The sequence below is a fragment of the Protopterus annectens genome, chromosome 1.part0 (assembly GCF_019279795.1).
Source record: "Protopterus annectens isolate FY-2018-M chromosome 1.part0, PAN1.0, whole genome shotgun sequence".
Lineage (NCBI taxonomy): Eukaryota > Metazoa > Chordata > Ceratodontiformes > Protopteridae > Protopterus > Protopterus annectens.
In genome coordinates, this window is record NC_056725.1 from 1,161,227,332 (window position 1) to 1,161,299,420 (window position 72,089).

Consider the following 72,089-nt stretch of genomic DNA (forward strand, 5'->3'; position numbering starts at 1 on the left):
TAGCATCCTTGTAAATAGCACAAGTAACAAAAAACTGAGGGTAATGCTACTCAATGCCAGAAGTCTAAACCTCAAAATGCATGCACTCGAGGCACTCCTCAGTATGGAGAAAATCGATATATGTGCAGTAACAGAAACCTGGTTTAAGGCTTCAGAGAGCACCCCAGCACTACCATGCTGCAACACATACCATACATTTCGGCCACAAAACCCGGACCGAAATACAAAAGGCGGGGGAGTATCCATATTCATCAAGGATACCTACACCTCCAGGTTAGTGGCACAGCATGATGCTTCAGAGATCATCCACGTGCAACTAGCAATGGGCAAAACTACTATTCAAATTATAGCTTGCTACAGATCACCCACCATGTCCCAGGACCCCCACTCCACATTCTTGGAAACACTGGGAAACTTAAAGGTCCTACCAAACACCCTGATATTGGGTGAATTCAATTACCCAAACATTAACTGGGAGAACTACTCAAGTACAAATTCCCTTGCCAAACATTTCATAGAATTTATAAACTCAAACACCCTGGATCAACTGGTCAACACCCCCACTAGAGATGACAACATATTGGACCTGGTCATCACCAACATGGGCGACTGATGTTCCACACAGGAGGTCAACCCCTTGCTGGTTAGACCTGACCATAAACTAATCACTCTGGATATCCACATTCCATCACCACCCTTGGTCAAAGAAACAACCGTGAAAAACATTTCAAAAGCAAACTTCACTTTACTTAAGACCGAGGTGGGAAGTTTCAAAGATCCCATGCTAAAGGACAACACTGTCCAAGCTGCAAAATCCTTTACTAATGCACTCTACGGGCACCTACAAGAATGCATGGATCGTGCTATCCCAAACAAAACCAAGACTCACTCCTCCAAGAAAAGGAAACCAGTCTGGTGGACCTTTGCCATAAACAAGCTATAGAACAGAAGGAGGAAACTAGTACAGAAAAGAGTAAAATCACAAGAAGGGAAGACATCCCTGATCAATATCAGCAAGAAACTACTTTCCCTCATAAAATCATCCAAGGCTAACTTCAAAAGAAAAACTGCCAAGGACTCCAAAGATAACCACAAGGCATTCTTTAGCTATGTCAAGAATCTAAGTGGCAATTCTCAGATCTGCTCGGAGTTGGTGCAGAATGGCACAAAATACACTGAACTGACCGATATAGCCAACATCCTTGCAGACAGGTTCAGTACAAACTTCACCCCCAAAAGGGCCTATAACTATACCAGAAGACTGTAGTGCCCCTGAAATCACAGACACTCAGGTTAAAACAGCCCTCTCCAAAGCCAAAAACACAACATCAATGGGACTGGACGGTGTCCCAGGCTGTGTCCTACACAAGCTCAAAAATGAACTAACCCCTCACCTAAACACACTCTTTAAACTCAGCCTCTCCACAGGCTACATGCCCACAGAGTGGTGCACAGCAACGGTTATTCCACTCCACAAAGGTGGAGCCACAACAGACCCCGGGTACTATCGCCCTATAAGCCTGACTAGCTTGGTCTGCAAAGCTATGGAGTGCATAATCATGGATCTTATTAACAGAGACATACCTCCAAACAATGGACCCTACCCAGTTCAGCTTTGTTAAGGGCAGATCATGCCTCCTAAACCTGGTGGACTTCTTTGAGACAATTACCAAGGCTATAGATGAGGGAAAGGTGGTTCACACAGCCTACCTAGACCTCACAAAGGCCTTCGACACCATTCCCCACTCAGGTATTATAGACAAGCTCACCAGCCTGAACATAAACCCCTACCTCACGAGACAGACAGAACCCACATGGTAAGAGTTGTGGGAGCTAGGTCTGATTCTAAACCGGTTACAAGTGGTGTTCCCCAGGGCTCAGTCCTAGGACCCCTCCTGTTCAGCATATATTTCTCAGAGGTACAGGCAAGCACAGGAGGACTATGGCTGACCAAGTTCACAGACGACTGCAAACTAGGGGGTATAATTGACTCTCTGGCTGACACAGACATCCTCCAAAAGAGTCTCAATGAGACAGATACCTGGTGTCAAAACCATGGCCTCAAGCTAAATGGTAAAAAGTGCATAGTCATCCCCTTTGGAAAAGAACAAAGTACCCACAAACTGCCACCTAGGTGGTAGCCCCCTAAATATGGAAGATGTAATAAGAGATCGGGGGTCCCAAGTAGATAGTAACCTCTCCTTTGGTAATCACATTGCCAAAGTTGTTAGAAAATCCTTCTATGTGGCCCACCTAATCACAAAAGGGTTTGCATCCAGATCAAAAGAGGTCATTGGGCCCCTCTGTGCATCACTCATCAGACTTATTATAGAGTACAATGCCCCATTTGGGATGTACCTTACAAGACACCCGCAACAACTGGAAAAACCACAGAAGTACCTCACCAAGAGGATCACTGGCCTCAAGCAGATGTCCTATGAAGCTCGACTGAAGAAACTCCAGCTGTACTCGGTTGCATACCGCCTACTCAGAGGTGAGCTCTGCCTGACATACAAGGCCATGTCCAACCCAGAATTGATGGACATGCTCCACCTAAAGAAAACCATATTCCCTCAAGCCACACGCTCCAGGGATCTAAACCTCACCATAACAATAAATAGGACATGCTGGAGGGATAGATTCCTGTCCCAGAGACTTCCCATGCTCTGGAACAAGATTCCAGTCCACATTAGGCAGAGCTCCTCGCTAACCCTCTTCAAGAGAAACCTTGACGAGTAGATGGGAAACAGAAACTTTACCTCGGGGATCACTTCAGTGGCTCTGCTGGATAGAGGCACAGGGAACTAATCTAAGGGGGTGGCAAAAGCCAACACATTCTGGCTAGGCTTATAAATGCCTTTGGGCAGATAGCCTAGTACCTACCTATGAACCTATGAACCTATTAGATTGGGAACACATTGGTTACAGGGTAGAAACTGCAGGATTAGAATAAGGAATATCCATTCAGAGGTGAATGTGTTGAATGTAGTGGATCCATAGGAGTCAGTCTTGGATCTGCTATTGTTTAATAGGCTTACAATCCATATGTTGAACATGCCTTGTGTGTAATTGATTTGTGTGGTAGTCAGAATGCAGAAAACCCTTTTGTAGACGATTGCAATGTCGACTCTGGAAGACCAAAGACAGGGATAGTGCAGATTTGGAGATATACCCTTTTCCACACTGTAGTGTGATCTCAGAGTTGGAATACTGGCAGGGGGTGTGGGGGCCACATGACTGTCAGCACTTTGTAGTACGGATCTGGTCTGTACGTACTGCTGCAAAGGGGACACTGGAGTGCAGAAGTCGAATTCGACTTCGACTGCATTAGTGTCTGATATTTCACCCTACTTTGTATTCTGAACATTAAATATGTAAACCACATTTTTGATAGGTTTACGTTCTGATGTTCGATGTTTTAATAGTAAACCGTTTAATATACTTATGTTTTAATAGTAAACTGTTTAATATTCTTATATTTAAGGTCCCAAAAGAGAAGAATATATAGGTGAAAGTTCACCAATGACAGTAAAGATATTGTCTCCTGTGACTAATATACGTGAACGATCTGCCTTGCAAAAGTATGTGGATATCATGCATAGCTAGTCTAAGACAAAAGATATTGTTTAATGCAAGGTATTGCTGTTTCTTTATAACACCCCTAGTAACCCATATGCTTTAACTAATTAATTGCCAATTATTAAAGGTCAGCAAGATCAGAGACCTGGAGACAGTTACTGACAATCAGCTGCAATATAATGAAAATCTAAATCTAATAAATAGGGGCTACTGTTTCTTGACGAAAGGTATTCTACTAAGTATATTGAGTAGGGATGAGAAGGTATTAATTATCACACATAAAAGTATAACCAGGTTATGCATAGAATATTTTGTTCAAGCCTGCATTTACAGTCTCACACAAACCAAGAAGTTAGAAAGACTACAAAAGGTGCTTATAAATTACATATTTAAAGTTAAGCATCTTAGCTGTGGAGAAAGGTTTATTCAGCTGTCCCTGTTTTCAACAAGTTAGAGGCTGGTTAGCAAAACTTTAATTCTAATTTAAGAAATGTTTTGCAAATGAAGTAATGTCATTACTGGCAGAGGTGGAATTCTTACAGCATTCCTTCTTCACTAAGAATAACTTCACCTTATTTGCCTTACCGACATGCAATAGAACTTAAAAAAAAATGTTTCATTATAGATCTGAGAGGTTATGGAATTCTTTACCATTAAATATTGGGCAGGCACAAAGTTTGGTTTGTTTCAAGAAGCTATTAAACTGCTGGTTTAGGAATATGGTGTTTACACCCAAGCTACCTGGCATCAAACTCTTAAATAACTTCTAGTAATGTCATGTGACTGATTCTTAACTACATTTAACATTGCCCTATTTTTGTCTACCTCTAGGTGACTTCTTAACATGTGAATTTAAGATAGCTTCATTACTAGTGCCCAATAAAGCATTGGCACAAGCAATTGAGTACCATTTTCTGTCCATCTTTACCTACTCTATATAACAGTTATTTTTTTTTTATCTTGAAATGGGGTAAGACATAAAGTAAGTGGCCTGTTTACTAGTTGGATTCTGTGTTGCTCTACTTAAAATGTCATCTTCCCATTGCGATTTTGTAAAGTTTATGTGCCTTACCTGTCAGTCCACTAGCACAGGATTACTTTATTTACTACCTTTTTCTATGCCTCCCCATACAAAGGGTAGTTCTAGCCAAACAATTTTTGGTACTTACGTATTATCGCAACCAGATTTTCGCGGTTGCAAAAATAGCATACTTCCAAGTCAAAGGAGGCCATGTAACACTGGACAGTGTTATTGAAAGTCCTTATTGCTCAGTAAAAAAGTGTGGATTACCTTTAGGAAGACCAGAAAATTAAAAAAATCCTCTTCCTGATCTGCGTGCATTATATATGCACGCTGTAATTGTCATGGCTCTTATCGTATGTGCATATTTTTGAAGGTTGTAAAAAGGGTGTAATAGCAAGTGTAAGAAAGTGTCCCTATATTGTGTGGGTCAAATTTAACAAGTGTGATTGGTTATTAAAGAAATGCAGAGCAGAAGGGATGAAGGACTTCAGGAAAGGTAAATATGCTGACTCATCAACGAGTGGTGCTGTCAGTAAATAATGGCATGCATTCCTTTTCAGACTTCATCTCCTTGATATACAGCACCCCAAGGAAAGTGTGTGTGGCTGTTACTTTGCCACAGCCTGCTTCCTTTCCTGTTCTCTATTAATGTTGGCATGTTGAGTTAGGTTTCTGCCATCTGACTTCTGGTTAGGCTTGCTTGAGGTACACAGTAAAGGTGAAAAGGAAAAAAATATTGGGAAGAATGCTGGCAGCTTTGAAAGTTGCTTGCAATGACAGGTAGTGACAGCAGTGCTACATCTCATATGATTACATTGTGTAACTACCGATAGAAACTCCCTATGTATGTGTACAGCTTAGTGTGCTCCTGATAGTTAAGCAATGTAATGCGACAGTAGAAAACACTTTGGTGATCATTTCTGAGTCTTAAATGCCCTTGTTTGACTTGTAGTATGCGAATTTCCTGACCATAAAAATCTGGTTGTAATAATAAGTAAGTAACATTCTGCTTTAATGTTTTCATTATATTAACAAACTTCAAGTGTGCTTCCTTTCTATTTACTTGTTGTTCCCTTTGGACAAAAGTTGGTTTAGGATATACATTTTTCTTACATGTCACTATTAGTATTTGCTACCATTTTTTTTTGCCCTGAGGCTCCTCACTTAATTGCCCTATTTTCCTCCTGTCATTTTCTTTTGTAACATTTTTTGTAAGTATCTGTGCAGAATTCTGTCTTGTACTAATTTATACTTCAGAGTTTTCTATCAGTTTGCATTCAGTTCTTGTACTGATATCCTAAAAATATTTTTTCTCTGCTGCTTAACATAATTTGCATCAGATGAATGACTGTGTACCTTCTGCACTCTGTAAAAAAATGTGATACATTTTGAAAGTGGAGCTGATAGCACTACAAAGCTGTGCAAACTAATAACCCTCAAATTAATTTTTATACCATGGTTCATAGTCTGTAGTGTGCAGTAAAAAATGAATAAATAAATACATTAACAAAGTGATTTGCAACAGAGCTTATTTCCATGTTATGCCTTGTGCCTGAATTTAAATGATATTAATTCCCCCTGAATTTAAATGAGATTAATTCCCCCTGAATTTAAATGAGATTAATTCCCTCCATAGAGTGGTTTGTGTCTGAGATTACAAACTCTGGGAACATCCTTCCCAATATTGTGAAATTATTGCTCAGAACTGGTCAAACTATTGCACTTTACAGAAAATATCCAAGCACACAAGCAAAGCAAGATGTTGGCGGTTTTTTGAGTAGCAGTTAAAATAAAGGGAATAAAAATACAGCTTGTTATTTATAGGCACCGTATGAGTTAAACGTATGAGTCAAAAAATTTATTTGTACACAAGGAGATAGTTTCACTTTAGTTATTTGCCACTGGCATTTTTAAACACCTAGGCACATATGCAATAATAGAAAAGAAAATAGACCATGGGATGCATTCATCTGTATTCAAGAACAGTCCTACTACATTTTTTGTACTGTCTATTCACTCATAAAGATTACACAGTGTAGACATAGTCTACATATTGTGGTAACCTTTATGAATCCTCCTAGATATTTATGGTTGCAAGAAAATCAGTATGAAAACTAAAATTTGGAGAAAGAAGGTAAGAGTTATGCTTGTGTTGTCTAGTCAATCAGGATGGTATGCACTTAGTGTAGGTGTTAATAAAGCCACCCTCATATTTTTTTTCATTTACATAGAATTTACATTACATATGTTTTCTTTCTTTATAACAAATGTCAATCCAACATTACAGAAATTATTCAAAATTGTTCAATCCACGCTTTCCATTAAACCTCACTCCTCATCCTGAACATTATTTTGCATGTATTTTTCACACAAATTCCATTTATTTCTCTTTAATCTGTTCCTTATTTTTTCTAAAGATCCAACTTTTGGTTCTTTTATATGTTTTACAATATTTAATACTTAAAATTTAGCTGGTTTATATTTTGATTTCTGTTTTCTGGAAGTTGCATTTTTGACAGACAATAGAGTTAAATGTAATAGGGCCTTACCATGTGTAGGCAATTCAGATCCTGTGTCCCAGCTCAAAAGAATCATTTCCTAAGTTATAGTCATCTGCCTCCAAATATTTCTGACAGAGTATTCTGTAGGGGGGTTTAGAAATCTTCCAGCTTGATACACTTTCAAGAAACATGTTCTCAGTTACCTCTTTCTTCCTCATCACACCTCCAACATTTGCTATCTACCTGAGTTAAAATAATTTTGAAATCTGGTTGGGGTATAAGAATATCTACGCAAACACTTCCAAGCAAAAATCCTAAACCTGCTGGATTTTGCTGCATATATCCTTCAATTGTTCCCTTGGAAATTGCTTTTCCAGTCTCTTTTCCCAATCTTTTCTAACCTTATTTATTCTTGTAGTTATCATGCAATAGTTTATATTCTCTACTAATTAGCCCTTTTTAACAGCAGCTTCTAGCTTAGATTTAACTAAACATTCTGCCAGAGCAGGGTTTTCCCTATCCCTTTCACTTTGTTTATACTGTGATATCAATCCCTGGTAGGCAATACAGTCGTGAACCTGCAGTTAAAACTTCTTTTTGGCCTCATCCCATTCTATTACCTTTCCTTCTCAACTTATTTGCACCCAACACTTTGGTTCCTTTGCCATTTTCTCCTGGAAATCTCCTGTAAATCCCAGCTCCCCCCCCCCCTTGCAGTCAACTCTATTTGTAAAATCCTTTTTCTCCATCCTTGTGTTGGCTTAGATCTTATAACACTTTATTCAGCTTTATGAATATAATATTCTGTATGGTTATTATTATTTTCCTAAAAGATCTGCATACAAAATATCATTTTCTCTTAATTTCTTGAACACCCCTACACTGTTTACTCAACATCCCTTTCCACTTTTAAGTATATCCTTCTGCTTGTATTATGCATGAGCATTAAGTGCATAGCTCTAAAATAGCCTTTTAAATCTCAGGTAATCCTAAATCACTATGTCCTATTGAGAGGATCGGCTTATCCAACTTATCTCTTGCCCTCTTCCCCTCCCATACAAATTCCTTGTCCACAACTCCTCCTTTGGTTGATAAAATATGCCTGGTCTGTAAGTGTCTAACTACAGCTTCACTGCATGCATCTTACAATCCATAGTCTCTTCCCATATATCGTTAACTGCCATAACAGAAGCCTTTTTAATCCATACTCCTAAATACTTCATCTTATTGTGTCAACATAAACATGGGTATTGCTGAACCAATTCATGTGTGAGTATATAACATTTGGCTATTGCCTTTGTTTTATCTTCATTAAAGTTATAGGTTCATAGATTAGTACTAGGCTAACTGCTCTTGCGAGCCATTTTAAGCCTAGCCAATTATTCCCTGTGAGATTCAAACCCTGTACCTTGTGTTTGTAAGGCAAACACCTTAACCATTAGGCCACCGTCCCAACCCCAGTAAAGACTTGAAACCGACTCAAAATGTTCCACAATACCAAAATGTCCTATTCTAAATTTGTCAAGGAAAAAATTCTATCATCTACAAATAAAGACAAGTTTTTTGATTACCATGCCAATTACATCCTTCAATTTCCAAGTCCCTATTTTCTTTGCCAATGTTTCTAAATGTAAAGCAAATAGAGGGGAAAGAGGACACCCCTGCCTGGTTCATTTGTTCAAGTACAACCTTATTTGAGAGAAACCCTCCCACTTTAATTCTTCCCTCTGATTCCTCATATATCCTCCTAATTAACCTTATTATTGTATCAGGAAAATGCAAATGCTTCCATTGCCTTATTCATAAAATCCCAGTTACTCTGGTGAATGATTTCTCTACATCAAGACCCATAAAAAGTTGTGACATTTTCTTACATTCTGCTCCCTTTTGGATCACCATTGTTCTATTAATGTTGTTAAATGCTTGAATCCCCTTCACAAAACCACATTGATCCATATCTATCACTTTTGGCAATACCTTTCTCATTTTTCTAACTAGTATAGCAAAACACTTTATAATCATGGTTTAAATTTTAAACGGGTCTATATGAACCTGGGTTTGATGGCTCTTTACTATCTTTAGGTACTACAGCCACTACAGCTTTCTTCCAAGATGCTGGTACTTCCCCTCCTTTTAAAATGCTATCAAACAAAATCTTCTTTTTCATTTTCTTCCCACCCGACTTTCAAGTTTCCACATGAATACAATGTGTTGCTGGAGACATCCCTGCCGATTGATTATATATCACTATATTTATTTCATCTCTTTCTATCTTAACTATTAGTTGTTGAGAATCATCTTTCTGTAACCTTGACATAATGAAGTCTTCCATAAATATTTTCATTTGTGCTCTTTCTTGGTTTCCACATTGCTCTGTTTGTGCACGTTTTTATATTTCTGAAATATCTCTAATACCGCTATAGGATCTTTGAAATTTGCATTTCACATACAATACACATTCAGCAGTTTATTTTTTTAACATTAGCTGTCTGAGCAGCATTTTAAACTTCTCCATATGTGAAGCATTTGCTTTATGGCTAACTTGAGTATTATTTGTTTCCAGCAACAGTCTGCAATGTGTCTGTTTCAGGGACTGGTACATGTGATGTGAATGCTTGCTGTTGTTTTGAACAGGGTTACATTCCTGCAAGTGCAACAAAGTTTGCACCTTTCTGAGGTCCCACTATTATCACAAAAAAATCGATTTTAAATAATAATAATAAATAAAATATATAATAATCATACTAATCCTGTAATAGAAAGATGCAAAAATAATTCATAGCTACTACAAGTGCTCACTTACTACTTGCTCACAGCACACTTGCTTTCTGCCAGTTGCTTGGAAAGGCAAGTGATTCAACTCTCATTATCTCAATCTCCCAGAACTACTTAGTTCTCCCAATGCCACATCCTATTAAATGATAAAGCCTTGCCAGAACCTAACTGTAACCCTAAAACTCCTGTCTCGCTCTCTAACCCTAAAATCTCTCCCGATCTCTAACCTGAAGACTCCTTTCTCACTCCCTGATCTCAAGACTTCCTACATATACCCACCCTAACTCTAAAACCCTTTCCTGCTCCTTAACCTAAAATCACCCTCTTACATCCTAACACTAGGATTCCTTTTTCATTCCATAACCCTAAGACTCCCTTTTTGCTTCCTAGCCCTGAATCTCTCTTCCAAGTTCCTAAACGTAAACCCCCCCCCCCCCATCTCCATAAACCTAAAACTGCTTTCGTAACTGGTGCCCTAGTCAACAGTCCCACCCTCTTCTACTCCTTCATCTCAGCTGCCACAGTTACCTCACTAAAACTTGAATACTGTTTTCTGGTAAGGTGGGGCAGCTGCTTGACTGAATTCCTATTGGATCTTGAGTTAGAGTGGCAGCCGAACCGCATGGAAGATGCTCATATCCCTGGCTTTGTGATAGTGGTCTTTGAATACTTGGGACTCAACCCTTGTAGTAGACCAGCATAATTTACTACATAGTCACATACACACCCCTTCTATAATATATTGTAATGATAAAGATGGAGAACATTTGATGTTCCAGGCACTTTATAATTAACTAAAAGTATTATTTCACTAATGTAGAATCTAATCACATTTCAGCCAAAAAAAAAGCCAGGGTAATATCACCAATGACAAGAAGAGCTTAGCAACATTATATGTTATTAAATAAAGACCAAGTTGGAAATAATGTATGGCATGACATCTTTTTAATTGGATAAAAGCACTTTGCACCAAAATGTGATGCACAAACATATGTTTAAACAATGCTACCAAGTCATCTGGATGAAGAGTAGGCCCAGGTACACTCCACCATTTTACTTTTCTGTGACACTCAGTATTAAATAAATGTAGTATTATATTTTGAAAATGAATGATAATAGCCCATTTTAATTAAACTCAGTAGAGAAATTCCTGCAAAATCTTTCTTGCCATATAAGGAACATAGTTGTGCATATAATTTCTTAATCAGAGTAATATATTTTAACTCATGATGTCACCTTAGGGTATATGGTAAAGCTAAAAAAGATATACTTGAAAAAATGAGAAAATCAATCACTATAACAGATATTCTGTGAGTAAATAATTGCCATTCATCTGAAAGATATTTAAAAACATAAAGAAAAAAAACGATCCTGATAATGTATACACAGATCATTAACTGCATGGAATCATTTGCAAATTTATAACAGATTGATTAACACATTTTTTTTTTTAAATTCAGGCATTTTCATTTCAAAATTTCATCTTGTTGTACTTACAATCATATCTTTTTCAATTCATCATTAAAAAATAGAAATAATTATTTGATACATTAAACAGATAATAGGAAAGAAAGGCACAATACCTGTTTTACTCCAGCAATAATATTCACATGGGAAGATAAATAATCATTAATATTTATTTGAGCACTGTTTTATTTGTAGATGTCTTGATTTATTGAAAGGGAAAACCATGATGTAGTAAAATCTATTAAGCTTCCTGCTTTCATGGTGTTACATTTTAGAAAGTTAGGTGCAGCTGAAGGTTGCTAGCATTTATTCTGTAATGGAAAAATAAATGCCCTGTAATATTTTCCGATTAGAATGAACACGGTACTACCTATTGTACAGAAGGTGATCTAAAGTAGTATCTAGTCTATTGTTATTAGAATTAGCTTACGCATGAAAATCAATGGCTAGTACAGGAACTGTCTCTAACTGTGAGAGCCCATATCCAGTTTTGCACTCTTCTGACATTATAATGATAGTGTCTTGATACATTGACTGTAGTAGCTCTCAAATAAGAACATATAAAACTGTAATATTAGCAAGAAACATGGAGTTAATTCATTAGCAAAAAAAAAGTAGAGAGAGAGAGACAGAGTGAGAAAGAGAGAGACAGAATCAGTTATATATTAATCAGGACCTATGAAAGTTTCTTTTTCAAGGGCAAAAAAGATTTAACATCCCCTCAAGTAAACCTGGGATCATTGTAAGCCAATTAGTCAGTAATAACACATCTTTTAGACAGCCCCTGTTACATAAACAATAAAAATAGCTACGAAAAAAAGTGTAATATTTTCTCATGTGTATAAATCGTTACTGGATTCTTCCAATTAGCGAGACAGCATTCCAAATTGTACTTTGTCAACACCAGTTATCAAATGACTTTCCCATTTTATTAAAAAGGAAGTAGCCAGGTAGTATATGGGTACATTTATACTCATCTTGTACTTTTTTTAAGTCTCTTTCTTTTTGTTTTTGTTTTTATATATATATTTTAATTTCCAGTCTTGGGTGTTTTCCTTAAATGCCACTGTTCAAACCTTAGGTAGCTTTAAATGTTGATCAAGTGTCTTTAACTGCTCCAACAAAGAAATTCAGGAGATGTGAATAATACCTTAGTTCTGCTTTCTGTTAATTTAAAGTATAATACCTTTAGACAGAAGAAACATACTGAGTGTGATGCACAGCCTGTTTATTAAATTAACAGACTTCTTCATCTGCATATGAGGGGATAACATTAGTGACTTGCTAACATTCAACGATTTGGAAGCAAAGGTTTATTATTTCAAAAGGCTTCAGGGCAGTGCTTTAATTCTGAAAACAGTTATTGAACTTCCTTAGTGCCAACTGAGTTAAGAATGTTCAGAATGCTGACTTCTGGAAATATATATCCTTCAGTGGTCAAAGAATGCCAAACCTAAAATTTCGAAGATGATTATATGCAACCTATGCACAAGTTCTTTGAGCATATAGAAGTGGATTTCCCAAGAGATGTTAATGAAATTTACAAAATGATTTGTAGTATACCTTCTTCCCCTAAATTATTCAGCAATACAATGGCTTGCTGCGATTTGTTAAACAAATGATAGTTATTAAGAAGGATAAGATACCAAGGGATAGAAGTGACTTGAGATGTTTTCTTGCGGCAGAAAAGCAAGTGAGTGAAGATATTGATACAAAAATGCTTCCCAGTGAATTATCTGGACCTGCTGATTCTTTAGACTCATTGGCTTTTACTATATTAATACAATACAAGCAGATGGCCTTGACACTGGACATGTATCTGACATTACATCTAATGTATTTGGGGATTATAACTATGCAAAATTGGCACTCCAACTATAGTAGAGGAACGAAGCCCTGACTATTACCCAAATGACCCAATATTAAATAATGCTTATTGCATTGGTGTAGCAAGTTGAGGATCAAAGTGAAGTAGCCAATGTCTACTTACCCATCCTAGGGGAGAATGATAGTTGTGTGGCCTATCAGAGTATATCAGAAAGTGCTCTGCCAGAGACAGCTCAAAATCTATAACTGAGTAGAGACTGGTCTGTGTTCAGCATGTTAAACAACTGTTAAGGAAAAACTATCTTACAAACCACATTCAAGAATTAAGGAACTGAGGCTCAAAGGTGTTGGGTTATGTAAACAGATTTGATCAATCAACCAATAAATAAATAAATAAAAATGTATTAATCACAATGTTTACAGGCAATGTAAAAACTAAACTTTAAACTAAATGTCCATTGTGGTACTTCTAATCTAAGGCAGGCAGTCGAACTTTATAAAATTGCAGTGTAGACTCATAAAGAGAATTATTAGTGTCTTCATTCAAGCCATTTCTTTTGGAGTGTTTACAATTAAAATTTTCTTGTATGCAAGGTAGTATCTGACTGTTAAGAAGTTTTAGTTTTGCTAAGAAATTTTAGTAAGCATATCAATACCCCAAGATTATATAAAAAAATGAAAGATTTCTGACTATGATAACACTCATTATTAAGCAAATCATGAAAAGCTTTTGTCTCAATGTGTACAATAATTTTATGAGTGTAATACAGGAGACTTCTAAAGCATCCGTGTACGTCTATATACATAGCATCTCTACATGTAAATCTTAACATATGATTTCTAAAAATGAATGCAGGTAATAGAGTGCTTGTGTCATTGTTTATTTTTGATGGCCAACACATGCATATTCATTTGCAAGAGACTAGATTTTGCAGCTGGTACATAAAATTACAATAAATATGCAGTCATTAAGAAATTGCAGCCAAGCAGTATGATTATCATGAGACACTATGATAGTCTCTTCTTTGTGGATAAAATGTTGTATTGTACAAAAAAATGCACTTAAAAATGCATACCAATTCATTTTTGCTTAGCAGTATAATTGCTATACATATGCACAGAAAGAAATATTATTACTTATTTTGTGTACAAAATAAAGCTCTGAACAGCCTGGTAAAAATTGTTGATGTTCTGTATAATCTTCCAGTTATTGCAGAACAGTTTTCTTATCTCCCATGCATCCACAGTATATGACAACATCCGTGCATTATCATATGAGTTTATGTCTCGATCTTTCTCGACATGGTTAACTTTTTAATTACATTTAAGTGTATTTTAACATTCATGACATTAAGATGAATACAATTTAAATGTTTTAAAATGTATTTTAAATGTTCTGACAATGTTTTACTTGGACAATGTTGATCATGTGGTTTTCTTAATTTTTGTAAAAGAAATATCTGCAGATTATTGCATTATGCTGATGAAGTCTTTTGTACATATCAAGACAAACACAATTGGTGGTTTAATAAATAGTGTGTACTGTGCCTTACTATCCGGCAGTACCACTAGCTTTTTATTATTTTGTTGAATTTGACTTCTCACTGCTGAGAACAGTTCCTAGGGAAATTAATATCATGAAATAGTTTTGTGAAAGAGTGGTTGAGCCCCCAGATCAATCTCCCCTATAATGTCAAAAACTGAGACAATAGGAGAATTTGGATGAGATCTATGGTGATAAGACATTTTCCATTTTACATTTGCAGGCTATTGTGAACTTTGCCCATAGCCCATATTTTGATTTCAGTCTTGATCTTATTTATTTTTATTATGAGTTCCTCGCCTTTACACCAGTATAAAATGTCTCATGTTTCAATGAGTTTGATGTTGAACAATGTCTTTAATTTTTCCCTGGTTAAGGAGTAAGGTGTTATATGTTAATAATGAGACATAGAGGTAGAGGAGGACAACTGTTAGAGGGTTAATTAAATAGAGAGCAAAAGATGTCCTTACCATAAAGCCTGCAGCATGTCCTAGGAGAGGAAACTAACTGATGAAACTGTGGTGTCCCGACAGTAAATGTTCTCTCTCTTTCGTTACCATTTTGGTTAGGGTGTTTGATTTCTCTCAGTCACAGAGACACTGTGGGCATAGCCCATGCGCTTAAAAAACACTTGCAAAGAAAGGGATCCTGGGTAGTGCCAGCAGAACTGTTAGCATGCATTAGTAGCTGTGTTTTCCTGGTTAGATCCTCCTTATTGCTGTGAGAATGTTCAAACTAAGAATGTTCTTGGATTTCTCAAGGAAACAAAGGTAAGCAGAGACAGCAGTCTAAACATGTTAAGTTCGTGTGTTTTGCTTTGTCATCATGCCTGTGGAAGATTGTGAGCCGGTTTACTCTTCAGCTTCATCTGAGAGAAGTTTGGTTCTTTTTTTTTTACTAAGACTTTTACTTTGATAGTGCTTACTATGTTTGTTTATATTTAAGTTAATTGTGTTGTTTGTTTTAAAGTTGTTTACAGATATTAGATTATTTATATCATGGCATCTTTCAGACTAGTTGATTGGAGAATGCCATATAATTGCAGATTACAGCTTACTTAATGATTTATAGTTAGCTGTTAATGTTGTAAAATATAGTTAAGTTATATTCTTTTTCTTTTTCTCTTTCTTTCCTGCCTTTGCTATTTATCTTTTAAACTTCTGGATTCAGTCCGTATTAAGAATTTCATTTCACTTTAGATAACTTATTTACATTATTTTATTACTATTGATTTTCAGTTCAGAATCTGGAGAAATCTGAATTTTTTTAAAAATGACGGTGCCCTGTGTGGCTGCGGCTGTGTCAGCTCATTCTAGATATATGGATATTTTATCTTCTTTTGTACAGAAAATCTCGAAAAAATCATTTTCTGCACTTCCAGTTGAAGGGACAATAACTTATAGTACATAGAAGTTACTAGAAATTAAACAGTCAACATCTACATATTGCTGGTTGGATGTGTTGAAGTCTGCAGAGTACCTGGTGCCTACTAGCACAGAGCTACAACAGCTGGATATTTTAACTCTTCACACTCTGAAGTGCCTGAAACTGGTAGAACAGGTTTCTGGAATATGCTGGACAAGGAAAAAGTGAAAGAGATGTCAGAGAACAAGGGAAAGAGGTTGCAGAGCAGATATTAATGCAAAGTTAAAAGCAAACCCCTACAGGCCTGTACTACCAACTATACTGCTAGTTAATGTGAGATCACTGGATAACCAGATGGACTACCTGAGACTGAACTCTCCAACAAGAACAAGATGAGAAATACTTATTTATTTTTGATTACTGAGACATGGCTGCATAACCAGATAAATGATAATGCAGTAAACTTAGAGAATTTTATGCTGTTTCATGCAGACAGAAAACATACACTGTGTGGAAAGGCCAGAGGAGGTGGAGTCTGCATCTACGTTAACAAAAGATGGTGCAGCAGCTCTAAAATCATACTATCACACGGCTGTGAGAACTTAGAGTTCCTGTCCATTAAAGGTAGACCATTTTACTTGCCCAGGGAGCTGAAAGGGGTCAGTGTAACACTGGTGTATATCCCACCTAGTGCTATTACCACTGAGGCTCTAAATAAACTATGCAATCACGTGGGTGAGCTGCAGAACAAATATCCTGACTTTGTATATGTGGCAGCTGGTGACCTTAATAAAACAGATCTGTATCAGTATGTGGATGTTTCTAAAAGGGGTGATAATATCCTGGACAAGGTGTACATAAACTTAAAGAACATTTATAAGGCAGTGCAACTTCCACAAATGGGAAACTCTGACCATTATACTATCTTGCTACCGCCAGCTTACAAACCTGCACTAGTTAGAGAGAAACCCACAAAGAAACAAATCAGGGTATGGCCCGAGGGGGCTATGGAGGGCTTCCAAAACTGCTTTGAAAGAACCAACTGGGATATGTTCAAGGAGGCAGCCACAGTGAATCTGCATCTGAACACTGATGAATACACTGAGGTAATGATGGCATACATTTCAAACTGTGTTGATGGGGTAACACATATAGAGGGTATCACTATTAGAGCTAACCAGAAGCCATGGCTCACCTTTACAGTATATGAGTTTGTGAAGGAGAGAAACACAGCTTACAGAAATAAGAACAAAGCAGCAATAAGTGTAGCAACAAGTAATCTGAAGAAGGGTATAAAGGAGGCTAAGAGAGAGTATGGCAGAAAGGTACAAAGCCACTTTGAAGACATGAAGGATGCAAGGAGATTATGGCAAGGCATACAGAAGATCACTGACTACTAAATCAGGTCAGCAGAGCTGAATTCCTGGACAGATTGAACATCTTCTTTGTTAGATTTGAGGAAAGAAACAACAGGTTGGCACTAAAGCTGCCCACTGATGAGAAGGATGCAGTACTCAGCCTCAGCACAGGGGAGATAAGAAGACAGCTAAGGAGAGTGAACCCCATGAAGGCTGCTGGCCCAGACAACATACTAGGCAAGGTGTTAAAAGGCTGTGCTTATCAACTACGTACAGTGCTCAAGGAAATATTTAATACCTCTCTTGCCATGGCAAAAGTACCCTCATGCTACAAGGAAACTAACATCATCCCACTATCTAAGAAAACCACTCCCTCTGGCCCAAATGACTACAGGCCAGTCACTCTGACATCCACCGTTATAAAATGTTTTGAGTGGCTGATCAAAAAGCATCTTTCATCATGCCTACCTCCTAATTTTTACTCCCTGCAGATGCATACAGAGCTAACTGATCCAAGACCGATGCCATATCAGTAGCACTACACATCTCCCTTGAGCATTTAGAGCGCAAAGACAGCTATGTGAGGATGCTGTTTATACACTTCAAATCTATATTTAATATGGCTGTACCAATGCAGCTGATAGAAAAACTAGCACATTTAAGAATCAGTAAACATTTGTGTAACTGGATCCTGGACTTCTTGATTGAGAGACCACAGAGGGTGTGTTCAGGTAAGAACACATCAAAGTGCATCATGATTAAATCCAGAGCTCCACAGAGATGTGTTCCCAGCCCACTGTTATTCACCATCCTGACTCACAATTGCTATGCTAAGCACACGTCCAACCATAGCATCAAGCTTGCTGATGACACTGCAGTCATGGGGCTCATCACAAAGGAGGATGAAAGGGCATACAGAGAGGAGGTGGCATCTCTGATCAGTTGGTGCGAGCGGGAACAACCTTGACCTGAATGTAAGCAAGACCGAAGATATTATCATCAGCTTCAGGAAAAGGAGAACAAACCACCCAGTGTTCAGGATCAATGGTGAGAGTGTGGAGAGGATTGAGAGTATGAAATTCCTGGGTGTACACATATCATGGCATCTCATGTGGTCAGGAACCACCAGCCAACTGATCAGGAAAGTGCACCAATGCCTCCACTTTTTAAGAAGGCTGAAAAAAGCTAAGCTTCCTCCTCATATTCTCTCCACCTTCTATGGAGGTGCAATAGAGGGCATCCTTACCTGCAGCTTCACAGTGTGGTCTGGAAGCTGCACAGTTACAGAAAGGAAGGTGCTGCAAAGAGTGGTGAGGGTTGCAGAGAAGGTAACAGGTTCCAGTACTCCACTGATACAACATCTTTATTCTACAAGAAGCCTCTGAAAGTCCACCAAAATAATACGGGACAACATGCATCCTGCGCATGGACTGTTTAAGCATCTGGCATCAGGCAGGAGATATCACAGCATCTTCTGCAGGACTACAAGATTCAGTAACAGTTTCTGCTCTACAGTGATTAGACTTCTGAACTCAGGCACTATAGTCCCAGGGGTCTGGGCACATAATAAGTCAATTTTTATTTATTTGTGCAATATATACTTACATATATTTCCACTAAGTGCAATATTTATTTATTGTATCCATAGGTTCATAGGTTCATACTAGGCTATCTGCCCTAGGGCATTTATAAGCCTAGCCAGAATGTGTTTGGCTTTCGCCACCCATTTTAAATTTATTTTGCTATGCCCTTTTTCGAGGTTAGTATACTGTGCCTCTGTCTAACAGTGACACAGAAGTGATACCCGGGGTAAACCTACGATCTCCCATCCACTCATCAAGATTCCTCTTGAAGAGAGTCAATGAGGGACTCTGCCTAACCTGGACTGGGATTTTATTCCAGAGTGAAGGGAGCCTCTAGGTTATGAATCTGTCCCTCCAGCATGTCCTATTTATTTCAGTGCTGAGGTTCAAGTCTCTCGAGCACGTAGCTCTATGGGATTTGGATTTTCTGAGGTGCAGCATGTCCATTAATTCCGGGTTGGACATGGCTTTATACGTCAGGCACAGATCGCCTCTGAACAGGCGGTATGCCACTGAGTAGAGCTGGAGTTTCTTTAACCGGGCAGCATATGGCATCTGTTTGAGCCCTTTGATCCTCTTGGTGAGGTACTTTTGGGGTCTTTCCAGTTGCTGCAGGTCTCTGGTAAGGTACATCCCAAAAGGGGCATTGTACTCAATTATGGGCCTGATGAGGGATGAGTAAAGAGGCATGATGACATCCCCTGATCTAGATGTGAATCCCTTCATGATTAGGTGGGCTATATAAAATGTTTTTCTAACCACTTTGGCCACGTGGTTGTCAAATGAAAGATTGCTATCAACTTGGGTCCCCAGGTCCCTAATTACTTCTTCTGTACTTAATGGATTACCACCTATGTGGTAATTTGTGGGCACTTTGTTTTTGCCAAAGGGGATGACTATACACTTTTTGGCATTTAGCTTGAGGCCATGGCTCTGGCACCAGTTGTCTGTTTCTATGAGGCCCTTTTGGAGGATGTTTGTGTCGGCTGGAGAGTCGATTATGGCGCCCAGTTTGCAGTCATCTGTGAACTTGGTCAGCCACAGTCCTTCCGTGTTGGCCTGTACCTCCGAGAAATATATACTGAACAAGAGAGGTCCCAGGACTGAGCCTTGTGGGACACCACTTGTAACTGGTTTGGATTCTGACATGGCTCCAGCAATTCTAACCATGTGGGTTCTGTCCTTGAGCCAATTTGCAATCCATCTAGTGACATAGGGGTTTATATTTAAGCTGGTGAGCTTATCTATAATGCCCGAGTGGGGTATTGTATCGAAGGCTTTTGCGAGGTCCAGGTAGGTTGTGTGGACCACCTTCCCCTCGTCAATGGCCTTGGTGACTGTTTCAAAGAAATCAACCAGGTTTAAGAGCAGGATCTGCCCTTAACAAAGCAGAACTGGGAAGGATCCAGTGTTTGTAGGTCCCCAATATCTTTATTTATGAGGTCCATGATGATCCTTTCCATAGCTTTGCAGACCAAGCTAGTCAGGCTTATGGGGCGATAGTTTCCAGGATCCGTTGAGGCACCACCTTTATGGAGAGGGACCACTGTTGCTGTACGCCACTCTTTGGGCACATATCCTGTAGTAAGGCTGAGACTGAACAGTAGTTTTATGTTTGGGTTTAGCTCTTCTTGGAGTTCATGTAGGACGCAGCCCGGGACACCGTCTGGTCCCATTGATGCTGTGATTTTGCTTTGGAGAGGTCTTACCTGAGCATCTGAGATGTCAGGGGCAGCACTCTGCTGGGATAGATATTTGCCCTTTTGGTGGGAGAGTTTGCGCTGAACCTGTCAGCTAGGATGTTGGCAATGTCTGTGGGTTTGGTGTATTTTTTGTCATTTTGGACTAATTCTGAGCATATCTGAGAATTACCACCCAGGTAGCTAACATAACGAAAGAAAGCCTTGTGATTATCCTTAGTGTCCTGTGCAATTTTTCTCTCGAAGCTGGCCTTAGACAATTTTATGTGTGCCCGTAGTTTTTTGCTAATACTGATCAGTGATGCCTTCCCTTTTTGGGATTTTGCTCTATCATTTAGTAGCTTCCTCCTTCTATTGTATAGTTTGTTTATGGCTGGGGTCCACCAGACAGGACGTCTGCTTTTGGAGGATTGGGTCTTGGTTTTATTTGGGATCGCATGATCCATGCATTCCTGAAGGTGTTCATAGAATGCGTTTATAAAGGATTCTGCGGTCTGGGCCGTATTTTCCACAGACCCGGGGGCTTTGAAGGATTCCACCTCAGTTTTGAGGAGTGTGAAATTTGCTTTAGAGAAGTTTTTCACTGTGGTTTTTCTGGGCAGAGGGTGGGATCGGGATGTGAATATCCAGTGAGATTAGTTTATGGTCTGATCTTACCAGTGAGGGATACACTTCTGGTCTGGAGCATAGAGTCCCCATGTTGGTGATGATCAGGTCCAGTATGTTTTTCCCTCTTGTGGGAGTGGTAACAAGTTGTTCCATAGCATTTGAGTTTATAAATTCTAGGAACCTTTGGGCTAGGGTGTTGGAGCTAGAGTAATGCTCCCAGTCTATGTTTGGGTATTGTTTGGAGAGACCTTCATATTTTCCAGTGTTCTCAGGAAGGCCGAGTGGGGTTCCTGGGTTAGGGAGGGTGGTCTGTAGCAGGCTATAAACTGGAAGGCAGTTTTACCCACTGTTAGTTGCACATGGATAGTCTCTGATGCTTTGTGCTTTGCCACCACCCTGGAGGTGTGGGTATCTTTGATGAATATCGATACTCCCCCTCCTTTTGTGGTTCGGTCCAAGTTTTGGGGCCGAAAAGCATGGTATGAGGTATAACCTGGTAATGCTGGGGTGCTCTCGGGAGCCCTGAACCAGGTTTCTGTTACTGCACAGATATCGATGTTCTCCATGCTAAGGAGAGTTTCGAGTGCATGCATCTTGAGGTTTAGACTTCTGGCATTGAGTAGCATTACTCTTAGTTTCTTATCCCTTGTGATACCTATGGAGGTAGGTTTGTCTTTTGAGCCTTGCCTAAAAAAGGCACTATGGGGGTAGCAAGAGCCTTTGCCAATATCCGAAAGCCCAGGGGTGACAGGTGCAAGCCGTCCCTAGCGAAGCATCATGGCTTGTCGAGCATATCATCCCAAGCTGACAGGCATTGGATCCCCTTTGAATGACACCAGTACTTAAGCCAATTGTTGAAATTGATCATCTTGTCTTCATATTATGGCATCATTCTTGGTGAGGGTAAGATGCTACTCAAGGTCAGGGTCATACCGGCCTGGGCTACATGCTCAGAGAGCTTCTTTATGTCTCTTTTCATGTAGTCCAGGGAGGTACGTCTCAGGTCATTCACACCAGCATGGACAATGACTGAGTCATATTTGTACTTGCCTTGGAGTGACCTGAGTGCTTGTGTTATGTGGCAGATCCTAGCGCCCGACAGGCTGCTCACCGTGACCCTCTCCTTGTTCAGCCTGATGAGCGGGACGTCAGTGTGCCTGACGATAGATTCACCTATTACAAGTGTATCAGGTGTGTTGTTTAGTCTTAAGGGCTGTGACTGTTCGGCACACTGGCTTTGTGAGATATGTGTTGCACCTGTTTTGTTTTGGGGTAGCGGCTGCTTGGGTGTCTGCTTTGGAGGTCTCTGCTGCTTCGGCAGATCTTTATTTAGAGCCTCTGAGTATGTTTTTGTGTGATTATGTGTTTGGTTTGCTGGCGTGGTAGGTCTATGTGAGACTGGAATTGTAGTGAGTGTGGTTTCCTTCTCCTCCTGACTGGTTATGCCAGTACTGAGTTGAGAGAGCTTAGCCTCCAGTTTGGCTATATGGTTGCATTTCTCACATGTGTTGGAATTTGTTGGGAGGAGGAGAGGGCTGTCTGTGTACATGAGGCAGTTGTAACATTGCCTCAAGATTCCCAGATTCACCAGCTGGACCAGAGAGGAGATTGACAACTCACCTTTGGACATGCTAGAATAATATTGGGAATTCCTTAATAATTGAAAACCAGGGCCAGTGGGGAGTGAGGGTGTAGTGCTTTTAATTTTTAGTGCTGACTTATATAATTGCTTTAGTGAGCAAGTGCCAGGTAACTTAAGTGCAATGTGTTACAGGTAACTTAAATGCAAAAATGACAAACAGTAACTTTCTTTCAAGTCAAACAAGGAAATAAGTACAGTAAGCAATGCAAATATCACTAGGGATCCACAGAAGCACCGAGAAGCCATGTATTAGGTGGAATTAGCGTTCCAGGGAAATAACAAGCAAACAAACAACAAGCATATAAACAAAGCTAGATTCAGCAGGCCTGGATCTAGTCTATGCTACAGCAAACAAGGTGTACCAATTTCAGTAAGATACAGTTCAAATATTCAGGCACTATAAACCTTTAACCAGAAATTCCCAGCTCAGAATGGCAGAGTCCAGCCTCTTCTCCCACAAGAGTGCAGACCACAAACCTTCTTAATGTAAAATAACTGGCCTGAAGCCCAAGTGCTTAAACCAGAACTAATACACTTTAAGAATAACAGACATTGGGCTCTCAATCAGCAGTTCCCAGCTTAGAAGGATGAAAGCTACCTGTCCTGCCACCACAGTGCATGCCACAAACCTTCCTAATGTATAACAACTGGTCTGAAGCCCAAGTGCTTAATCCAAAAGACTTAGAATGATAGCTACACTTTAATCAAGTTACTACCAAGCAGTAATAAATACAATTGAATACTTTAGAGAATGCCTGGATTAGTGCTCAAGTTACACAAACAAAGCTAGATCCAGCAGGCCCGAATCCAGTCTATGCCACAGCAAACAAGGCACCAACTTCAGTAAGAAGCAGTTCAGATATGCATGCACTATAAGCCTTTAACCAGAAATTCCCAGCTCAGAAGGGCAGAGTCCAACCTCTCCTCCCACAAGAGTGCAGACCACGAACCCTCTTAATGTAAAATAACTGGCCTGAAAGCCCAAGTGCTTAAACCAGAATTAATACACTTTTAGAATAACAGACACTGAGCCCTCAATCAGCAGTTCCCAACCTAAAAGGATGTAAGCTACCTGTTCTGCCACTACAGTGCAGACCACAAACCCTCTCAGTGCAAAACAACTGGTCCGAAGCCCAAGTGTTTAAACCAAAAGGCTTAGAATGAGTTACACCAAGCAGTAATAAATACAATTGAGTACTTTTAAGATGATGCAAAAGTAAAAAAAGTAGGTAGAAACACAAGTACAGTAAAAGCAGATTAATTTTTTTTTCTGAATAAGTGCTGAGATCAAAGAAACAGATTTGAGTGCTGAAACTAGAAAACTGGCTAGTTATAAGAAAAAAAAACTAAGCTAGAAGGTTTCCCTCCAACACAGAAGGGCTTGGGGGCTCAGAAGCCTACAAATAATCTATACCACTTAACAGGAAAGGCAGGAAACAAGCTTAAATTTTTTTTTTTCTGTTTCCCAGATGCTCTCTTTGTACACAGTAGGAGTGCCTGAAATCAGAATATGATCTCACTGCACTCAGTTGAGTGAGCAAATGAGATGGGCCCAGAAGGAGTATCCAAACACAAATTTACAAGAGGGGCGGGCAGTTGCAAGGCCACTAAGATTAACACCAAAACAAAAACAGGGAGAGTGGGTGGGATTAACTGAAGAGCAGAGTCAAAACTTCCAGTTCAGTTAATATTCCTTCCACACAGTTAAAATCAATTTAAATACTGTATTTTTTTGAAAAAAAAAGAGCAGATAAAGGTTTAAATTCTCTTATACGTCCAGTTGAATACAGCAAGTCCTTAGCCGGCCAAAGCTGAGGTTTTTAAGCAGAAAATATTTCACACTGTACCACTTAAATAGGCATAATCAGTATTATTATTATACTATGATTATATTATGATTATTACATAATCAGTATTATTTAACTCACTCAAATGCAGTATTAGACAAAATAACTTAAGCATTTCAATCTGCAGTATGTTTTGCTTTACTTTAATAGGGTAGTTAATTTAACTCAGGGGAGGATATTCTTTTCATATATGAGTGTTGGTAAATGTCTCTGATCTTTTTTGTGTGTATTGGGAGTAGTATTGTATTTGCTAGTTATGTTTATTCCTCTTCTTGTATGTGTTGTTTCTCTTTCCTTTGTTATCTCAAAAATTGAGCTGATGCACAAAATTTCGTTTAGGCTACACGTGTAGTTCTAAATGACAATAAAGTTTACTTTGACTTTGACTTTGGAGGTTTGCTAGCTGGCTTAATAAACATTCATTTAGCTTTGCAGATTTTGCAGATTTGATTTTTGGCCTTCAGTTAATATGCAACATTTGAAAAAGTTAGTTATTTCATCCTATTAGTTCATTTTTTGTGTGCAGTGGCCTGGTCTTATCTTTTTTTTTTTTTTTTGCTTTACTGGCTGTTTGAAATGATAATTCTGTGATGATGTTTATGTGAAGGCAATAAAATCTATCTACGCAATAAATCAGATACATATTTGTATCATAACCCTTAATCTGGGTTACCGGGTCCACTGTGTGTGTGGGTGGATGGGAGTGCATGTTTATGTGTTTCTGTGTTTGTGTGTGTATATCTATATATATATATATATATATATGTATGGGTTACCAACAAGTGGTCTACAATTCAAGTCATTGAACAGTGTTTATGCTACAAAGTCTGAAATAAAAGCTTTGAATTAAATCCAAATATCTGTAATCATCGTAGAAATAAAGAAGAAAATAGTATGCACACTGACATGTTTGAACAAAGTTTATGGCAACTTGGGAGAAATAGCCAAGTAATGGGACACTGAAGTTGCTGCGGGGTGGGGGAGATGCTGTAGGGGCACTGTTATAGTGAAGCTTAATTTAGATATTGTTTATATATATCTAAGTCTGTCCATCAATGTTATTTTCAGTATTTCCTGTGTTTTAAACTCTGTGGTTAACTGTAAATATATATTCAGTATTTTCATATTCTTTTATTATTTATTATTAAATATATTTAAAACTTTTATTCTGACTTGTCCTTTTAGAAAGTGACACTATGTGAGGCATTCCAGAAGGCCTAGCTGTCGTGGTCAACAACTACCATTTGTATTAGTATTAATATTGCACAGCGTAATTGGACACCCTTTGTTAAGGGCTTTAGGGTAGCTGATTGTGGTGTGTCTGGTGGCAGTGATAGCTAGCTTATACCCTGGGCAGAAGGGGGCACAGCAGGTTAATCTGTGCCAGCCTTTCCCAGGTGTGTGTGTGTGTGTGTGTGTGTGTGTGTGTGTGTGTGTGTGTGTGTGTGTGTGTGTGTGTGTGTGTGTGTGTGTGTGTGTGTGTGTGTGGGGGGGGGGGTTGTTATGTGTATGTGGGAGGCCTAATCCATTACCCTACCTAGGGCCCCATTGGACCATGATCCAGCTCTGCTCTCTTCCTCATGCTACTTCTCCCTCTTCTCTTCTCCAGAAAATAAAAAGTGGCATCTTTCCTCTCCCAAAAAAAGTAGCCTTCCTCCCCACCCCCACACAACTATTACCTTACATCATACTCTGTGCTCCTCTCCTTTCTCTCCCCCTTTCTGACTGTCTTATCATCCTGATTCTTTCACATTTATATAATAAACTCAGTTTGCACTTTCCTGTAGAGCCCTTGTATGGACTCACAGCTGTGCCCTTGTTGCACCTATAAGGCAATTCAATCCACATACAAATGCACATAGTGGTAGCCATGCTGCCTGCATGCCAATATCCTCAGGTTATGAGATCCCTCCTACTACAATTGGCACAGTTGCATGGTTGCTACTGTTTTTGCAACTGTGAAGATCATTTATGCAGCACTGTGCCTTGAATGACTGCTCTGTGCTGGCACACTTGCATTAAGAATCCCCTTCAGGCCACATCATGTTAACTTCATGGAGCTATTTAATGCAGCATGGTCATGTTATACTTTCCTCTGAATACCTCCACTGATGTTTACTGTCCTGGAGTCAGATGTTGTTAAGGTAAGGCAGGTGTTAATAGTTTCCATGCAGCTTAAGCACCCAGTTATGTGTCTGACATTTGGTAAATATGTTAGTAAAACACTGGGCCTACAAACTAATTATAAGGAAAGGGAAAAAGAGATTCAAGAAAGTGAAAGAAGAAAATACCAATGAAGTGTGGAGAAAGGGGGAAAGATAAGTGATCTGATCATAATATAGGTCCAAGGTTTAGCTTGGAGAGCTTTTGAGGTGGAGCATATCTCATGACTGTTCAGAATTTTGCAGAATGTCCCTGACTTTGTGTCATATTTTGTTAATACATTTGATGACACATGACACCATCCTGACTTCTTCTTGTGTTATAGGTCTTGTCAATCTGTCACTAAACCGTTTGTCAAAATTGGGCAGGTTAGCTCTTAATCTAGAGTTAAGGGCATCAGCTTCTAGAGAGGTATCTGCTCTTCTTGCATCTGAATACAGCCCTGAATAGAATTCTCTAAATTCCTCTGCTACAGACAAAAAGAGCAGAGAAATGTGCCACCAACTCTTAAGGCAAGTATGGGCAAACACTGACCCCACTGCTTGACCTCTAAGCTAATGACCTGCCAGGTTTACAGCCTTGTGCTTTGGCTTGTGCTGCTGTCTTTTTTAAGTATGATTCTTCTTTGGTTTTCATCAGGATAGCTAATTCCAGTTTTACTGGCTTATACTGCGTCTTTGTCTCTTACACTGCTCAAATAAGGTCACAAGCTGGTTGGCTATCAGAAGGCCCTTAGCATTCACCCTGTCCAAAAGTTGTATTTTTGCAGTTATACATATAGAGTGAAGCTCCTCATTAAAGGATTCTCACCAAGTAAATATAGGCATACTACTTGGATTTTAGGTATTTATCAACCTCCTTCAAGTTATAAGATGTTGTGGAGGGATCCTCTAAAATCAGAGTCTGTTCTCCATTGTTTGGATACAAATGAATTTGGTGGGCAAAGGGACAATTACAACTGCACTGCATGGGGTAGGCTGATAAAAAACAAGGTAAAAATACTACTTGACAGATGTCGGTAAGCAAGTGTTGAGAGATGAACTGCAGTCAAACCTACTACCAGCTTTATCAGAATGATTCGTATATGTAAAAATCAGTCTGCTCTGTGGTTACTAATCTACAAACATCAAAGAGTTGTATTCCAGCACATGTCTCTGTTCTTCTCCATCTGTTGTGTTTTGAGGTGTGTCTCTGAAGAAGGTGATACCCTATCCAAAATGGAATTGGCAACAGCAATGCAATCAAACCCCAATACCACTTGGTTTCATGAAATTAGAACCCGTCCAGCTGTCGGAAAATCTCAAGGAAAAGAGTAAGAGGATCACAATTAGCACCAAACACAACACACAAGGCAAGGGAATAGATTGTATATCCTGTGAAGTTTTTAGCCACCTACAATCCATCCCTTTAAAAACGTCCAAAACTTGACCTTTCAAGGTGTCCCTCAAACAAATGGCAACATCTTACATTGATGAATTTGACAGGTTAGTATAAAAGTGGTTCATATGCTTGATACGATCACCTTGACTGATGTCATCTTAAATGGACATGGATATTTGCCAGTCATAAGTGGCTTGAACACCCAGCCTACTATGATCTACACCAGAAAATTATGCTAATGGTGATGAGGCCTGTGTGCCCCTACTGGCCAGTGTGTGCTCACCATAAACTTCAGCAGCCCTGGGTCAATAAGCTAATGGCCGGCTGGTGTCATGTTGCCCAGCTTGGGTTACCTTGGATAGCTATGTTGAGTGAAAGCTGCACATAAAATTCGTCAGCCTGTCAAACATCAACTTAGAATTGCTATACTAAATATGGGTCCACTGACAGGATGCAGCTTGGAAGTGGATGACATGATGCTAAGGAGATGGCTAGAAGGGAGGACAGTGTAGCAAAGCCACTTGGTTTGGGAACCACAGTCTACTACTTACAAGGACAGACTATAAATAGTGCAAGAATTGTGGTGAGGTAGAGGCTTCAGAAGACAGTGTGGGATGTAAGCAGAATTAGTGACATACACATGGCAATCATAGTGAGGACTATGGAACAGATATGTGGCCGAGCCAGCTATGGAAATAAGGTACATAAGGAAAGCTGCTGGTGAAATCCAAACATCTAGCTCAGTAATATAGCTAAGATGGGCCAAGGGGGCCAACTGGCCGGGTGCAAAGTGTTGGGGGGGGGGTGAGATCAGTCAAGTCAGATCTCTCTTTAATGCAATGTCTTTTGGCTTTAAAGGATGTCCAGCCTTCTCCTTATTATCATGTCATCCACTTCCAAGTTGCATCCTGTCAGTGAACCTACAATGAGTGTAGCGATCTTTAGTTTATCTTTGTCAGGTTGATTGATTTTATGTCCAGCTTTCCCTCAACAGAGCTTTCCTAGGTAACCCAAGCTGGACAACTGGACACCAATTGGCTGGCAGTTTATTAACCCAGGGTTACTGGGATTTATGGAGATACCTGTTAGCTAACAGGGGTACATAGACCAACTCCCACTGTTAGCATGGGTCCCTGGTGGATCAGCTCCTCAACCTACAGGCAAATACCCACACCCATTTTTGGTGACATTGTTCAATGCAAGTAAACCACCTAGGGCCAGTTCTTTAGACTGTCATGTGGCTATCACTGACACGGTGTACAGCCTGTGATCCATGCTTTCCTATCCAGACAATACTGTGCATCAGCAACTCTTCCCCCCCATAGGCATCATTTGGAGTCAGTGCTGCTGCTCATAGTTCCAATCTTGGGTGAGTTTGATGTGAGAAACACTCCTCATGTTTTTTGGGAATGGAGAGAAACCCCATAAAAACACAAGGAGAACATGTAAACTCCATGCAGGCACTGGCAGGATGTCCAGATCAAACTTTATACCTTGTGCATGACAGGCAAAGACCTTAACCATTACACCATCCATGTCTGTAAACAAATTTGTATTGCCAACGTATCATTAAATAAAATCTTACAACTCAGTTTCAACTGTCACAGACTTACACAGTTAAGTTTCTTTTGCAAGGAACACAAAGGATAAAGTTAGCCCACTTTTTTTTCAGATGCATTTTCTTTTGAAAAGAGTTCACCACGTCACTCTAAAACAAAGCTTTTTTCACTTTTTTTTAACCACGTGTGACAATAATGTGAAAAGAGCAATAAATTCAGTATGATGCACGATCATTTACTCATTCGCTCACATGCTGTCCACTGAATTCCTATTATATTCAGACTTGCCCAGCTTAAATAAATGGTTGCGTAACAAAAATATGCAGCATAGTCCTGCAGGGATCAGTTATGATCTTGTTGTTCTATCTGGGCAGAAAGCATTGAATAAGACACGTTCATGTTACTGTGCCAGTATATATTAGGAAGACCATTTCTTATTGAACCGCAAGACCTCATGCTAAGTTTAATACGAATTAAACTGAGCTGCTCCAGGGGCATGAGTTTTGTTTTCTGCCTCCACCTTTCTCTCACAAAAATAGTAGTACCATTGTCAGCTGTATGCTGTTTTTTCTTCCGCTAAATATTAACAAAGTGCATTTCTGATTTAGGACTTAGCAATGCTGGGAGGGAGTTACAGAAGAGCTGCTTCTTTTGATTCCAGTATTCTGGGGCTTTACCTGTTGCTCACTTATGTGATCCCCATCAGAAAATAGTAACCCCCTTCAGAAGATAGCTTAAGCAACTTTAGTGAAGTATAAGCCAATGCTCCTCCTCCAAGAGCAAGGGAAACATGAATAACTCCCACCTGTCTGCCTGTCTCTTTATGTAGTTGTACTTTGTGCAATTACATTTGGCTTTTGACCCCACTCATGGTTTCCAGTTCTGTGTGGTATGAAGAAAACTACCTTCCTTTTTATCCTACAGTGATTTATCTTCCCCCTCTTTTATACTGTATTTCTCACTCATTACACTAAAGTACACATTTCTGTAAATCTCTCTTCTCCTCTAAAATAAACCAGCTACCTTCTAACCTCCCAGTTAGCTGTGCCATTCTACCATTGTACATCATATTATTAAAATCGTATGTCAAGTCCCATTTGTTGCTTTTATCCTGCATACTCTGCATTTCACATATTTCTTATCCAAAGTGGAATGCTTCCTGGATTTTATAAAGTAAAGAAGCATCTTGAGATATGTGGGCCGACACTGACACCAGCAAACTAAATAAATAATGATAGGATATGCAGCTGACAGACTAGGAGAGGAGATGTCTTAATAAAGTGGATGAAAAAATAATAACATATGACATCAATGTACAGGCATGCCACTAATCCCAGAAATGCTCATTTGTGGGGAATGTGAATTTTCTCTGATCCTGACACATATCCAGCATAAGCTCCTTCCTTCTTAGAAGCCTTTCCCTTGTAGAAATAATGACAGAACACAAATTTACATCTTTGCCAAAGAGCACTGGCTAACAGCTTGTTGATCATTTTATCCAATCCAGCTGTTTATTTTCACAGATCTGTTATTCTTTGTGAATTTTCTAGAAGGCATTTAACACTGCTTTGCACTATAATCTCAAGACTGATGACAACTGTTGAATCAGTTTGTTTTGGATAAAAAACATCACTGAAAACAAAAAACTGCCAATCTAGATATCTAATACCATGAAACATGTGACTACTCCTAAAACAGAGTACTAGAGTTCTCCTTCTGCTTGGTTACTGACAGAATACGGATACTTAATGTTTACACTCCCATATTCAGAAAACAGGAATCCTTTGATTTTGTGTTTGCCCCATGCAGGAGAATTGCAAAGAAGTGACCTTTCACATATATGCCTTTAAACTATGGACAAAGTTGTTTACAATGCATTGGATCTAAAGTACCCGAAAGGAAGAGTTTGTAATCAAGAGGCAATGTTTTGAAGCTGCCTTTCTTTTTTGAATTGTTAGTTGACAAACACTTGAAGAACAGAACTAATGGTGTACAAGTAAATGATCATTTATGCCTTTATTCCATTTTAAAAGTAAATAACTGCGGCAGCACCAAGAATAATCAAGGAGTAAACAACCAAACTATTGTAAGTCTTACCAAGAGTGCAGTACGCAGGTTATTCTTATAGTTTCAATAATCATTTCAGAACAGAGAAACGTTTTATCATGCAGGTGGATTTACATCTAGTCAAAAGGATGTATTATGACCCCATCTTATTGTCAGACCATGCACTCTTCAGAGTCAATATGTGTTTAGTTAGTACATCCATAAGGAAGCATTTGAAGGGTAATTTCTTGGTTTATAAGGGTCCTTCTTTTCATGAGATGTTTTTCCAGTTTTGTAGGTGACTGCTGAAGTGCATAACTTAGTAACCTCGATTGCTACCCAGTGGGATTTTTTTAAGGGGCAATTACAGGATTTTTTGCAATCTTATACTTTCTCCATGTTTAGGATAACCTAAACAAAACTAAATGACTTACAGAATCAGTTGGTGGGGCTTCAGTCTTGCTCTGAGAACCCCCAGGACCAGCAGACAAAGGCAGAGAGAGCTTCCTTAGGAAATGGATTATTGCCATTTAAGATTATAGATCTATCTAAACAACCAACTATTAAACACACACACGTGCACACAGACACACACGCACACACACACACACACACACACACACACACACACACACACACACACACACACACACACACACACACACAATAACACGAAAAACACTTTTTTAGATGCTCAGATAACTACTTATAGCTATTACTTTGGACTACCATCCTTCTCATCAATACACAGTTTTTGACTTCTCCTCCATCCATACAGTACTCACTTCTTCACCCCCCCGTGAAAAAACACATACCATACAGCTTTCAGCACACAACGTAAGTACTCGCCACTACATTACCTATCCATATATACTACTGTATATACTACCCTGAAAACATATCCCCACCCTTTACCACACCTCTTTCTCTGCATTTCTCATAACACTCCTTTCATTAATATACCACACAGCCATCATCTTACCAAACCTCCACCTTCCTCTACCCACCATCTAAAGTCTCACCATATCAACTCACAATGACAGTAGGTCAATTACTACTGTGTTGTACACTCACAACACTAACTTACTTTACTAATTACCATAATATTCTCACATCATATCCCAACTCCATCACAAACACATATACATTAACATCACAAAACCCTCTTTCTCTTCCCGTCTATCTCTCCTTGTCTGTACCAATATACATGTTCAGATCTGCTCCCTTATAGATATATGAAAATTAAGAATAGCACTTTATCTGCAGTACTAAAAGTCAGATACAAACACAAATGGCTCCATAACTCTACTCACCCCACCTCCATCCTGAAACTTAGTGGAGATGTTTACCCTAACCCTGGACCTACACATGAACTACTGACAATTCCAACCCATTACTTTCTTATGCTCCTGACCCAATTTTCACATCAGGTAATCTAACCTCATTATTTTCAACATTAAACTCAGAAATATCTGCAACAAAATTCATGATATCCATACATATCTAGATTTTTACTCTCCAGACATTCTAATCAACACTGAAATATGGTTAAATAAGAAATAATTGACAACAAAATGATTCCTCCAGGTTTTAACATGGAATGGACAAAAAAAATCAAAAGAGCAGGTAGTGTTGCTATTATTTATAACAACAACTTAGAAATAACTCCAGCCCATCTAAATATCCCAAAATGTAATAATGCTGAACTTCTGATTGCATACCTCAAAATCAACCAATAGAAATCTATATGTATCTCAACAGTATACATCCCACTAGGCAACATTACCACAGCCAAAAATATCCTACACTAGATATCTGACAACATTCCCCAAGAAACCTTCATCTTAGGTGACTTAAACATAGACTGGCAATCTATAAATAGCAGCAACCCCAAGGTTTGTATTCACCTATTTGGCTTCACCCAACTAATAAGCTCCACCAGAATCAACAAAGGTACTATCAGTCAGTCCATAGTGGAATGGAGAAACAAACTCCATAATAGAACATCCTCTGACTGATTAGCAGATACTATTAGTGACCATCTCCCAGCCTATATAATCAGACAGCGACATGGTTCACCCAAACCAAGAATCTATAAACAAATACGCAATTTAACCATGTTTGACAGACACATTTATCACAGCCCTCATCCAGTACAGCTGAAATGCATTGAGTAATGCCCCTAGATGAAGCAGTTACATACCTCAATTACACCTTGCTAAAAAATACTAAATGATTTAGCACCAGTCAGGACAAGAAGGATACACTCTAACACAGCACCATGGCTGACAAAAGAGACTAAATAGTTCATGCTGCAAAGAGATAAAGCATGGAAAGAATGGCATAAGAATAAAACACAACATGCCTACCAACATTTTAGATTTCTTAGAAACTGTACCAAGATACTTGTTAAATCTGACCAGAAATCATGCCATAGTAATCTGTAACAAAAGCACCATGACAACCTCAACTGTTTTAATCCTCTCTAAATAAACTATTACACCCCAGACATACCAGTCTTCCTCCTGTCCTTTTACTTCAAACAACAGTCCATTTCCCCACAGTTCAACACTCATTTTATCCATTCAGTCCTATAACTAATCAACGACGACCTCACTTCATCCCTCCAACTTCTATCTATTCTTGAAAGCAACACGTCTTTTAGTTTTCAGCCTATCCCTACACCAACCGTAAAAAATTACCAGCCAAATAAAAAACAACAACCTCAGCTGCTGTTAATCTTCCCTCGGAGTTCCTCAAAATAGGTGCAGAAGCATTAGCCTTCCCTTCTCCATTCTAATCAACAGTCAATAACTGAAAACTATGTCATCCATCTGGAAGAAAAATCCATTGGTATACACCTTTGCAAAGGAGGTACTTCAACAGAGTTAACAAACTATAAACATATTGCTGTCCTATCACCCCTCTCAAAAATCCTCAAGAAATGTGTTTACTCTCAGCTTATGAAACATATAACCAAACACAATCTCCTCTCCAACATCCAGCATGGTTACAGGCCCAACCACAGTACTACTATTGCCCTCACACAGTAAAGTAATACAGAAAGGAGGACAACCATGTTTCTTCACTTTTCCTTGACCTTTTCAAAGCATTTGACACAGTGTCCTACCAAAACCTCCCTTCTGAACCTGCAACTCTGGGTTTCACTTATCCCTCCTTCTCCTGGTTTCACATGTATGCAGTCATCAGCAGGCAACTAAATGGCAACAAAACCTTTCAGCATTTCAACTCATTTTTGTTGGTGTTCCCCAAGGGTCAGTACTCAACTCCATCCTATTTACCTGCAACTCTAGGTTACCTGAACTCCCCTCATATCTTAACCCTATCAGAAACCTGGTTAAAGCCTCACATCTCTAACTCCGAAATTTTACCCCAGGCCACAACATCTATCGTGTAGGCAGAGACAGCAAGAGGAGAGGAGGTGTTGCCATACTATATTCCAACCAACTTACTATCTATCCACTCCCAACCCCTTTACCCAGCTTTGCTCCAGCATAAATCCTCATTGTAAACTCCCATCTTAACCCCATAAGAAATTTGCCATTGGCTCCATCTATATTCCCCCTAGTGACAACATACCCATTCTTGAAAACTTTCTCTCCTGGTTCTCCCTTAATATTGCCTATGAAACCATTATACTTGGTGATGAAAACATTGATTGGGCTTCACTTTCCTCCTCTTCCAATACTCATTGCTTCAATCTTTATGGCTTCCCCCAACTCATATCCTCTCCTACCAGAACCAACAAAACCTCAACCACTGTATCTATTATAAACTGGATCCTAACTTCTGACCCTTGTGTCTATCATAACCCTGACACACTTCCCAACTCTCTGAGTGACCATTCCCCTAACTATGTCCATAGATACTCCCAACAATTACCCAAAGAACACTTCTATAGAGTAAGCCATAATCTGACTCACTTCAACCCAGATAAGTTTAACTCTACACCGTCCAACATCAACTGGACTTTCCTCTATAACTTTCCCCTTAATGATGCCATAACTGCATTCAATAAAATATTTCTTGACATACTAAACACTATGGTCCCATCTAGAAAAATCAGAGTTAAATCAAACTGTGCCCCCTGGCTCACTAAGCAAACACGTTCTATTATACACCAGAGGGACGCTGCCTGGAAATCATGGGTCAACAATAAAACCTCTCCCCTACCCCAACACTACAAAAACTTAGAAACATGTATAAGAAACTAATCATTAAAGATAAAAAAATATTCTTCACCTCAAACCATTGGAGCCCACATACCAACCCAAAAAAATTCTGGTCCACCATTAACACAATCCTCCACCCCAGTACCCCTCCCACCCCCAACCCCTTATCCCTCAAGTACACTACAGAAACTGCATCTCTTTTAAATAACCACTTCATAGAAACAATCCAAAGACTAACTCAACGTAGTCCCAATGTCTCTCCCCGACTTTACCTCCCAGTACTTCTTCCTCTAATACTTTCTCCTTACAACCTGCTCCCACTGCGTTTATCAAATCTCAACTGAATAAACTCAAACCCTGCTCTCCTCTGTAGATAATTTACCTCCCCACTTCCTTAAAATTGTTGTCAATTCTATAGCCTACCCAGTATCTATCCTTATCAATCGTTCTATCACAGTGTCTGTTGTCCCTGAACTATGGAAATCCTTCTACACAATCCCTCTCCATAAAGAAGATAACTCCACTGACCCCTCAAACTATTGTCCCATTGGTATACTATCCCCACTTTCCAACATATTAGAAAAATGTGTTCATTCTCAGCTACCTAAACACTTGCTTGATAATAATCTCTTAACTCCCACCCAACATGGCTTTAGACCCTATCACAGCACATCTATTGTTATATTCTCATTCACCCAATCTGTAGCAGAAGCTGGGGATAACAACCTACTTCTTTCCTGTCTTTTCCTTGATCTCACAAAGGCTTTTGATACTGTCCCCCCACTATAATCTATTAACTAAACTTTCTGACCTGCACCTGTCTACCCCTTCTTTAGCCTGTTTCTCTAGATATTTATCTAATAGATTACAATCTGTACGCTAGCAAACTGTCACCTCCCCATTTCTCCCTGTCTACACTGGAGTTACTCAAGGCTCTATTTTGGGTCCCCCCTTGTTCAATATATTCACTAACAACTTACACTCAGCTACTAACCTCTCAACACTCTTACAATATGCTGACAATTCTACCCTTACTACCACTGCCCACAGTATCCGTGAACTCTCTTACCCAAAACAGTTTTTCTTCCATCGAAACCTGGCTCACTGACAACCAATATTAAACCCTAAAAAAATGAAACTTCTACTTTTTCTTCCTAAAACACTAGCACATCATAAAACCTCTTTCTGCATCACCTCCCTTAACAATACCATCATCAGACCAGAACCACACACTAAATTACTTGGGGTTACCATCGATGATGAATTAAATTCAATATATACATCAACCAATGCATAAAAAAACACCAAAACTAGGCCTCCTGTACCGTAATCCTACATTTCTTTTTCCCTCCTCCAAACCCACCCTAGCCATATCTCTCATTTTACCTTGTCTTCTGTGTGCTGCACCAGTCTTTAGTAGCCTCCAGGCATCTCTACTCAGAAAACTAGAACAAACCTACAACAAAATAGCCAGGTTTTCTTCCAATCTCTCCTATAAATCCCACCACTGCCTTGCCCTAAAGACTTTACAATGGCCTGAATTACCCAAACAACTGCTCCTTCCACAATTACATGTAACACACTCTATCCTCTACAACCCTACTTCCTGCTCCTCCAATTCTAATATGGTATCACTATACAACCCCCAACACCAGCTTCGTACATCTGATAAACATCTTTTGGACAACTATAAACCCAAAAAAATATTGGGAAGTTGCTCTACAAATATTCAGTAGCCCACTCCTGGAACTCCCTCCCACATAACATATGAAGTATCCCCCATACGTCTCAGTTCAAACTTGAACTTAAACACTACCTACAAAACACCTGGTCCTGTCCCTGTCAAGCTCCAACCTGACTTCCACTTACCATTCTCCTAAATCTACTCCTTTTTCTCTTGTATCCTTTCTCTTTCCTCAGTTTCTTCCTCCACTCAATAGTACTAATACTACCACATACCAACACCCTGCTCTTCTAAATAAACCATTGCATCCAGTTTATCTTGCTGTTACTGTATAATTATGCACAGAAACCTGTATACATTTATACTACAGAATAAACCAAATGCACTGGAACAGTCAACAAGTAATAAGCAAACCACACAATCAGTTCCAATAGTAGTCCTCAAAGCACCAGCACAACACAATCCAACGAAGTAGAAACAATAAAGGTTTAATGTTTTTACAAATAACTGTTAAGCGCTTTCATCTTACAAAGACTTCATCAGAACAACTCATACATATTCTCTATTCCCTTTTAAATACTGGAAATCATCACCTGACACACATTGATTAAAATTTAAAGTGCTAGTGCTATATACAAGTTCCTTCCTAAAAACTGAACATACATTCATAAAAATCTGACCTGACTAAATGTCGGTGCACAGATATTAAAAGATGAAGAACATTTAGAGCAAAACTAAAAACTGTTAACATATCATATTGCAAAATACACATTAAAAGTGCTTATTAAAATTCCCTATTGAAATTTTCTAAAGGTGTGCATAACATTACTATTGTGTGAATGTACCTCAACCCTAGGTTACCAGAACTACAACAAAATAACACAACTAGATTGTGTTGTCTAAAATGGGTTTAATCGATATATGTTCATTAATTCCAGGGTACATAGATACATTTAATTTAATTTGCCACCTAACTTCCTTGTCACTAATCTTCTTTTTTGTATCCCCCCCCTCACATTACACTTGACCACTTCTAAAATGCCAAATTTGAAACCTGAACAATCCTTGTTATCATTTAGATGTTTCCATAGGGCATTATTATTGTCATGCTTCTTAATGCTATATAAGTGGTCGTAAATCCTATTATGTAGACAACGGACAGTCTTCCCTACGTAGAAACAGGGGCATTGTGTACATGTGGCCAAATAAACTAAATTTCTAGACCTACAATTACCCTTCTGATAAAAAATTCTGGTTTTATTATAGTTTGACAAAGTAATATCCTGAGCCTCCATAATGTAATGACATTGTTGACATGTGCCACACTTGGTGGTACTACCACCACCTCCACATTTGTCGGATTTTCTATTAAACTTCCTCTCCAACAAAAATTTCATGTTGTTCCCCTTCCTTAGGACAAAGTGCGGCTCATTCCCCACTATATTATAAACTCTATTGTCGGCCTTTAGTATATTCCAATTACGATGAATTATACGCTTAATGTCTCCACTATAGCAGTCATGTTTGAGAATGCAGGCCTTACGAAACTTTCTTAACACTTCCTCATCATTGGTTATATTTAAATCCTGTGTTGTTCCTTTTGCCAAACCCACTCCCAATAAAGGTTTATACTTGGTACCCCATTGTTTCCTGACATACTGAGTGACATCCAGTATCATGTCTTTCGGGTATCCTCTTTCGGCAAAAAAAGAACCAATTTTTGTCAATTCACTATCCAAATCCTCAACATCTGACGTCATCCGTGATGCACGGATACATTGCCCCTTAATGATGTTCCTTTTTTGGTCCCAAGGATGATTACTTGAAAAGTGTAAATAGGAATTACTAAACGTGTTCTTCCTATAAATATTAGACCTAAATTTCCCTTCATGTAAAGTTATTTGAACATCCAAATAAGAAATTGTTTCCTTATCCATATTTATAGTAAATTTGAAATGTTCACTACAGGAATTTAGATAACCATAAAATTTATCCAAATCATTATGGTCCCCCTTCCAAATGAAAAAAATATCGTCTAAAAAACGAAAATAACAAGACATGTAACTAAACCAATGAGTTTGAAATATGTACTCCTTTTCCCAATCAAAAATGACCATGTTGGCATGTATGTCAGGAAACAATGGGGTACCAAGTATAAACCTTTATTGGGAGTGGGTTTGGCAAAAGGAACAACACAGGATTTAAATATAACCAATGATGAGGAAGTGTTAAGAAAGTTTCGTAAGGCCTGCATTCTCAAACATGACTGCTATAGTGGAGACATTAAGCGTATAATTCATCGTAATTGGAATATACTAAAGGCCGACAATAGAGTTTATAATATAGTGGGGAATGAGGCGCACTTTGTCCTAAGGAAGGGGAACAACATGAAATTTTTGTTGGAGAGGAAGTTTAATAGGAAATCCGACAAATGTGGAGGTGGTGGTACTACCAAGTGTGGCACATGTCAACAATGTCATTACATTATGGAGGCTCAGGATATTACTTTGTCAAACTATAATAAAACCAGAATTTTTTATCAGAAGGGTAATTGTAGGTCTAGAAATTTAGTTTATTTGGCCACATGTACACAATGCCCCTGCTTCTACGTAGGGAAGACTGTCCGTTGTCTACGTAATAGGATTTACGACCACTTATATAGCATTAAGAAGCATGACAATAATAATGCCATATGGAAACATCTAAATGATAACAAGGATTGTTCAGGTTTCAAATTTGGCATTTTAGAAGTGGTCAAGTGTAATGTGTGTGTGGGGGGGGGGATACAAAAAAGAAGGTTAGTGACAAGGAAGTTAGGTGGCAAATTAAATTAAATGCATCTATGTACCCTGGAATTAATGAACATATATCGATTAAACCCATTTTAGACAACACAATCTAGTTGTGTTATTTTGTTGTAGTTCTGGTAACCTAGGGTTGAGGTACATTCACACAGTAGAAATGTTATGCACACCTTTAGAAAATTTCAATAGGGAATTTTAATAAGCACTTTTAATGTGTATTTTGCAATATGATATGTTAACAGTTTTTAGTTTTGCTCTAAATGTTCTTCATATTTTAATATCCGTGCACCGACATTTAGTCAGGTCAGATTTTTATGAATGTATGTTCAGTTTTTAGGAAGGAACTTGTATATAGCACTAGCACTTTAAATTTTAATCAATGTGTGTCAGGTGATGATTTCCAGTATTTAAAAGGGAATAGAGAATATGTATGAGTTGTTCTGATGAAGTCTTTGTAAGATGAAAGCGCTTAACAGTTATTTGTAAAAACATTAAACCTTTATTGTTTCTACTTCGTTGGATTGTGTTGTGCTGGTGCTTTGAGGACTACTATTGGAACGGATTGTGTGGTTTGCTTATTATACATTTATACTAGCTAAATAACTCTTTACATCCAGACTACCTTGTTTATACTTTACTAGTCAGACTATCTTGTTGTTGCTGTTCAAGTTATACTCTGAAACCTGTATAAAGCTGTTAAATAAGTTGACTTCATTGTATTGTATATATTCTATATTATTTGCCATTTGTGATGTAATTTATTGCCTTGAATAACTGTAATTGTAATTGGACCTTTTCTCCTCGGGTCTCCACTGAAAACAGGCCTCTGGCTCAGCTGGACTAACCCGGTTAACAAATGACAATAAATAATTAAATAAATAGTTTCATAAATAAACTTCATACTACTACAACACTTGCCACAGTATGCTGACGATTCAACCCTTACCTGCTCTGCCCTATCCATAACTAAAATTATAGGAAATTAACCAAAAATGTTTCACTGACATTGAAATGTGGTTAAAACATTTTAACTTGCTGCTTAATACCATTAAAAAACAAGCTTATACTATTTAATAAAAAAAAAACTTAACCAGAAATACAATATCATATTATCATATTACCTCAAATAATAACACAAAAATAGAAACCACAAGCCAAACTAAACTACTCATAGTCATAATAGATGACATCCTCAGATTTGATCACCACATACTTCATTCCATCAAGAAATCTCAGCAAAAACTTGATTCCCTTTATATGGCCAAATACTACCTGATAAATCAAGCAAGGATTACCTTAGCAACAACACAACTCCTTTCTTTTCTATTATATGTTTCCCCTATTCTTACAAATATTATTGCTATGTATAAAACTAAACTAGCCTCCTGCTACTACAAAATGACTAAATCTGCAATCAACTAACCTCATAAAACACAATACTAGCTTAGATTAGAACAAAGAACTGGCTTGAGCTCCCAAGCCAGTTGACATACTCACAACTATTCATGGCCCACAACCTATTGTACTCTCCAGACAAATGATATGCATTCCAAAAGACTCTACTGTACTATTCAACCACCAAAGATCTTCACTCTGTCAATAAATTCTTACTATGTATCAGTAAGACATTTGACAATGCTGGAGACCTTCTGTGCTTAAATTTTCTGTCAAAACTCCGGAATGAAATCTCCACACAGTTAAAACAGATAGAAAACATAAATAGTTTCAAAATTTTGTTTAAACAGCACCCATGCCAAAGATGGCTCTGTTCTTCCTGATCACCTGGCTATCTTTACTCACATTAGTTTTCTCCAACTCTTACAGTCAATTTGCTTCCCAATATCGTTGTAGTTTATCTCTCCTCATACTGCACTAATTTCCTAAACACTTACTTTCCCTCCTTCTTTCACACCCCACCACTAACTGCAGTCCCTCCTCTGCCCATTTATCTTCCTGCTCATTTCCATAATTTTTCCTTTCAAACCTCTCATCAGTTTTTAGGCTACACTCTACTTGTCATTACTGTCTGATCTTTTCCCTGCAACCATCATGCTACAACTATATTGACTGCTATTGTATTTTTTTTTCTATTCAATACTTACCAATTTGTGTTAATTTTGCTCACTTTTTTTGTTAAAATGCTATGTTCATGTAAGAAATAGTTAAAATCATGTAAATATGCTCAAGTTAAAAGTATTTTAACCCTGCAATTATAAATGTGCACCATGTGTAACTTAAATGTGGAGCTTTTCTCTCAAGGCCTCCATTGAAAATGGGTTTCCAGGTCAACAACATTTTTGATGAATCTCCAAGAAGGCAGAAGTTCTTGGCAAATTATCTATGCCAACAGGTAATGGCCAGGCAAATTTATAGGACTCATGAGCCAAGAAAGATTTAGGAATATTCATACCCCCCATACTGAACACTCTGACACAATACTATTTGGGAGTTTATGCTATTGATTCGGGCCTTGAGGGAAAGGAGAAGCAGATAACAATACCTGAGCTCTGTTCTTTGTTGAGGCAGACTGATGTTATACATATAAGCCAGTGGATCAGTATTGCCAAACTGAGGGTAGCCATAAAAACAGCCCTGGCTAATAAGACTCATGGACAGGATTGTCTGATAGTTGAGGTTTTCTCCTGGGGAGCTGTGGCACTTCTCACACAGATATTGTTGCTTTTCAATACAACACTCAAAGAAGAACAGCCTCTGGCATCTTGGCAGTTAGCAGTAATATCCTTAATATTAAGCCCAGAAAAAGATCCCCTATCCCCCAGTTTCTACAGACCTATTTCAGTAATGAACCATGACTATAAAATATTTATGGCTATTTTAGCAGCAAGACTTGTCAAAAGACTTTCCCCTAATATCCACCCAGATCAGACTGTCTTTTACCAGGACGTACAATTCAAGACAATTTGCTGAAGATATATCTTCTATTGCAGGATGCGAAAAGACCAGCACCCTTCTGGCAGTGGTAAGTATTGATGCAGAAAATGTGTTTGATAGAGTGCATTGGCCATTTCTTCTTAAAGTCCTGCAGAAAATGGGCGTTCCTAAAAATCTGATCAGGATGGTCCATGATCTTTTTACTGGTGCCTCAGCTACAATAAAATTGGGTGGCCTTTCTTTCTTCACCTTTCCCCATTAATAGGATACTACTTTAAATAGATTTGCCTATTGTCCCCCATGCTCTTTCATCTCTATTTGGAACCCCTTGCCATCGGGCTTAGGAACTCTACAATTAGCTCATATAAGATACAATATATGAATTATAAGCTGTCATTGTATGATATGATGTATGAATTACATGCTGTCATTGTTTGATACGGTATATGAATTATAAGCTATCATTATATGATACGATGTATGAATTATAAGCTCTCTTTGTATAATTTTTGATACGATATATGAATTATAAGCTGTTATTGTATGATACAATGTATGAATTATAAGCTGTCATTGTAGAATAGGATGTATGAATTATAAGCTGTTATTGTATGATAGGATATATGAATTATAAGCTGTCATATACAATGTATGAATTATAAGCTCTCATTGTATGATACGATGTATGAATTATAAGATGTTATTGTATGCTCATGATCTTTGCCTATATTAAACTATCCCTGAGCTTGACTTAAAGCAGCTGATACCATTCTGCAGGAGTTTGGGGTACTGATTTGGTAGAAAATCAATGTCCAGAAATCTTAGGCTGTATGTAAAAATTACTGCCTGTCCTCAGCTGTCAAACAAGACTTCCCATTTTTGGCAGACCAAGGTTGCATAAAGTATTTGGGATTGATATTTGCATCTTCTATGGCCCAATCTATTCTGTGTAACTTGACCAGCCTACTAGATAAATATCACTCATTGATCAGCAGATGGAAGTTAATATCCCTCATTTTCTCCCAGAGAATCCAGGCAGTGACCTGGTTTATTCTGCCAGTGGTCCTTTATAGATATGGGGTTTACTAGGATCACTTTCTATTAAAACCCTGTCTGGGATTCATAATATTACTATGAGACTTTTATGGGCTTTCATAGGGTAAGGTGGTCTGTCCTTAATGTCCGCTGGGGAGAGGGGGATCTGAACTGTCCTAGTCTGGAGCTATATATTAATACAACAAAATTTAAATTGTTTTAAGGTCTATCTCAAACAGACTGTACCCCTGTATGGAATATAATTATTTATCCCTATGGAATATGATTATTTTATCTGGGCTAGGAGGCAAGATGGCAATATTTGAGGGGCTAAGACCATCCATTGACAATGTAAGGAAATATTTATCTGGCATTGTACAAGCCCTGTATAAGACATATTATTTGTTCTTAAGATACCATAATGACAGATGATGGGACAGAGAGATAATTCTGATTAGATGTTCTATTCCCTTTAAGTTTGTAAACAAGACCCTTTGTAGGGTATTATATAAGCTCCCAGAACTTTAATAATGGGAACAACTACTTATAGATAGAAATGTTTCATCAGCAATTTGTGGCAAATGTTCAGGTGGGAGACTTAGTTGGAGCCCTCTGTTTGGTTAAACAACAAGGGTAATATCTTTATTCACAGCAGATGGAATGTAAGAATCTCACCAACATTAATCAGTTGGATGCAGGCAAATAGTTCCCTGGAGGGCTCTTATACAGGCTGGATTGTGTTTTGTAAAAGATTGCGACAGCTGGGTGTAGGTTATTGTCAGAAGCCAACATAATCCCTTTCGAGGAATGGGCTGATGCCGCCCACCTCCATCTGGTTATTAGATATGCTACTAAGTCTAAGTACTACAGATTTTTTGAATGGCAATGTCTCTTCAAGTTTTTTTTACACGCTGTATCATTTTTCAAGGCTTTTATCTGCAGGTGTCTCCAGTATGTCGGAGGTGTGTCGAAGTAGCCTTAGGGGACTTGTGACACATTTTTTGGGTGGATTGTTCCAGATTTCATGTGTTTAAAACTCAAATTCAAGTGGCAGTAGGTTACATAATATAACAGCAGTTCCCACTGACTCACAAACTTCTTCTGTTCAGTGCAACCAGGCGATAGTTGACCAAACCCCGCTGGGCTGCTTTAAATGTACTGCTATTACTTGCAAAAATGTATTACCAACAAGTGCAAACAAGTAATCCCTCCTATATTGGGGGATTTCAGAGTGCTTCTTAAGGAGTTACTAGAGTTATTGGTTTTGGAGTGGGCTGCTGCTAAACCTCACTGGTTCTTATGTTAGAGCTATTCTGTTGGTAAAATGGGAATTATTACAGAATGGGCTTGTTGCTTAGCCAGGGGCCTGTTGAAAGGGTTTCCTCCCAGGCAATTGGCAGTGATCACACTGCATGTCACTTAATGGCTACTGTATCTTTTTTAATGGTGATGCCAATAAAGTTTTATGCCTAAACACCTATTATGAGTCTTAACAGTACAACATTGCGGTGAAAGGACAAAGGACAGATGTACCGAGGAGAGTCCAACGTCAGTGATTTTACCTGTGAACAGCTGTAGTTGTACTTAAGTTTTGCATTCCTTCAGTCACTAAAATATTGTACCAGTACGATAGATAATTTCACTGGTATGTTCTCTGAGGAACATATTTAGTTATGCTTAGACAGTTTGGGTTGCATTAACTTTCAGACAGCTGAACTTGCAATGTGGTTTTCTATCCTTTAAAGCATAAAATCACATTTTGCTTTTTTGCTGCTTAATGACTTACAAAAGATTCTAAAAAGATAAAATATTAAATTCAATAACCAGATAAGTATTCCATTTAACTATCTCATTTTTGTGAATATTTACCTAATAACTTCTGTTATTTTAGTACTAATTTTATTATAGGCTGTGTATATGCTACACGTACTATATTGTCCTTAAATGAATACATCCATTAAGTTTTGAAATTCCTCCAAAAAGTCTTGTCTACCACTACACATTTTTCTAGCTCTCAACATTTCCCCATAAGGTAAAGGATTTATTAAATGTGGGGGAATGAAAGCTGGATGCATTCACATAATATAAGACCCTACCGGGTTTATGATACAGTGTAGTATGAATTTTCCTGTCACTAGCCACAAAAAAGTGATGTCTACAAAAACAATTAATTGTATTGTTTTGAATATTCTCCCAGATTCTCAAAAGCTTGCACGGCATGCATGCTTAGTGTAAGAGGTAATGTTGACAATATGGCGGCTGCGCGATCCACGTACGTGCTCGTTTAACGTGCGCGAGCACTCTAGCACTAGTGCTGCACATTCCCAGCCCCCGTATGCAAATTACTCCATTTGCAAGTGAAAACCATGCAAAGAGGTAAATCTGCCATCCAGGAAGCAGGAATCAGGGTGTGCAGGACTAGCGTAATATGCAGAAATGTACTCGGTTAGTAACCGAGTACGGTACTGCAAAATCGAAAACGGGGATATGACAGTTCCAAATAAAGGCTGCATATCATTGAGGTAGCATGCCAATGGCCAAGTATAAGGCCATTGGCATTGCAAACAATGCGAATGTATAAAATACAACTTTTATTATATGTCCGCCGATCACAGCTGTTGAAGCAAAGGGCAGTGGAGCACAAATGGGATCGGTGGGGAAATAAGAAAATAAACCTAAAAAAAGCAGTCTAACTAAAATCAGTATTCCTCCATGCAAGTCAATAGCAGGCAAAAGACAACCTGGCTAGTGAATAGTTGTTGCTAAGGGGGAGGCACAGTGTGACACATGTAACTATACATTAACAGGCAATCCTATGCAAATGAGGGGAAGGATAGTGAATCCCGGTTTTCCCCAGCATGTGAGGCAGGTCCCAACAGGGTAAGAGTATGAATAGCTGAGTGCAAGACTAGGAGGTAGGTGACATCATGGGTGGGTGTGTCAGGCATACTGTAAGCGGACTGGAGCCCTGTGGCTTGGGTATACTCCCAGCTTAGCAGAGCCAAGCTAGGGGGTGTGTCTAAACCTGCCCAGCACTCTTTACAAACTGTAAGTGGGTGGGTGTGCATACCGTGCACCAGTATTTACAGGAAGAAAAAATAAGTTAAACCAGGAAACAGCAGCAGTGTGCACATCTGAGTATTCTGTTTGCGCAGAGCAGCCCTGAGTCCAAATAGAAGGGTAATGGGAAGGGAAATATGCAGTAGGAAGGTAATCAAGGAGAACTAGCATATCTGGCAGGTGGAAATGTATCAGAAGCAGCCAATTACACAGGCAGCAGCCCAGCCCAGCCTAGAATACTACTATAAACTAAGCAAACACCTTCCCCACTGGTGTTTCCCACACTCTACACCACTGGTGTATACAAGTGGGGAAATTTTAACAAACAAACCTTCAAAATGAGAAGGGCTGCAGCAGGCAACATAGAACAACATGCGCAAGAGGCTGAGGGTGGTGAGGATGTGCATGCTGCAGAACAACCCACAGTGAGGAGACGGAGAAGAGTGTACAGACCCAGGGTAACCTACCAGGGGCTACTGGAGATAGTGAAGTGCTATAGGGTGGACAGAGACCTCCTACAGCAAGTAGTTGAGCTGTGCCAGCCACACCTGACACACCAAACCGAACAAGGGGAACCCATCCCAGTGGATACCACGGTGTGTGTAGGCCTAGGTATACTAGCCACAGGTACCTCCCAAAGCACAACTGGGGATAACATGGGGATCTCACAGGCATCAGCATCCAGAGTATTCCACCAGTTCCTGGATGCCATGTCAGCACATGCCAGTGATCAGGTATATTTTCTCAACATCCATGAGGTGTTGACCGGCAATATGCATCTCTTCCACCAAATAGCAGAATACTCTGGGGTAGTAGGTGCTATAGACTGTGCACATATATGCATCAAAGCACCACCCAGTGAGCAGGGTAGGGCTTGCATCAACTGCAGGGGCATCCCCTCCATCAACTTCCAAGTCGTATGTGATGCCCAGGACATTATAATGAATGTGTGTGCTGGCTTCCCTGGAAGCTATGATGATTCCTGCATATGGAATCTGATGCAGTTGTACCAGCGATGTGCCAATGGAGACATCCCTACAGTCACCTAGTGGGGGATGCTGGGTACACACTGGAGCTGTGGCTAATGACACCCATCAGAAATGCACACACACGTGAACAAAAAAGCCATAATGAGGCACACGCACAGGCCAGACATATAATAGAGCATGTGTTCAGAATGCTCAGGTCACAGTTCCAGTGTCTGGACACATCCAGTGGAGCCTTGCAGTATGCATCAGCTACATGTACCCAAATTTTATGGTATGTGCAATGCTACACAATATGATCCTACGGAAACAGCTGCAGCAGGAACAGCATGGGGAGGGCCACACAGTCCCCCACCAATGCCAAGGCCTGCGCTGGCACAGAGTGACCCGGAGGAGGAAGAACCTGAGCCTGCCCCAGTAGGCAGAAGGAGGCATGCCCGGTATGCCCTGGCCTTGGCAAAGAGGCAACACATAGCACATGCATTGACACAGTAGGGTCCCAGGGAATGACACCTCTCTCTGAATCGCACATGCAGTAAAAGGCATGCCAAACATGACTCCACCTGTGCTCAACCATGTATAGGGAGCGTACTATGTGCATCTGACATAGGCAGCCCTCCAGCACCATCCGCAAGTCTGGCACACCCACAAGGTAAGTCAACCTACCAATTGCCAAATAGAGTAGAATGTGTTGTCACCTGTAGCTATGGTATGGATGTGAGCAAACAAGGGGATTGGGTGGCTGAATGTTACAGCAGCAGACAGTAGACACCCACAGTGCTACCCTGACATGTGTAACACATACTGGAGTCACCATACTAGCCAGTACTACACAGGGAGACAGAAGCAACTGCAGGAAATGTGCTGTGCGAAATGTGTGTCTATATGACCGCACATGCCAGTCAGGATGGTTCACATACCCAGCAACAGTCACAGCCAGCAGAACAGGTGGAAACAAACCCAAACAGGCCTATGCCATGGCCCCAGAATGATGGCTAGGGTTAACCCCACACCCCAGGCCTACACAGATAGACCACAGCAGGACAGGCAATGGGATGCCAGTTATGAAGTTTAGGACGTCAGCCAATAATATGTAGGGCAACCAAAGCCATGATCTGTAGTACACTGGTGTGCCATTAGACAGCATGATAGCTAGCAATACAGAATGAAATGGAGTACATGACATACCAGTACAGTCATAGCAAATGTGTACAAGTGTCACTTGCACCCCCTCTGTCCTACATAGCAATGTAATGACAGTCAGGTGTGCCCCCCCCCCACTTCCATGTAGTAACATGCATGAGTAGGTATAATACAAGTGGATCAGAGATGCCCAGAGGTGCCCAAGGTAGCAGGATAGGTTGCAGCATGTGCACAATATGCAGGTCTGTGTGTGGTAGGATGGTGTATGTTCCATATAGTGTGAGAGTGGTCAGTATGTATGCATGTCGAGGTAAGACCTGGTGGCCATAGCCCAGCACTGCTGATGACAGGGACAAGCCCTCACAACTGCAGTGCCAAGGACAATCCCCACCAGTATACCACCTGCTAGCAGTAAGCCAATGTAAATGTATGGTGGTAATATGTGTCACCATCTGAAAGACTGACATGGCATGGCTGTTGGGATAGATATACAAGCAGTACACAGGGGAAAGTACCTCAGACATACAGTATACATTGTATCACTGTGAAATGGAGACACCCTTGGAATTGTACATACAGGTATGCAGCACAGCAACTGGTCCTGTAGCAGGGGATATCGGTGATGTCTGGCCGAACACCTGCAGATCACAAAGGAGGTAGGACTGATGTATTGGGAAACAGCTGGTGTACCTCCACATGCCAGCATACCAGGAATGCCTCATGCTTATCTGTGTGTCAGATGCAAGTACTGTCCATAGCACACATGCACCCAGCTCATGCAAACACCACCCACAGGTACCTCTCTGGCTGTATCCCTGCTGTGGGGAATGGGTACAGTATGACCCCTCCTGTACATGGCAATAGTGGAAGAATGCAGCATGCAGTGCAGGTGTCCCATGCAGGTGTGTCCTTAGCTGTATGTGGCAACCTGCCAGCATCCACACTACCTGATCAAGACTGATAGAAGGAACTTGCATGAACACCTATCACACCTACCTTGTCACCCCAGGGGAATATACTGTTTGGTGGTCTGCGACTGTAGGCCTGACAGAATGCAATAGCCTGCCACATGTGGCCCGCAGCAACACCTAATGCCCCACAGGCCTTTGCCAAAGGCCTGTGTCTCACACGTACTGCCAATGCATGTGAAGTCATAGACACCCAAATAACAGCATAACACACTCCACATAAGCCATATGCAAGGCCATGTGGACAAACCACAGTAACATGTCCACCATGTCCCACTGCATGAACTGTGAACCAACACTAACACACACCTGTGATGGGTGATACCCTTAGGGAAAGTATCAGAGAATGTATGCATAATGTCTGGAAGAGGTTAGAATAACAGAGGGGGGATGGGTGCATGGGCAGCATGGAATGTGCAGGGTCTGACACCAAGCTGTGTGCACACACTATCCCTGGATACAAACACATAAATTGCCACAGCAAGATAAGCCCAGACTGTCTTGTCAATGGGTGTACAAGTATGGGATCCCCCGCCAGCACTCTACCAAGGTGCTGAACCAGATACACAGACCCAGCAGCAGGTGTCTGCAGCTCCCCCTCCAGAATGGCATAACTTACCATGAATACGTATGTGTCTACCCACAATACCAGACACTGCTGCAGTCACCCTTGTCCTCCAAGACAGCACTGTGAGCAAGAATGTCCACCTGGCAGTACATGGAGACAGACAACATCCCTGTGTATAACAGTGCACATGTCTGAATATCTCTGCTAACAGCGATACTATGCGGCTGAAGCAGCATAGACACAATCACCTACAGTACACAATATTCCCTGCACAGTTTGTCCCCATATTGCCAAATGATCGCTGGATACCCAGCAGAAACACCTTGCTACCTGTAGGTGTACAACACAAAGGTCTGCACTGGAGTACAAACTACCTAGTATTGATCCACACATTCTATACAGAAGGGCATACTGGGCATGCTCACACACAGAGAAATGAAGGCAATGTCAGTCAACAACATACTGAAAGGTCATACTGGGCATGCTCACACACGTAATCAAAAGAAGCCCATGTCTGCAAACAACAGTGGACCAGACATATCTGGCAGTCGCAGATGATAGTGCAGACACTTCTCAGTATGCACCACCCATGCTTTGCACACACAGTGGATAGGAATACATGCATATATCCAAGGACAATGCACTATAATAAGCCAAACATGCATATACATAGATGTATGGGAGAGAGTGACTGTGACAAGGAGCCAACCATTATGACGCTTGTCCCACCCTGCACACAGCCAAATTACTACAATCACATGATGCTCAGATGTCACTCACTGTAGACATTAGCCACCGGTATCTGTCAGCATTGCAGACTATGTGGTGCAAATGCTAGCTGTGCAACATGACTGTACAAGGAAGTAGCCATCTAGCAGCTGTATACATGTACCTTTGAAATATAACCCTGCGTGTGCCCACATGTGGTGTGTCAACCTCTAGATGAATGGGTTACGGCCCATGCACACACACTGCCCTCCCCATAGCCCTACTATGAAAATCCGCTGAGGTTATCCAATTTGAAATACACCCTTGGGAAACGTGTAGCCCAATAATCTCCATAGTGCGTCCTGCAACTGCATACTGCTGTTGTGTGATAAAGTAGCTAGGTAGGTATTCTAACCCCAGACGTGGCAACTGTGTGTGTGTGTGTGTGTGTGTGTGTGTGTGTGTGTGTGTGTGTGTGTGTGTGTGTGTCTGTGTAGAGAGCAATGCATTTTAGTGTAGCCACACGAATTACAATTCCTATACTCAATTTTGGCAAGGCAGCTGATGTCACCCACCTAGAAATACACCTCCGGGAAGGGTATAGGCCAGTAATCACCATAGCGCATCCCGTAACAGCATACTGCTGTAGAGTGATAAAGTAGCTAGGTAGGTGTTCTAACCCCAGATGTGGCAAGTGTGTGTGTGTGTGTGTGTGTGTGTGTGTGTGTGTGTGTGTGTGTGTGTGTGTGTGTGTGTGTGTGTGTGTCTGTCTATGTAGAGAGCAATGCATTTTAGTGTAGCCATACGAATTACGATGCCTATACATGACTTTGGCAAGGCTGCTGATGTCACCCACCTAGAAATACACCTCTGGGAAAGTTGCAGCCCAGTAATCACTGTAGCGCATCCTGTAACTGCATACTGCTGTAGAGTGATAAAGTAGCTAGGTAGGTGTTCTAACCCCAGATGTAGCAACTGTGTGTGTCTGTCTGTTTGTGTAGAGAGCAATGCATTTTAGTGTAGCCACACGAATTACAATTACTATACTCGACTTTGGCAAGGCTGCTGATGTCACCCACCTAGAAATACACCTCCGGGAAGGTTATAGCCCAGTAATCATTGTAGCATGTCCCATAACTGCGTACTACTGTAGAGTGATAAAGTAGCTAAGTAGGTGTTCTAACCCCAGACATGGCAAGTGTGTGTGTGTCTGTCTGTATAGAGAACAATGCGTTTTAGTGTAGCCACATGAATTACGATTCCTATACTCGACTTTGGCAAAGCTGCTGATGTCACCCACTTAGAAATACACCTCCAGGAAGCTTGTAGCCCAGTCATTACCATAGTACATCCCGTAACTTTGTACTGCTATAGAGTGACAAAGTAGCTAGGTTGGTGTTCTAACCCCAGACGTGACAACTGTGTGTGTGTCTGTGTAGAGAGCAATGCATTTTAGTGTAGCCTCATGAATTACAATTCCTATACTCGACTTTGGCAAGGCAGCTGATGTCACCAACCTAGAAATACACCTCCAGGAAGGTTGTAGCCCAATAATCACTGTAGCACATCCCATAACTACATACTGCCGTAGAGTGATAAAGTAGCTAGATAGGTGTTCTAACCCCAGATGTGGCAACTGTGTGTGTGTGTGTCTGTCTGTCTGTGTAGAAAGCAATGCATTTTAGTGTGCCACACAAATTACAATTCCTATACTCGACTTTGGCAAGGCTGTTGATGTCACCCACCTAGAAATACACCTCCCCAAAGGTTGCAGCCCAGTAATTACTATAGCGCATACTGCTGTAGAGTGATAAAGTAGTTAGGTAGGTGTTCTAACCCCAGATGTGGCAACTGTGTGTGTCTGTCTCTGTCTGTGTAGAGAGCAATGCATTTTATTGTAGCCACATGAATTACAATACCTATACTTGACTTTGGCAAGGCTGCTGATGTCACCCACCTAGAAATACACCTCCTGGAAGGTTATAGCCCAGTAATCACTGTAGCATGCCCCATAACTGCATACTCACTGTAGAGTGATAAAGTAGCTAGGTAGGTGTTCTAACCCCAGATGTGGCAACTGTGTGTGTGTGTGTGTGTGTGTGTGTGTGTGTGTGTGTGTGTGTGTGTGTGTGTGTGTGTGCATTGGTCAGTAAAGAACAATGTATTTTAGTGTAGCCATATGGATTAAAATTCCTATACTCGACTTTGGAAAGGCTGCTGATGTCACCCATCTAGAAATATACCTCTGGGAAGGCTGTAGCCCAGTCACCACTGTAGCATGCCCTGTAACTGCGTACTGCTGTAGTGTGATAAAGCACCTAGGTAGGTGTTCTAACCCCAGATGTGGCAACTGTGGGTGTGTCTGTCTGTTTGTGTAGAGAGCAATGCATTTTAGTGTACCCACATGAATTACAATTCCTATACTTGACTTTGGTAAGCCTGCTGATGTCACCCACCTAGAAATACACCTCCGAGAAGGTTGTAGCCCAGTAATAACCATAGTGCATCCTGCAACTGCGTATCACTGAAGTGTGATTTAGAACTGTGGCAGGGTTCCATCCCCACCCATGGCAGTTATGGATGTTTTGTGTGTGTCCATGTCTGTATACGGAGCAATGCATTATAGGCTAGTCATACACAGTACATTTCAGATGGCCCACTTTGGAAATCCAGATGATGTCATTCTTTGTGGAATACACCCTTGGGGAAGAAGTGCTTCAGTAATGTGCATGGCACATACTATAACTGCGTAGTGCTATGGTGCAATAAACTAGTTGGGTAGGGGTTCTGCTCCCAGACATGACAGGTGTGTGTGTGTGTATTAATATCTTGTGTAGAAGTGGGTGTGAGCATGTGACACTTGTGGCCAATGTGGAGCGGGTTTTGCATAAGTCTTATAGGGTGGCCTTACTATATAGCACAATGTCCACTGGACAGGGATAACAGATGTGAAATAGCTGAGAGGCTGGGGTTCAAAGCCATATCGATACATGTGACATCAATGCCAGGCAATCACATTTAGCAACCCCAGTATTACCCAGAGCACACTCTCAACACATGTCTCATACGCATGCACGTGCCTAGGCAACAGCCAATATGTGGGTAGTACACTATATATTGGCCACTGATAGTAACCATGGAGTGATAGCAGTGAGCTACAGAGGGCATGTCCCCATCCATCTGTCCAATATACATGTACATGCTGACAATGCAAACCCCCATGTTCCCCAATGGACACCTGCACCACCTGTTAGTGCCATCACATGTGTCTCACAATGGACATACCATGCCTGACAGCATGCCCTGTATGGACAGTTGCCACTGACACCAGGGAATGCTGTCAGCATGCCATCAATATAAGTACAGGTAAACATGCTGCCCATTACAGGTCCCTGCCACAGGGGGCAAGACTGGCACATATGATGGTAATCTGTGTGTACAACATGGGCCAGACACCCCAGGTACAGATCTACATGTACACAGCATCCATCCATTCTCCAGTTGCTAGCCCAGCCATACCACACTTCTGCGCATTTCACTCCCTGCACGTGCCGGTACTCCTTCATTATACTGTCTCAGCCCAAGTTTCTGCAGGCTCTTCATCTGTTTAGTCCACATACATTCAAGCCTTCCCTTGATCCTACTCTGATACTGGTGGGAACATCTATGTGACCCACAAGGTTTGGTTCGTCCCACCAGGGACGGACCTGTTGTTGTGTCACGAGTAGACTTTGCTGGTCTACACTGTTTCTCCCACTGGTAGTATCCTGCCAGGGGTTTGAGAAGCAGCAATTTGCTCACACACCGGGCATGCCTCATCTCACGGTTCCGCGGATCCAACGCCCCAGGTGTGACATTCTGTGAATGAAGCACGCCCACATGCCCCCACTGCATACACCATTTCTAATTCCTCTCTTCAGTATTGTGCAAGGCTACTGTTCTCACAGTATGTGTGGTCAGGCACTGTTCATTGATACACATAGACTGCTAGGAATACTGTGATTGAGTAATGTGCACATGTTTGCTGGTATTGATCTACATACTTACATACATTTCCTATATTGTTGACTGACTGTGCTGGATGATATGTTTGTGATAGCAGCTGAATGTGTATCTGCCATGCCTTAGTGGTAACTCAGAGTATAGTGTGCAGGGTGAGGGGGTTGGAACCTGGGAGTGCTGATTATTTTGGCACGATGAGAGCTGTTGGCTACAGAGTGTCCAAGGCACTGTGGAGGAAGTGTAGGCAGGTATGCGCTGGTGTGCATGAGGCTCAGCCTTGCTGACCTCCGGTTATGGCATCTTACATTGAGTTGGCCTCCACATTGCTTAACCAGTGTGGGCATTGCTTACCACTGCCAAAACAGCCGTAACTCTGCTTGCTGCCGCATACCCACACCCTACTTCATGTATTTAGTTCACATTTGTTGTCTGGGACAATCCGACTGGATGCTTCCTCAATGTCAGCGGTGGCCTGGGAGTGGAGCTCCACAGTAAACCCCAGCTACACATTGCACGTACTACTGAGGTACACACATTCATAGAGACTAACAGACTTACCAAAGCTACGTACCACATTCTTCATGCTTAACATGTCTGTATTATACATGCTTAGGTCAGGTTTACATGTCAGGTATGACTGTTGACAAAGGTCAGTTTAAGGTGCAGTTGGAGTCCAGTTTAACAGTTCTGGATAGGTTACACTCAGGTATTTGGGTTAGGTTTAGTTATGCCATACCTGGATAGGTTACACTCAGGTATTCGGGTTAGGTTTGGCTATGCCATACCTGGATAGGTTACACTCAGGTATTCGGGTTAGGTTCGGTTGTGCCATACCTGGATAGGTTACACTCAGGTATTCAGGTTAGGTTTAGTTATGCCATACCTGTGTGGTACAGTAGAAGAGAATAGTGAAGGGGTAGGTTACACTCAGGTATTCGGGTCAGGTTTAGTTATGCCATACCTGTGTGGTAGAGTAGAAGAGAATAGTGAAGGGGTAGGTTACACTCAGGTATTCGGGTTAGGTTTAGTTATGCCATACCTGTGTGGTAGAGTAGAAGAGAATAGTGAAAGGGTAGGTAGGTAGGTAGAGGGGGGACATTGTAACTGTATAATAGGCCATTGGAATGATTGGTAGGGGAGCAATATAGAAGGTTTGTAGGATATTGGAATTTGTATGCGAGGCAGGACAGGAGGTGTTGGTTTCACTAGTTGGTGTAGGGGTATATAGTGTTAGTTGGGGGGGGGACTTCACCAGGTGGTGAGCATGTGCTGATCCAAATGTACTTGAGGTGTTCCTTTATGTGTTATTTACATGTGTTGTGTGGGACAGCTGAGGTAATACACATGGGTAGGGGTTCCAGATTCTGCCAATATAGTTGGGGAAGAGGGTGGCACCTACTTGTGACTGTGAACATTAATAGTAATGAAACAGGGGTTGATAGGTAAGTAGTGTTAATGGGGCACACAGAGGGGCAGATAGTAGGGGAAATGTCCAGGGATGTGCAGGAAGGCTCATGGGAAGGTCCACAGCTGGCCATTTCTTCTACAGCAACAGCTGTGTATATACACTGCATTTGGGGGTAGGTCTGGACACTCTTACCCCTGGGTGGCGGTGTTGATAACAATAATACCTTGTGATGCCAAGTAGCTCGGCTTACATGCCTACAGTGGGGTGTTGCGACCATGTGTTCTTTGGTGTTATTTAGTGGGATTTGCAACAACACATCTGGTTATACCATACTTTGCAGTGTAAAATAGACTGTGCTGCAGTGGGACTCATACCGGGTGTGGATGCTTGTTAGGCAGCAGCTCTGCCCAATGCGCACTATTGCTTACATCCCTGGGGCGGTCCGAATAGGACCACTCCAGCCAACACCTGCACTCCTAGGCCCATAATTGCATACCCATAGTCCCCCCCCCCGCACCTCCACTACAGCACTCATCCATACTCTGGGTGCAGGTCGGGTCTAAACACACCACTACACACTGCCCACTCTCCACTTCACGGGACCCATCTGGTACTTTGTCTCGACCCATGGGTCATCAGGCTTTCCCACCCTTGTAGTCCGGGTACATACATGCCCCACCTTGATAAGTCAGTGCCCGGGCTGGCTCCAATTACAAGACAATTTTTGGGGTGTCCTGCAAGGGACGTTCCTGTCTCTGTTCCAAGATTAGATTTAGCGGGTCCACTGTGTTCCCCCCCAATTGTATCCTGCCTGTGGTTTGGGGAGCAGTGGATTGTTTACATTGTTTCTGTGTTTGTATGTTTCCCCTGTCTGGCTGCGGGGGGTTGATGCTACATGTTACACGTTTGTTGATTGGGCCTCTCACCTCCATTGGAACGGCCTGTGAACATATGTCATTCTTAAGTGCTGTATCATATCATAGTTATATATCTGTGTATATATATATATATATATATATATATATATATATATATATATATATATATATATATATATATATATACACACACACACATATATATATATATATATATATATATATATATATATATGTATATATATATGCATACATATATATATAAAACGACATGTGGATGTATGGGTGTCTGCATATGTACATATCTATATGTAGGTATTTATATATATATGTATGTATACATTTGTACTACAGAGAGGGAGAGGTATATATGTATTTAGTTATGGTTATATATACCAAAACACACATACCTCTACATATTTAGCTACATACCCTGTAATGTTGACTGGTATTGCTGGATACTGTGTTTTGTGTGCATACCGGCCAACCTTGTGTGCCACATATGCTTTGAGATACCTACAACTAAATCCATTAGTGTACATGGAGTCACACGTGTAATCTGTTGTTAGTACCAGGAATACATTTGTCCCATGTGGGACAACACGAACATTGGGTATTCGGACAGCGCACCTTCATTACTATGCCTGGCGCGCTGCCATCCTGCTCCCAAGTGGCCGCTTCCATGCAGGCCTAGACTAGTCCTGCACGGAAGATTAGTAAATTCAGGGGATTGTCTATACATGTTAAGTTCATATTATTATTATTTAAGTGTAATAGTTAGAAATCACCTTCAGACTTACCCCTTACATAAACATGTAAATCATCAATGCAGCAGTAATAAAAGAAACAAAAGCCGAGAGGCAGAAATGGAGCGGTACACTAAAGGGAAATGCAGATAAAAACAACAACACGGCAACAGGCAGAGTTAAAACAAAACTTTAATTCATAAAAAGTAAGTGCTTTCACAGTGTATCAAATCACTTCATCAAACTGACTACTAAAAACACAAACTGCATTTTAAATAGCTGCCAGAGTAGATAAATTAACACCATGAATATCCAATAATTCAAACTTCTTAAAGGAACAGCCATATAAAGCATAAACAGTATAATACTGTGAGATATAAATATGATTAATAACCTGATCACAGCTATATAAAATGCTAAATAATATAAAAGATCATTAAAACAATTAAGGTTTAAGTGTTCTTGCTTTTAAAAATGTTTTTAATGAACCAACTTCGTTTAACCCTGGTGCTTTGTCTGCACTTAGTGACAGAATCCATCTTTGTTCAGAGGATTCTGTCCTAATCTTTATATCCCCACCTCTTAGATTCTCAGAAATTAGCTCAAGCACCAAAAATCTAAAACTCTGCTCAGCACCATGATTCATTATCACAAAGCCGGGGGAGAAAGGGCAAGGTACAGCATTTCTCGAACACAGAAATAAATCAGAACTTAATAGGACCATGGAAGCGGAGGTAAAAGGCTTAGTTATTAACATTTCCTCAGTGCATTTAACCCCTCCACAGATAGCACTTTTGAATAAAGGCCTCTCCTTTATTCCTACTTGTAAATTCAGCTTAACTGACCTAAGACTATTTGCAGGACGCTTACATTGAAAAGTAGGTTCCCTAACAGTAACAGCAGTGACACTAACTTTTTTAAGAAACCTAGCACCTACATTCCACCACTGAATGCAAAGATAAATATGTTTACAGAAATTTGTGAGAAACAGATAAGAAAAGACTTTGAAAGCAAATAGAATGCCACATATTACAACTTGACCTATGAAGAGCATGTTGCATTAACTCAGCTTAAAAATATGAAGTCTATAGAGATTAGACCAGCTGACAAAGGTGGAGGAATAGTAATACTGGACAGGGAATGTTACAGAGCACAGATGGGTAAATTGTTATGTGATGTTGCCATTTATGTCGGTATTTCTACACTTGTAAATGCCATTGTTGAAAAAGTATCTGTATTTCTTTTTGATATTCTTATAACAGGTATGATTGATGAGAAGCTTTCTGAGTATTTTGAAGTTAACCTCTGGTACCGATAATTTATGGTTTACCGAAGGTGCAAAAGAATGCGTTAACTCCACGAATGTGCCCACTAGTATCCGGGAAAGGTTGAGTTATGGAGCCACTTTCAATTTTTATTGAAAATAATTTACATTCTCTGTTAGATAGTTGTGAAACAATTCTCAAAGATACTGGAAGCTTTTTACAAAAATTATTTGTGGCTACCTCCAACCTTGATAACAACTATTATTTGGTGATGATGGACATAGAATCTCTTTTCACTGTCATTCCTAATGCCTGGGGCATAGAAAACATTATAAAGTTTCTGAACACGAATCAGTGTTTTTCTAATGACAAGATCAATTTACCATATGCCTTACTGGAACTTGAACTTGAAAATAATGTTCTTCCGTTTGAAGAACAATTTTATGTACAGAAGGTTGGCGTAGCAATGGACACAGCATGTGGGAATAGCTATGACAACCTACCTTTAGTACAATGGGAGAAAGATGTATTGTTACACGCTGAAGGGTTTTCTGACCACATTCTATGGTATGTTAGATTTGTGGATGATATCATCCTTCTATGGAATGGATCAGTTGAAACCTTACTTCAATTTATAGAACATTTGCATAAATCCACAGGCTTTTAAAACTTCACATTTAAGTATTCCTGGAAACAGATTGAGTTTTTGGATGTTATGGTCAAGAAATCAGATTTTGCCCATATAGTGACAAGTATTTATAGAAAACCCACTTGAAGGAACAATTTATTATATAAGAATAGTATGCATGCCAGGCATATTACTCAAAATGTGATCAAGGGACAAGTGCTTAGAGTTATGAGAGTTCATAACGATGACCACCAGCTATTATTAGCACTTGAGTCTCGGAAAAAGGATTTTTTAGATAGAGGCTATCATAAGAAGGATGTTGATAGATATATCACAGATGCGTTGAAAGAAAGAGGGGGTAAAGGCAGGCCCTAGTTCTCAGAAATTCCTACAAGTGAAGATACTGGAACACATGAAGGAACAGAAGTACTTAGATTCCCCCTGACATATTCCTCAGATATTTATAGGGTCTGTGATATAATTAAGAGAAATTTGGACATCTTAGATACTGCAGAAGAACTGAGAGATGTTATAGATACAGTGCCACATTTCTCTTTTAAAAACAATAAATCTTTGAAAAGGCGCTTATGGTACAACGCATCTGCCTCTAGGAAGACAACAGAATCAACTAGGAAAGGTACATTTAAATGTAGAAATTGTGCAGCCTGTAAGTATATTCATACAGGAATGAATTATGTGCATCCACATATGAAGTTTCATATAGAAACAGATTTCTATGCTGATTGTGATATTGTTTACCTTAGTTATTGTGTCCTCTGTCCTGCCTTCTATATAGGTATGAGTAATAGACAATTAAAGGATAGAATTTTAGAACATCAGAGAAACATTAGAAATGGAGAAGATACTAATGCCCTTGCTAAGCATATAATGAACCATGGTGCTGAGCATAGGTTTAGATTTTTGGTGCTTCAGATAACTTCTGTGAATCTAAGAGGTGAGGATATAAAGAATAGGACAGAATCCTCTGAACAAAAATGGATTCTGTCACTAAGTGCAGAAAAAGCACCAGGGTTAAACGAGATTGTTTCATTAAAAACATTTTTAAAAGCAAGACCCTTTAAATATTGTTTTAATGATTTTTTTATATTATTTCGCATTTTATATAGCTGTGATCATGTTATTAATCATATTTATATCTCACAGTATTATACTGTTTATGCTTTATATGGCTGTTCCTTTAAGAAGTTTGAATTATTGGATATTCATGGTGTTAAATGATCTATTTTGGGAGCTATTTAAATGCAGTATGTGTTTTTAGTAGTCAGTCTGATGAAGCGGTTTGATACACTGTGAAAGCACTTACTTTTTATGAATTAATGCAGCAGTAATATTTGATCAGATAATTTTGAAAAAAAAATGCTGAATTAGAAATATAATTAATTTCAAATAGACCTGTCAATAAATTGGCATGGGCAGCGTGTGAAATATGCCCCATAGCTGTACATACCCATTGTTTACAGACCAATTCCTCAAGCATAGGAAAAGAAATAAAAAAAATGATGAGTTCCATAATATACATAAATGTAGGGCAACCATGCGTAAAATATCGTACTGTATTGTCTGGAGTCAATCAATATGCCGTATACTTGTGTATAAACTTTGTACGTCCAGCAGTAACCAATACATGTCACTACACCAATCTCATCTACACAGTTATTTTAGTAAACGTGATGAACTCTTAATGTAAGTAGACAATGTGGATATAAAAGGTACGAAATAGTCATTTATGGCATTACCCACGTTTTCTAATAAAGTACCACATAAAGATACTATGGAGTGAGCGAGAGGATCCATAACACTTTTATCTATCTTAGAAACATGGTGAAATATTGTTATACATACTGAAGAAGGAATCAACTTCTCAAAATCCCTGTCTAAAAAGAGACCCAAATGAACCCCTTCTTTATTATGCTCTTAAAATTGTTAAATTGTTTAAAAACATCTTCATGCTGCATATACCTTTTATGCTTCTGCTGCTTATTCACAACTATTATATTTTACCTTTATCAGCTGGCCTAATAATCAAATCTGGGTTTTCTTGTAATGATTTCAATAACTGCCAATATTTCTCACTTAAATTAAATGTTACATTGTGCCAGTTATGACAAAAGTCTTTAAATTTCAAGTCTAATTATATATTTTCCACTAATGCAAGGTTTTTAATGCCTCATTACTAAAAAAAAGGTATACAGTTACTTTTACTCAGAATGGAACATACATCATGAGGTACATATACTTTGTAAGGCTTGTAGTCATCTATGAAAGAAAAAAATTGTCATCTTCAGTTTCTTCTGAGAGTGTAGTTTCCAACTCACTGTTATTGAGTAACATGCCCTCATTACCACCAGTGTGCCAATAATGTAATAAATTAAATTTTCTGTAAAAATTAAACATTTCTATCTTGGTTTAACTGTCTAGGTAACACTGTAGGTTTAAATTTTAAACCCAAAGATAAAAGTTCATATAACCATTTATCTCAAATGTTGCCAAAATATTTAGCAAAAATGTCTGAAATCTCATGGCATGTTTGTGTTACTATAATGTCAATACTTTTAAATATCAAAAGGCATGGTCTTACTTGTACTTTTGTTTTTTTAGGTGTCGGCTGACATCTGTAGTGATAAAAGTTGTTATTCTGTCTTTTCCACCCGAACCAGACCAAACGTCATTGGTATATGTAGAATCCCAGTGTTGCTGTCACTGTTGTCATATCTTCTCATTCCCTTGTCATGTCACTACTCCTGCATACGTAGCCAAATTCTCACTCCTGCTTTAAGTGCTCATACTTTGAAATACCCTAGTGGAATACAAGTCTCCTGAATGCATATGAGAACGTACTTCCTCCTACACCCTAGACATTCGATTGGAAGTCCATGAACAAGCCTTCTCCATATAACAATCATTAATATCGTTTAATATTTTTTTTACATTGGATGACATCTTGTCCCAACTTTACAACTTTCTGATCCACATCCTTAATAGGCTGTTTCAGCTGTGAATCTGTAAGTTGTTGTTTTAATACATGATATGTAGCTTTGCCCCTAATTCTGTTGTTTAACATAATCACATTCTGTCAAAATGTCAACCCCTGTCATAGAACACATATTTTTCATTTTATTGTATTTTAACATCTGTTAACCGGGAAAGTCCAACTTGGAACTAAGACAAATGTTCTGCTTTAATCCACTGATCTGCAAATAATATATCAGTCTCATCCTGCAATTCATTTGGGGTAGTTGGACATTAAAATGCTCTAAAGCCCCATGGAAAAATATCCAACTGTATGCATTTCTTAAGAGCAGCCTGATTAAAATATGCTGCCATTTCAGGCAACATGCATTTTTTAAACTTTTCTCACAGTTCTTGTGTACCTGCCATCTTTCCCTGTCTCCATTGCTAATTAAACTGAAACAGTTAAAATTTTATTTATCACTTCTCTCTTGCTATAGTGAGAAAAAACTCTCCCTCTGACATATTACCTACAATAAGGGGGAGAGGGGTAGAACTTGATTCAGAGAGACTGCCAGATTACTCACCCCATTTAATAATTCATCTTTGGAACATTGTTGTTGTCAACCAATTTGCATGCATATTAGAAGCTCTGAAACATGAAAAGAGCTACTTCCAGCAGATATATTATTCAATAACCACTTGAAATGAATAAAAGGTACAACTTAAAACACGCTCTTTCTTATTAAGCCGTAAAATATTTCATATCACCACTTCTAGCACCTTTAGTATTCAGAGGAAGAGTTATATCGCATTAGACCATTTCACTTTTTATACAGTTGAAACAATCAAATAAATTACCCTAATCTCCAAATTAACTTTCCTATTTAAACCCTAAGGTACCAAAGTACCATATTTAAAAATACATATACTCTCCTTATATAAAACATTTTACCAAATTAAATTAATTTCCATCTCTTTTGCTTTAATCTGAAATAGAATAGCACTCAGTAATGCATCAGGAATTTTATGTACCTTTAAAAATGTGTACCCATAGCAGTATCAAATCTACCCTGCCTTATGTCCCTGAGGTGTTCCTTTAACCTATCATTAAATCTTCCTTTAGTGTACTCAGTATAGAGCACCCCACAGGGACAAGTTAAAGCATATACTACTTGCCTTGAATTACAAGAAAATACTTCAGTTGGAGTATATGCTATGCTGTTAATCCTGCGAAAATACAACTCTGACAAGAAACTGTACCTCTATTTTATATCAGCACCCCTAAGCAAATGTTTGTCTTGTATGTTACATAATTATGCACTAGCATGTCAGCTAAATTCTTACCACTTCTATTTTCTTTATATATACTTTTATCTACTTTACACTGGGTCGTTTAACGCTTAGCCATAACTGTATCCTCCAATATTATAGGCCAAGCCCCCATGGTTAAATGCATTATTTCTTGAGATAAAATATTAAATTTGATAACTAGAGAAATATTCCATTTAACTACTTCATTTTGTGATTATGTGCCTAATAATTTCTCTTATATTATTGAAGTAATAGACTATCTCTGTGTGGCATAATTCTGCTCATAGTATCACCACGTTGACTTGTTACCAAAGGATCTAGTTCATATGTAACTACTAACCATAATATGTCAGTAAAACTGTCACATTGTCAAAGACTAGCACACTCAGCTCTAATGCTGAGAAAAAGATCAGATGGCTTTTGTTAGTATCACCAGACTATATCCATTGAGACCTGATCCGACACAGATTTTGCACTGCAGCATAAAAGAGATTCGGAGGTGTTACCTTTGATTGAGCTGTTAAACTAAAGCTCTAGCAGCTGCCTGAGCTAGCACTAGTTCATACAGTGTTTAAATCATTAATTCCTACAACACTGTACATTTAGTTATGCCTGCAGTACTATTTATATACATACAAATATTTCAAGCTTGGGCATTAGTTCCCTTCTAGTCTGCTAATATACCAAAACGCTTGTTCCCATAATAAGTGTCCAGGCTGTTCTAAAAATATCTAAACTAGCACTTGCTTTAATGTAATTTGGTAGTCTGTTCCATGCATCAGCTACTCTGTCAGAGAACCAATTAGTACACTTTTCATTCCTATAGAATCTTCTACATAGGTTGTCTGATGATTCTGTAGTACTTTTTGATAACCCCAAACATTCCCAAAGGTAGCTGTCTCTAAATGTTCTATATACCTGAAGAAGATCTCCTCTTAGATATCTATATAGACACTGTACAAGTTCAGATGTTTTAGTCTTTCATAATAACTTAAATTTTCACACCCACAGATGCCCTTGGTATATTTCCTTTGTACTCTTTTCCAGTTTACTCATGCTTGTTTTCTTATAAAGTTTCCATATTGTAATTCCGTACTCAAGTTTGGGTCTAATGTAACTAACAAACAACGACTTCATCATGTCTGATGCCCTAGACTTTATAAATCTTCTTACACAACCTATAGTTCTATAACTATCATTAACCAATTGGTTGATATGATTAGAAAAACTCAAAGCTGGATCTACCCATATACCCAGGTCCTTAAATGAATCTACAGTTTCAATCACATCATGTTATATTAAATAGTCACCTTTCAATTTATGTCTCCTAATTCTCATATGCTTAGTTTTTTATGTATTTATCAGCATATAATTCTCCTGTGCCCATATAGTCAATTTACTCAAGTTCTTTTGCAGACATGCCTTATCTGTAATACATTAAATCGGTTTACCCAATTTCAGGTCGTCTGCATATAGATTGTAGAACACCTCAGATGAAAAAGTTATATGAGGTGCCTTGTCACATTCAAATGGACAGTGTCTGAAAGGCAAACCACACATAAGTTTTTTTTCATTGAAACCTAGTCAAGGACTTAATTTGTGGTATTCGGTGCACAATTATGCACATTAAATATCAGAGAATGAACTTAATAGACGAAGAAATGTAAAAGATGTGTTTCTTGCTTAGCTGAAAAGATTTTCTTAAATTTAATTTTCCCTTTTATTCTCAGATCTCAGCAGTTGCTTATGAGACTGCTGGAAGTCAGGAATGTGACTTCTAATTATCTGACTGCAACAGCATTAAAAAACACTCAGGCACTTTGATAAGCCCAGAGCGGGTTTCCTAATGTCTTTGTCAAATTTCCCCTAATCAGCATAAATACCATCTCAAGCAACTCCTGAAAAATGGGTCGTATATCCCAGGGGATCTACTTTATCAACAAAATTCAATAATATTATCTAATAGATATGTCTAGTCTACTATTCTGCCCCTCAATACCACTCCATTCATGAAGGTTTTGTAAGCATAAATCTTTGTGATTAATTCTTTATATGAATTTTGTAGGTGGATCACATTACATTTCACAACACCGTCAATCCTTTGTTTCATCTGTTTGCTCAGTGTTGTGAAATGTGAACGAAGGTCAGGACTAGTAATTTATCTCTGGTTTTGGTGCTGTCTCTACAGTATCTGATGGTTGCAGCAGTGTTTTAACTGTTTATGTTTTTATGTGGGGAAGACAGAATGTAAACATAAAAACAGGATTGGGGAACATTTGAGAAATATCAGAGACTGTTGTGAAGTCAATGCATTTATGTCCAACCTCTTTATGGATATTGGGGACAGTGCAGAACAAACAATGGTGGTATCAGTGGCAATGGGTCTATTTGTATTCTGGTTAGAACTAGGTCCTAAAATAGGTGAAAAGTACCCATTTTGCCTCTTATCCATAACTTCCCCATCAGCTCATCTATCAGGTTATTAGGGTACCCTCTCTTGGAAAACATATCCTTCGGTTTCAAATATTCACTGTCAAATGACTCCCACAAAGTAACCATATGGTCCACCCTTACAAATTGGCCTTTGACCATGGCCCATTTTTGTGAGAAAGGATGGCTACTGCTAAAATGGAGGAAACTGTTGGAATACATTTTCTTACAAAAAATGTCTGCTAGGAAGCACATTATCCTTCTTTAATAAAATATCGAAATATGGAATTTCAATGTCACTAATAGTATATGTAAACTTCAAAAATGGGGTTGAGGTATTAATATAATGCAAGAATGGTTCAACCTGATCCTTTGGTCCCTTCCACAAAATAAATATGTCGTCAAGGAAACGGGTATAGGTATGACAAAAGGGAAAGAATGGTGAATCCTTTAGAAACTGCTTTTCCCATTTGAGCATCACTATATTAGCACAGAGGCCCCCACAACATGAAACCATTGCCACCCCTTGGGTCTGAAAATAGTATTCTTTCTCAAAAAGAATAAAGCTACTTCTAAGCACCATATCCAAAAGTTGCTCATACATGTTAATTCTTTGTTGTGGGATATTTTTCAGGTGTAAATACTCACACAATCATTGTTCCCCTGTTTCATGGGGAATAACTGTATACAAGTCAACCACATGTACTGTAATCAACAGAAATTCATTGTTATATGTTACATTATTCATTTTTCTAAAAAAGTTCCAAGAATCAACACGCAAGTGGGTTTCATCCAATAGATATGTCTTTAATCGCATATCTAGGAATTTTGCCAAGGGATGTGTTATTGAACTCCTGGCATCCACTATAGGTTGCATTGGGGGCTGGTGTATCCTCTTATGCAACTTGGGTACCCCAAACATAACTAAAGTAATAGGAAAATCTACTGATAAAAAATGTAGTTCCTCTGTGGTTATTAAACCATCAATAAAAAGGTCCTGTATAAATCCTTTTATCCTCCTATAGATACCATTCATTTCATTTAATGAACTCATGTTATAGGTAGGGGCATCCAATATCAACCTCATTTTCTTGATGTAATCATCCTTATTCATGATGACAGCACCACCCCCTTTATCAGGTTTCATAATTCTAGTCCCAAAAGAATGTTTAATAAATTCTAATTCATTTATTTCATCATTACTCGAACTGCACTTTTGACTCCTATTATTATTACTCGTACATAGCGTTCTTATATCCAATTCACAAACCTTTTCAAAAATCTCTAAAGCAGGATGAATAGGGGGATTAAAAGTGCTAGAAACTCTGAAGGGGTCACAAACCTGTTCAACATTGTGAAACATGACAATAAAATTAAGCTTCCTCACATATTGTTTAAAGTCAATTAATGTCTGCACTAAATTTGCAGATTTAAAAATATATAATTTATATATGCTGAAGTGCCAGCTCGACGCCCAGCCTTCAACGAAGGCACGCCCATTCTACTCATGTCTTTCAAACGTCACTCAACCATGGGGACTCAAATTCACATTGATTTACCAAAGATAAAAAGTTAATGGCAGTTGTTGTATGGGATTACAGCTCTTTTCTCCTGTAGTCAAGGTACAGAGTTTGAGCCTGAGCAAGCTGATTAACTAAAATGCCCTCCCTTACTAGGGCATGATATACACACCTCTTAGTTTGTTCTGTGAAAAAACTCTACACATCTTGCTCTCCTTTCAGTTTGTTCTGTGAAATTAAAGAATAAATGCTTGCTCTCCATTCTGTGCATGATACATGCACCTAAAAAATTGTAGCATACCTGCTTCGCTGGTGTAAATCAATCCATCTTATAGTGAAACATGCAAACATGTTAGTTATGAAGCAAGCACACTGGTATCCACCTCATAGTAAAGCCTGTTCTGAAATTAAAAATCAGTCCTTCTCATAGCAAAGTGAAATACACTACATTTTGCTGTACTTTCTGATTTGTACATACATGTCTGCTTGCTCCAGTCTCATTGGCTGAAAGCAGGAAGTAGCATAGACAAAGTGGAATAACTTTTCTTATTTTTATTATTTTTTTTAATTTTTAAAGCAACAGTATCCTCTGGCTGAACAAATTAGAAAAACTTTTATTGTGGTACCCCCAGCCAGCCTTGGGCCCTAGGCAGCTTCCTAGGTTGCCTACCGCTAGATCCGATCCTGGTTTTGACTTATTTATTTAGTTCTCTGGTTCAACTACATTCATGGTGATATATAAAAAAAAAACTTCTGATAGATAAATCCGTAAGCATAATTTTCTGACATTCATTTTCAGAGAGCACTAAACAAGCTCTTTTGCACGGGACCAGCACGCATCTCATAGGATCTTAGGATCATAGGAGGTTACTAGGCTACTGGCCCTGAGGCCCTTATAAGTCTACCCAAGAGTTTAGCCCATGTTTAGACAAGTCAGCACCCAGAGCCCCTGTCCAGCAGGGACACAGGTGGAATCCAAGGGGTGTATTTTAAGTTTCCCATCCAGTTATCCAGGTTGCACTTGAAAAAGGATAATGAGGTACTCAGCTTGATGTGGAGAGGGAGTCTGTTCCACAGATGGGGAGTCTCTGGGACACAAATCTGTCCCGCCAACAAATCCTATTGATAGCACAAACCAGGTTGAAGTCATGCATACAGGTTGCTCGAGTGAAGCTTGACTTGTGGATATGCAGCAGTCCCATCAAGGCAGGGTCCAAGATTGCTTTGTATGCAGACAGAGGTCACCTCTGAGGATTCTTTATGAAACTGAGTAGAGGGACAGGGCTTGTAGCCTATCTGTGTAGGGTGGGTGTTTGAGGTGCTGGATTCTCCTGGTGAGGAACCTCTGTGGTTTCTCCAGCTCCTGCATCAGCTTTGTGAGGTACATGCCAAAGGGGGCATTGTACTCAATAACTGGCCTTATAAGGAAAGAATACAGAGATTTTATGACCTCTTTGTCCCTGGATGAGATACCCTTACTTATGAGGTGGGTCATGTAGAAATCTTTCCGTACAATGGAAGCATCATGGTGGTCAAAAGTCAGGTTGCTATCAACCTGGGTGCCCAAATCCCTCACTACTGATTATAAACTTAAGACAATGTTATTAATGTGATAATATGTGGGAACGTCACTCTCCCCAAAAGGGATGATGATGCATTTTATGGTATTCAGCTTGAGGCCATGTTTATTTCACCAGTCATTTGACTGGGTGAGACCCTCTTGGAAGACGTCCATATCACTTGGGGAATTGATGACTGTTCCCAGCTTGTGGTCATCTGCAAACTTGGTCAGCCATAGCACACTGGTTTTGGCCTGCACCTCAGAGAAGTATATCCCAAATAACAGAGGCCCCAAGACCGATCCCTGCGGTATGCCACTCGTTACGGGTCTACTGCTTGAGGTGGCATCCCCTATTTTGATTAGGTGAGTTCTATCAGTGATAATCATGAAATGAAAAGAAAAGAACACAGATACATTCTGTATTTTTAATAAAGCATTGAGGAAGGGGAAAACCCAAAGCTTTGCTGTATTTATTGTTTGTTTATTAAAAGTACAGAACGTATCTGTGTTCTTTTTTCATTTTGTCTTTGTTGTCTTTTTGCTGGGTTCTATCAGTGAGCCAGTTTGCTACCCATCTGGTAACGTTTGGATTGATGCCTAGTTGACAGAGTTTATATACTATGGCTGAGTGAGGAATAGTGTCAAAGGCTTTGGCCAGGTCAAGGTAGGCAGTGTTCATCATCTTCCCCTCATCCATGGCTTTGGTGACTGTCTCAAAGAAGTCAACCAGATTTAACAGACATGATCTCCCCTTGACAAAGCCAAACTGTGTGGGGTTGAGTGTTTGGAGGTTGCCAATGTCCCTGTTACTGAGGTTCATGATAATCCACTCCATTGCCTTGCAGATCAGGCTAGATATTCTGATGGGTCTATAATTTCCTGGATCAGTGGACGCTCCACCTTTGTGTAAAGGGATGTCAGTTGCTGTCCTCCACTTGGCTGGGACAAAGCCAGTACTCAGGCTTTGGTTGAATAGGGTGCCTAATGGTGCTGCAAGTTCCTGCCTGAGTTCATGTAAGATGTTATCAGGTCTGGGTATCAGGTATGGAGGCTGTATTTTTTTGCCTTTGAGAAGGCAGTGATGACCTAGAGATAACAGGTGGGGGGCAGGTACTGGGATGTTCTGATTTACTGATGGGGTGGACAGAGGGGAGAAGTTTTCACTGAATCTGTCAGCCAGTAGATTGGCTATATCTACAGCATTTATGTATGTGGTGTTTTTGACCACCAGTTCTGAACAGATCTGGGTGCTTCCTTTGAGATTGCAGTGATATGTGAAGAAGGCCTCATCATTGTCTCTAGTAGATGTGGCCAATTTGGACTCAAAGTTGGTTTTAGAGGATTTCACTAGTGCTTTT